Source organism: Haliotis rubra, unplaced genomic scaffold, assembly GCF_003918875.1.
Source record: "Haliotis rubra isolate DU_JTF1 unplaced genomic scaffold, ASM391887v1 Scf171, whole genome shotgun sequence".
In the NCBI taxonomy this organism is placed as follows: domain Eukaryota; kingdom Metazoa; phylum Mollusca; class Gastropoda; order Lepetellida; family Haliotidae; genus Haliotis; species Haliotis rubra.
Window position 1 is genome coordinate 768,041 of NW_025765681.1, and position 62,594 is coordinate 830,634.

The 62,594-nt window shown below is 40.8% G+C and overlaps 1 protein-coding gene across 4 annotated transcripts; it reads right to left on the reverse strand.

The window, feature by feature from the left end:
* Positions 1-14,864: 14,864 nt before the first annotated feature.
* LOC124272625 (MAM domain-containing glycosylphosphatidylinositol anchor protein 1-like) lies at positions 14,865-54,422 on the reverse strand. Of its 4 annotated transcripts, none has more exons than XM_046707822.1 (5): positions 53,151-54,416; positions 25,029-25,189; positions 23,343-23,497; positions 20,076-20,186; positions 14,865-16,135 (listed from the first exon to the last, which is right to left on the reverse strand). In XM_046707822.1, the coding sequence occupies exons 3-5, from the start codon at positions 23,484-23,486 to the stop codon at positions 15,890-15,892; spliced, it is 501 nt and encodes a 166-aa protein (XP_046563778.1). In that variant the 5' UTR covers positions 23,487-23,497; positions 25,029-25,189; positions 53,151-54,416; the 3' UTR covers positions 14,865-15,889. The 4 variants fall into 4 exon arrangements, 3 of the variants coding, with proteins under 3 accessions (XP_046563778.1, XP_046563780.1, XP_046563779.1); XM_046707824.1 differs by lacking the exon at positions 53,151-54,416 and adding an exon at positions 52,550-52,570; XM_046707823.1 differs by lacking the exon at positions 53,151-54,416 and adding an exon at positions 52,176-52,200.
* Positions 54,423-62,594: the final 8,172 nt, after the last annotated feature.

Genomic DNA, 62,594 nt, shown 5'->3' on the forward strand with positions numbered 1-62,594 from the left:
AAGCTCATTTCTGGTGTCCCCCGCCGTGATATTGCTGGAATATTGCTAAAAGCGGCGTAAAACCAAACTCACTCACTCACTCACTGTCTCACATCTCCCATCTCCTTGCTCACATCCATCTGTCATATCTACAAATGCTGGATATTTCTTTAGAATCTATTGAATTCCTTCGTGTTTTCCGTTTCAGTGTCTGAGACAGGAATGTACTGTTATCAGAATCTTTTACAATTTATCACCACAAATACTCGCTCCTTTTCTGCCGAAGCTATTTCAGTACTAAAAAAGCATACGACCTTGAGGATAACAACATCTAGTTTATTACAATTAACAACGTTTCAGTGTGTTTCTTACACCGTTATCAAGCTGGATGGGACAAATCTACATCGGACGTCGCTAAACGTAGTAGACCCGAAGCTGTTATCCACAATTTTGTTTGTTTTCTTATTTATCCAGCAACTTTTAGAACGCCAATCAAACAGATATTTCAGCACTATCAAACTCTCACTATATACATAGACATTCTGTGAATGTGATATGAGGCTCTCAGAATAATGACATCGGTATCCATCATCTCACATTTATAAATATTTATTTTTATATTAGGTAAACATACCTTTAAGTGTAACGATCCAGCAAATATGAAATTTATAAATCCTAGCAAAGAAGACTAGATCATTCCCACAAAGAGGCCCTGTAACATCACAAGCTGCAGCAAATCTCCGACGCCCCTCAAGTAGCTCGGCATTGTCCGGGATACCCCGAGCGTATTCCAACCACCGATGCTAGATAATGTATATTCCGATTGTCCGTAAACAGTGACAAAAGACAAGGTCATGCTGGGCGCCCCCCTTGGCCCACTGAGTTTAAATCTAAAGCAATGTAAATCTCCTTCAGAATAGTGCGCTGTCTGTGTGAGATGCTTTATCGAGTGGTTTAAGCCTGTGGCTAGAAGTGGGTGAATAGGTCTCCCTTGTAGGGATCTAAGTAATAATGACATTGTCAAAGAAAAACACTTATATAGTGATACGATGTTAGGTTGGAAATGGCTTTCATATATAATATAAATATGTAGACTTGCAACGGTTTCTCTGTCAATATAAAATATATAGCCCATTGATTTGATTGATTGTTTTACGCCGCACTCAGCAATATTCCAGCTATATGGTGGCAGTCTATAAATATTCGAGTTTAGACAGGACAATCCGGTGATCAACAGCATGAGCATCGATCTACACAAGTGGGATACGGTGACATGTGTCAACCAAGTCAGCGAGCCTGACCACCCGATCCCGTTAGTCGCCTCTTACGACAAGCATAGGTTGCTGAAGTTTCATTCTAACCCGGACCTTCACCGGTCTTCACGCCAGAGAATAAACTCGATTATTTTCCGAAATAGATTCTATTGAGTATAAAAGGTAAATTTTTACAAATTATGTTAAGGGATCCCTGAAATTCAGCAAAGACACCGGGTGTTCGAGAAGCTTAGCAGAAGGACCCGCCACTCATTCGCTTTGGATACAATATAAGTGTTTGTTTCATGACGCTGCACATGAATATCCATGAGTAAATATTCGAGCCTTGACCAAACAATCAAGTGATGGACCAACTAATCCATGATCACGATAGGGTATTCCCTGACTTTAATTTGTTGACACTTAAATCGATATGTCAATTTTGAATCATTTCTGTGTGTACCGGGCATCTGACAGATAATATGTGATGAAAACCTACTGTATATATATTTAGATTTTATTCATGTTGCCCCTGGATATCCCGAGTACAAGTAATCATCATGAGTTAGGTATATCTAACCGTGAAGATCCGGGTTAGAATTGGTCTTCAGTAACCCATGCTTGCCGTAAGAGGCGACTACCGGGATCGGGTGGTCAGGCTCGTCTACTTGGTTGACACATGTCATCGTATTGCGTAATTGCGTAGATCGATGCTTATGTTGTTGATCACTGGATTGTCTGGTCCAAATACGATTATTTACAGACCGCCGCCAAATAGCTGCAATATTGCTGAGTGCGGCGTTAAACAAACAAACCTAATCTGACGAAGGAGTCGATTTAAGCGGAGATGATAGTACCTTCGATGTATTTCGATGTTCTGGCTCATTTCCCACCACCTGTGTAGCAGAAGGAGTAATAAGATGTCATGTATCGTCAATGAATTACAGACCCGTGAATAGGGCTTCGTAACACTCGGAAATCTTCGGATATTTCCTTGTTTCATTTGTGCTAAATATTATTTACATTATTATTTTGTCATGATTAAAAGTTTTTATTAAAGCTTCATCAAGCATAGTGATTTTGTTGTGTTCATGCTGTATAAATCAAGCGTTAACACGACTCTAAGTAGTTTTTTGTTAAAACTACTTCTTGCAATATATTGCAATATATTGCAATAAATTTCGCATCGCAATATATCGCAATATGAAAATTCTTTGCAATACCCACCCCTACCCGTGAAGATCCGGATTAAATTGGTCTTCAGTAAACCATAGTTATCGTAAGAGGGAACTAACGGAATCGAATAGTCAGCCCTGCGGCCTTGGTTGATGTATGTCATTGTATCCCAGATACATACATCGATGACCTTGATGAAAATCACTGCATTGTCTGGTCTAGATTACTTACACACCGTTATTATACAGCTGGAATACTACTGTGGTGCGGTGTCAAACGAAAGGGAGATTTGGAAATGGGAGTGCATTATTTGCATTGTTGCAAGCATTCATAAAATCGCTAACATAAGCTAAAATAAGCACAAGTGTCGTTATCACAAAATCATATTCAGTACAATCGGTTAGCCTAGTGGCTAAAAGTTATCACCCATCTCACCGATTCTCGCATAGTTATTTTGTGTGCAGACCATTCTTAATGTGTTACGCCGTGAGTGAGTGAGTTAAATTTTACGTCACATCGGCAATATTTACCGTTACGCCGTGATATTTCCGAAAACGGCAAACAAGAAAACTGAAAACATGGGTGTACCCGTGAAGATCCGGGTAAGAACAGGAACGGGTGGTCAGGCTCATTGACTTGGTAGTCTCATGTCATCGTATCCCACTTGTGTAGATCGATGCTCATGTTATTGATCACTGGATTGTGGGGTCCAGATTCGAATATATACAGGCCGGCGCCATATAGCTGTAATATTTCTGAGTGCGGCGTAAAAGAACAAACAATAAAAAATAAAACATAGATGAGTAGATCCAAGTCGTCAATATATTTGATGACATTTGGACAACCGGAAACTTTCCTCCTTCGTGGCATAATGCCATTATCATCCCTATACCAAAGCCTGGCCGGGATCATACGGTTCCCTCAAATTACCGTCCTATATCACTAACTAGCTGTGTTTGTAAAACCATGGAGCGCATGGTCAACAATCGATAAATCTGGTACTTGGATACCAGTAACCTCCTTAGTGACCTCCAATGTGCTTTCCGAAAGAACCGAAGTACCATTGACCATCTGGTGCGTCTGGAATCATTTATAAAAAAATCCATATTGTATCTATCTTTTTTAACTTAGAAAAAGCATATGATACAACGTGGAAACATGGTATCTTAAGAGATTTGCATGACTTTGAATTGGGGGGCAGATTTCTTCAGTTCATGTCTCAGTTTTTAAACAACAGACAATTTCAAGTACGGGTGGGTTCCACATTGTCTGATTATTTCCACCAAGACCAGGGCGTCCCTCAAGGCAGCATCCTGTCTGTCACACATTTTAGCCTCACTAACGTCTTGAACAGTTGTGTTGATGGGTCCCTTTTCGGGGATGATATCAATATTTCATGCCGTGGTAAGAATATGCACGCAATAGAAAGGCAGCTACAACTCGGCCCTAACAAAAAATGGACCAATGAAAATGGCTTTAAGTTTTCAAAATCCAAAACAAATTGTATTCACTTTTGTCGTAAATGCAAACCACACAAGGATCCAGACCTATCTTTAGGTGGTACTCCCATCAAGGTAGTAGAAGAGGCCAAATTCCTGGGACTCATATTCGACCGTCACTTGACATTCTTATCACACATAAAATATTTGAAAACAAAGTGCTTGAAGGCTCTTGAGTGGGGAGGGGATCAGACTACACCCCTCACTTGTACAGATCATTGGTTCAGCTCCATTTTCTATGGTGGAGCCAGCAAAATCAATTTTGAAAAATTACATTCTATCCACCACCAAGGCCTCAGGCTCTGTCTCGGAGCTTTTAGGACCTCTCCGGTAGACAGTCTATATGTGGAGGCTAACGAACCTTCCCTTGAACAACGCCACATTAAACTATCACTGCAGTATATCACTAAATTACGTTCAAATAAGTCCAATAAAGCATACAATTGTGTTTTCAATCCTCTCTGTGAAAACCTGTTTCCTAATCTGCCAAGCCTGGTTCCACCACACATAAGCTGCAGCTAGCATTGATCTCAATATCACAGCACCTTACCGAAACCACATGTCGATCTTACCCTCACCAAACTCAAAAATCGGAAACAAATCCTTTGGTGTTCCAACAGGAATACAACCAGTTACGTTCTAAGTATAACACCCATAGATCCATTGTCACAGACGAATCCAAGGATGATGGCCAAGTTGCCAGTGCCACAGTCACAGTCTCCTCAAGAATTCCCGACAATAGTTCCATTTTCACCGCTGAGGCCAAAGCTATATTCACGGCTTTTACCTAATATATTAAACAGCAGAATCATTCCAAAATCGTTTTTACAGATTCACTATCTTGCCTTCAAGCACTTCAAAATGTTACTTCAAGTCATCCTATCATCCTGGACATTTTAGAACTTTACAACGATCTTTCTACTGGCCAATGCGACATCGTTCTCTGCTGGTTGCCGTGTCACGTCGGCATAGCGGGTAACACAAAGGCCGATGCTGCAGCTAAAACAGCTCTTGACAAGCCCTTATCTTCACTGCTGATTCCGTACAGTGAATACAATCCCACTATATCAGAAGTTATAGTCGGAACCTCATGCATAAAAGGTGGGACTCCCAAGTAGGAAGAAATAGACTTCATTAATTGAAGCCAACAATTGGTTATACCTACTTGGGTTGTCAAGACGTGATGAGGTAATTTTACGACGATGTCGTATTTGCCACAGTCGGTTTACTCCAGACTATCTGCTGAAAACGGATGGGGATGGACCTCCCGTGTGTGTCACTTGCGATAAAATGTTCACCATCAAGCATATACTGCTTGATTGTGTGGACTTTTCGACTGCAAGGGATTCATATTATGATGCGAGAAATCTGAAAGATCTGTTTTCCCGCGTGAGGGAAGTTGACCTGTATCATAAATTGTAACTATGTAATGTGAATAACGAATTGCTTGCTTTTTAATTTGGTGCTATGGCATTTTCTGTTTTTAGAAAATAATGTAATGCATATATATGTTTTTAAAAGAAAACTCATTTGGGAGTTTGTAATTAAAATGTTTATGAATGCAGACTTGATCTCGTCACTATATGGCTGGAATAATGCCGATGTGACGTAAAGCCCAACACAAACAAACAAACATCAAAGCGCCATATATGTTTCACAAGTAATTCTGGGAACATTGCGCACTAATGTTCGGTTAAAACTCCTTTATACTGAGCGTCAAAGCACTGGGAGACAATGAGGCTCTGTTAACATTTCAAATAGCGAATGGCCAGACTGACAGCAGGTGCGTAAAGATGATATTACACAACAATGTACAATCATAGGACGCTGCGTGACACAGACCATCAACACCCCCCATCCAGTCTTTCACTCACATTCACGCACATCCTTTGTCAATGAAGCCCAGAGAATGTCTCACTCCGCTTGAACCCTCAATTAAGTTGTCAGTTCCTTTCTTTCGTGGGAATGAAGTTTTTAACAAACTTTCTCTATTACATGGCTGACTCAAGGAATTAAGCAAGAGATTCTAAAGCTATAAATTAAGTCTTTGTTGACAAAAAGGTCTGATAAAACTGAGATTCAAGCATGGGGTTGTTTTAAGGAATGTATACAAAGCTCTTATGTATGTTAGTTATCGCGACCACCTGGGGATTCAATTTGTATAAATAAATAGTGTGAAATATTTGTCGTTCTCTTCTGTAGTCAAATTCCAGACAAATAAGCCCAGTCAATAGTAGATGCTTATACACATGGGTACACTGTCATTTCGATCTGTTGCCCACCTACAGCAAAAGATCTCTTGATCTCAGATCTAAATTATGAGATCGCAGCCTCAAACCTATAGCACGACTTACAATCTATAGCACGAGATCTCATGGTCTCAAACGTGTATGAGATTTCATGATCTCAAACCTACGGCACAAGATCTCTCCTAAACTCAACCTGGAGTCAGAGGTTTCTCGAACATAACTCTACCGCAGCAGATCTCTTTGACCTCAAATTTACAGCACGAGACCTCTCGACTCAAACCTACAGCACGAGATGTCTCGGTCCCAAATATCCAACCAAAATCGCAAAACCAAAGCACATGACTTCAAACTTGCACTAGCAAAGTGCGTATTAGTCAAAACTGGAGTTTTAATCTGTTATCTTCGAACCCGTTCCAAATACTTCGACGCATTGAAGTTTAAACTGACTGACTGACTGACTGACTGACTGAGTTTGGTTTTACGCCGCTTTTAGCAATATTCCAGCAACATCACGGCGGTGGACACCAGAAATGGGCTTCACACATTGTACCCATATGGGGATTCGAACCCGGGTCTTCGGCGTGACGAGCCAACGCTTTAACCATTAGGCTACCCCACCGCCTCTTGAAGTTTAAAATGTTGAATTAGTTTGATAATGTTGATTGTTGAAAACCTTTTCTATGTTCCGACATAACATGAAACAGTTCGCGGAAACACAACAGACTGATGGTACACTGCACATTTGAAGTTTAATGTTCAGCATTTCAGAAAACTACCAGAGATCAGCGCTGTAAGTAGCCCGCTGAAACATCGCCATGATGCAACAGGATGCAGCATATTCTCGTGTTCAATTCTTCAAGTTAATTGAAGGGTTAGAGGAAGTGAGGAGATGGGAAGAGGAGGGGTGAAGTTGGGGAGTGGGGTGGGTGGGGAGTAACGGATGTGAGGGCTGAAGCGGAGGACATTAGTCAGGTGTGTAGATCAATTTGATCAAATTCTTATCATCCGGGCCACCGTTCACCTGGGCCCCGTTCCAAAGCGACCTTAGTTGTCGAAACCTATGTTAAAGTTTGGCAATTACGATTACCCTGGGGCCTTAACTCTACTTCAGAGTGATTTACCGTTTTAGACTAAGTAAGTAGGGTTGCACGAAAGTATATTATGCAGATAAGAATGTATATTGCGTCGTGAAAACTGTGAAAGGTCAAGTTTGGCATACTGTTAGCTATTCTTGTACCTGCGTGGTTGTGTGTGCTGTCATTTACTTAACACATCCTACTTATGTAAGAGAAACAGATGTGTTGACACCTACAATTAAGAAGTCTGTTACGCCTTTACATATTCCGTATACAATTTCGTTAAATGATGATAAAATTCAACGTCAGACTAATATACACATTGTACTTACATAGGCACAATAGTGTTGGCTGGGGATGGAGGTGGCGGTAGGTGTGGGTGGTGTGGTTGGAGTAGCCTAGTGGTCAAAGCGTTCGCTCGTCACGCCGCAGACCCGAGTTCAATTCCCCATCTGGGTACAATGTGTGAAGCCCATTTCTGGTGTCCCCCGCCGTGATATTGCAAGGATATTACTAAAGCGGCGTAAAACTAAACTCACTCACTCACTCTTCTTTTTACACGTGTTTGTCCATGAACTGTTAATACTTTCCTAATAAAACATCACTTACAAAAACAACGTACGACCGATACTTTGCTTTGAACACGAGTTGATATAAGGGATGACTGCCGAATGCAAGAGGATTCCCATCCTCGATTATCAAGTGTGATTTATCTCAATAATGTTTGAAAGATTGCTAAAATGTGATAAACTACAGATATAAAGTATTCAAGGGAGAGAGAGAGAGAGTGTGTGTGTGTGTGTGTGCGTGCGTGCGTGCGTGCGTGCGTGCGTGTGTGTGTGTGTGTGTGTGTTTACACTTCTCAGAGGGTACACAAAGTCCGCAGTCTAGACTACCAGTTGTCCGGCTTCCGTTTGTAGAAGTCGCGATGACAGACCGGGTTAGGGGGCTGACTTTGTTTGATGGCGATTATGTGCCTGACTCTGAAGTCGTGAGTTCGAATCCCGGTAGGACTCAACCCCCAAAAGTACTAGAATTTGTACTTTACTAAGAACGTGTAATCCCAAATAAAACATATGCTACGTGTGTGTTTCGTTTTCATCCTTCCTCATTTTTCCTATGAATGTCAATAATCAGCCTGGTGTCTGTTGATACACATAAAACGTTACGAAAGCGACTAAACAATGACGACTGTATGTGATTTACCAGTCGCCATCATCGACGACAAAGACAAAGGGACTCGTGGTCGGAATGGTCCCGCTAATGGATGATTGTGTCAGCGCTGACTGGCTTCATGTCCCTAGTTCCTGCATTCCAAAGCTTTGTCTGATACAGGCTCAATTATTTACCTTTAAAGAACAAGAGCTTTGCTTATAACAGCCTGGACTCACCCATCTGCCTAGTCTGTCATACAGACCCTGAAACAAATATACTCTATGCAGCCCATGCAAGGCTAGAATGTGTGGCCAGTCTAGATTACCACGGTTTCTGGAAATGAAGAGTCTCTGGGCTCCTTTTTATTGTGTTATCTTTTAATTCAAAATCTTTATTTCATTTCAGAGAAAATAGTCTACCATTCACCCTTCCAGAGACTCAGATTTTAGTCCCCGCCGTGATATTGCTGGAATATTGCTAAAAACGGCGTAAAATCATACTCAGTCAGTCAGTCAGTCCATGTACTCACTCGACTGGTGAGGTTGCTTATACTGGAGACAAGTACAGAGCATAACCAAGAAAGTCGCTCCCAATATAGTTTCTACTTTTATCAATCCTACTTGGCTACATCCTTACGATAAATGCACATTCTGCAACAGTGTGTGCATGCAATGTGCATATCTGCAAAAGCTGCTTGCATAATCGTGCTTGACCAGTCAGCGATTCACCACATACGGACCCGAAGCAGTATGGTGGTTTCAAAGTCTACATGTTTTCTTGGGACACAGTAGCTTTTCATCACCCGGGAAATAAATTCTTTTGAAGTTAATTGGTTTATCTCATTAAAATGTCATCAACTTAGATGGGAGTTGCGTGTGATAAAAATTTAGCTGTTATTTATCAACGTACTTTCCGAATCTATTGAAATGGTTAGCACGTGTGAACGGTGTAATTTTTGCACTTACCGTTAGCTTCAGATCCACCCACTCACCAGTAAGTCATACTGACATAACGGTAATTACTCAACACCTGTTCTCGTCCTTCTCACCTGGTGCTTTCGCTATAAGGCAGTTAGTACAGCAAAGATAACAATAAATTAATTAGAAATTAAAAATTCTAAAGGCGTGAGACACGTTGTTTCTTATATGTGATTTTTAACAATCCCTTTAAGACATCCTTGACTATAAACGTCCACGGATGCGACTCCGAGTTAAGATGGAACTTTAATAGGAATTGTGAAAATAACACTACAGTTAGACTAACATCTAGTCTCTGAAATGAACATATTTTACAGACAAAAACGGTCCTAAATTATATTTATTAAATATAATAAAAAGGAGTCCAGAGTCTTTCTTCTGAAACTGTGGTAATCTAGACTTGCCACATATTCTTGACATGGGCTTTTGGGGTTTATTTGTTTCAGGGTCTGTGTGACAGACTAAACTATATTAAACTACGGTTATAACGAATCTTAGTTCGCTAATATTAGTTCGTTATAACCGTAGGTCGTTACAAGCATTTCGACTGAAAGTGCCACATCTTCAAGTAAATACCAGATTCGCCGCGCATATGAACCATGTTTTGTAACTGCATTACCCCTGCCCATTGGTTCGTCATAGCTGCGCATGCGTCACTTTGATGTTGCCCCTTCAGCTCATATCAAAGAAGGGAAACAGTTCAAAAGTTCAACGTTGGATAAAAACGAGACAGAGGCCCACCCAAAAAACTTACTTAAGTGCAAAAATGTTGTCAACCTCAAAGATATTCTTTTGTCAAGCGAACTAACTCGGCAATAACTTACAGAGCCGGTGGTGCGGTTGTCGAGTGTGTCACGTTTGCTTGACTGCCTTCTCATAGTCACTATGAAAAGTGAATGCTCTCTATTAAATTTATTTGAAAAAGATGCGTTCGTGCATGCATGCAGGAAGTTGAGTTAAGAATTTAAAATTTATCTCACACGCACACACTGCATACATGCATACATACATACATGCATCCATGCATCCACCCACCATCCATCCATACATGCATACTCCACCCACCCACCACCGATCCATCCATCCAACCACCCACCGATCCATCCATCCATTCAACCACCCACCGATCCATCCATCCACCCACCATCCACCACCCATCCATCCATCCATCCAACCACCATCACCCATCCATCCATCCATACATACCACATACATACCATACATACATCCATCCATGCATGCATGCATGCATACATACACCATCCATCCACCATACATACATACCATACACCCACCATCCATCCATCCATCCATCCACCCACCGATCCATCCATCCATTCAACCACCCACCGATCCATCCATCCACCCACCATCCATCCACCCACCATCCATCCATCAATCCATACATACATACATACATGCATGCATGCATACATGCATACATACATACCCCAAACCCATCCATCCATTCATACATGCATGCATACATGCATACATACATACATACATACATACATACATACATACATACATACATACATACATACATACATACATACATACATACATACATACATACATACATACATACACCGATCCATCCATCCATCCATCCAACTACCCACCGATCCATCCATCCGTCCAACCAACCACCCGCCCATCGAACCATCCATCCATCCATTTTCCATGTCTGTCAAAGTGGGGATGGGGTGTGAATGCAAACAAATAACGTTGTTGAAGCATATCAACAAATGATTTAGTTGTAGTTTTGCTCATGTTAAGGATGAAATGTACGGATCCGATGACATTCCTTTTTTCTCCACAAAAGTGTTTTTAATCAGAATAAATAAAAACAAGATGTTCTCAAAAGCACTGTGCACTACACGACTCCAACAAAACTGACTCATAAGCATGTGTATCTCACTGACAACCAAACATAGAAGATACCACAGCGTTTCCTGCTCCACCGTTGGCACCCGAGGCTGTCGCACCATCACGACGGTGTAACAAACCTAACGCGAGACATACCTCAGCGTCCGCTTGTTTCGGCCCGGAGGCGGAGACGTATATAGGTCCTAGGAGACATCATTCTTTACGGTTCTTGTCTTGTCGCTCATCAAAGCATTTAATGACCCTGCTGCAAGTATTGCGTGTGTAAACATATTTGTGGTACCGGTTTCCCAGCAAATGTCCAAGGACACGGTTGTATTGAAGGGTCGCTGACTCCAACAGATTGTAAACACACCGGGAATGTCCTTAAGCAGTTAAGCCAAGAATGTTCCTAGACTGAAGAGGCAGATCACGATGACATGTCAATGTCTTCAACATATTACCTCCGCACATAGCCCAGATTATCTGCCTCCGTTATGCAAGTTGTTTTTTTATAGGAACCATGGGTCATATTGTGTCTTTGTTAATGAAAGATGTTTTTACGCGCAAGTTACTTTAGTTCGTATATAGAAACGTTTCGTCTTTCAATCAATGTTTAAAGCTAGTTGTTTGGTGTGGCGGTCGTTTAGTGTTGAAGCTAAATCCTCATCGAAGCAAGAATTAATTCTACCTGTCTCTCACACCATTGAGAAGTAGAGGTAACGTGAAATCACACCTCCACGTCTAAGGAGCCAGGATTCACTGTGATGAGTTGTGTCCCTATCGCCAGGATCCACTGATTGTAGGTTCTACACACAGATTCGGCTGTATTCCCGGGCCTGGGACAAGCCTCACGATAGCATCAGGGCTTAATGGCCTTCTCATTTACAACCGTAAAACAGCATTACTCAGCCGTACGCTGGGGTGTTCCAGACAAGGATTCGTGCCCAGGTATGTTTTGCCAGGACAGACAGAACAGTCGTGCACAATCGTGTCATTCCGGGACAAGTAATAGTCGTGCACATTCGTGTCATTCCGGAACATTCGTGTCATTCGTGGAACAAGAACAGAACTCTCGTGCACATTCGTGTCATTCAGGGGAAGTAGAACTCTCGTGCACATTCGTGTCATTCCGGGAGAAGTAGAACTCTCGTGCACATTCGTGTCATTCAGGGAGAAGTAGAACTCTCGTGCACATTCGTGTCATTACGGAACAAGCACTACAGTCGTGCACATTCGTGTCATTCCGGAACAAGCAAAACAGTCGTGCACATTCGTGTCATTCCGGAACAAGTAAAGCAGTCGTGCACATTCGTGTCATTCAGGGAGAAGTAGAACTCTCGTGCACATTCGTGTCATTACGGAACAAGCACTACAGTCGTGCACATTCGTGTCATTCCGGAACAAGTCTTGCACGCTCGTGGAATTCAGGGAGGAACAGAATAATCTTGTCCAGGCGTTTAAATTCTTACCGGGATAGAAATGGTTTGTAGATTCCGAGATGTGCAGAAACCAACTACCGTAAAATTACATACTGTGAACAAGGAACGAGAAATTACGAACTGAAGATCCAAAACAAACAGTACATTCAGTAACGGATGACCCATGAAGGTCCTGGTTAGAAATAAGAATAAGAAATGCGTGCATCAATCCTTGCCGGTAAGCAATTACGAGTAGATGTTTTTCTTTTCTTTGAGTGAGTGAGTGAGTATGGTTTTACGCCGCTTTTAGCAATATTCCAGCAATATCACGGCGGGGACACCAGAAATGGGCTTCACACATTGTACCCATGCGGGGAATCGAACCCGGGTCTTCGGCGTGACGAGCGAACGCTTTAACCATTAGGCTACCCCACCGCCTTCTTTTCTTTGACTGGTTTAACCTTTCCAATTATACTTAAGATATTGCCTAAGTACAATACACCCCAATTATATAGAAAAACAGCTGATTTTCACAATCTGTTGACATTTAAAAACGAAAATTGAAAATAAATACCAAAACAAAAATTCGTTTTGCAACACGCACTAATTCTGGACTAGTTTTCCTGTCATCCGTGCCGTCTGGTGGCCATACCCGTTCTTCTGGATAATGAGTGAGTGACTGCCCCACATAAGAAACATTCCAGCCACTTATCAACGAGGACATCAGAGATATATTTCACATGCAGGGAAGCAACCCTAACTTTGGAGTTTATAGCGAACGCTTGACCCACTACGCTACCACACAACCTCTGGGCAGGGCACACCCGTGAAGATCCGGGTTAGAATTGATCTTCAGTAACCCATGCTTGTCGTAGGAGGCGACCCGTGAAGATCCGGGTTAGAATGAACCTTCAGTAACCCATTCTTGTCGTAGGAGGCGACGAACAGGATCGGGTGGTCAGGTTCGCTGACTTGGTTGACATGTGTCATCGGTTCCCAACTGCGCATATCGATGCTCATGTTGTTGATCACTGGATTGTCTGGTTCAGACTCGAATATTTACACACCGCCGCCATATAGCTGGAATATTTCTGAGTGCGGCGTTAAACTAAACTCACTCACGCACTCACTCAGTAACGGGTGTCTACGTTGATTGACCTTGTATGTATTTCTCGCCTCTCAAACAAATCAATCTTATAAAAATTGTATCGAACAGCTTTATTGTTTCTGAACATGCTACAACAATATGCCCAAATGTAATGAATAATATTTTACGTTGAAACAGTTATGTACATCAATGCACAATCAAGGAATACATTGTAGCATATTATTTACAGAATACGTTGTAGCACCAATAGTCTATTCTTACTTTGAGTTGGATTGTTTAAATAGAATACGTTTGAATAAAACACATGTACGCCTTTATTGATCATCTTGGTTTATGTAAACACGTCAGAGGTGGATAGACGGTCAATGATCAAGGTTGGTTAGTATTTGACGCTTATACGATCCGTTAATATTTGATTATGAATTATTTGACATTTATATATCTGAGGTACAGACGTGGTTATAGAAACTTTAAAGTTATATTTTTATATAGTTGAACGTTTACTTTAAACTATTGGTTTCTATCTCAACATGGGCATTATAGACAATTCGCAGTGCTATTTTCATCAATAAAATGTCACGCATATCAACTGTCAAAAACGTCATCACTGGAAAAAGCATAATGACCTTTTTGAATCAAACTGTCGGTTATAAAAATGATTTTCTGATGTCTTAAATTAAGTTCGTTATTACACTTATTGAATATAGCTTGAATAATAACGATATTGACTTAAGTTAAAATATATGTAATGGTCATATATATGCGAGACTATGATACAATTTCTATCGGGTATAATTGAGACTAAAATACAAGTAACGTTTCATTCCAGTTCGTCTTGTTCCTACTGTTTCAAATAGGAGATAAATGCGACGACACGCGTGTGACATGTACAGTTCGTTGGATTTCATTTGATACCGATGAATTGCGCACTAACACAAAATTTAATAACTGCAACAAAACCAAATTTTGCACAGTCACATGAAATCGACCGACCAACTCTGATGATTTGTCTTATAATTTTGGGCACCCGAATAAAAAAGTTGTTTAACAAACGATCATTATTTTGTGGTCACTTTTCGCTATTTTTTACGAGAGGGGACCGTTTGCTGCTAGAACAGCCAGGTGTGTGAGTTGCACGTGTGAAATTGAAATTTCACTACACCCGCTTGTTGATTACCTTCAATTTATCGGCCTCAAATGAAATCATACGGACTGTAACTACAACCCTAAGATTTGAACTTACAATAATCACTGACCACCAAGCCACAAAAAAAGCACAAGCTCTCTGTGTCTCCTCAAGCAAAACTCGAAAGCCTAAATTTACCAAATTCCTAAGAAGCATGTGTAATGAGATAACCACGAGGGTGAAATGTGTTGAAAACACCCATTGGTGAATCATTTCCGCTTGTCGGAGACAGACACCATGGTACCAGTCCACCATCTGCGGCCATTACGGAATGAGTCTGCTAACGCAATCACAGCAGCTGTCTTTAAAAGAAATGCATGAACACAAAAACGAAAAACGCCCAGAAGTTTACACCGTTAAGGCAACCAGTCCATCATAGTTGAATCACTCATAACATATGCGTGAGACTCTTCAAGCTGCGTTAAACATCATCTAATGTCACATTGGTCGACTCGTGTACAGTCTAATACCCTTGTGTCGAACATTGTTTTCTCGAAGCGTATTCCTTCGGTTGTATCGAACGTCGGATAACTCGAATAATTTCACCAGAACATTGTTGACAGTACATTTGACAATAGTATACATTCCAATAAGAACTGTTAATAGATTCAATCCTCCATGAAACCAACCCAAAACTGCTTGTCAACTGTTCACACTGTTCAGCACAGACTCTCAATGACCCTTGAACATTCACTGGTATCAATGTATATCCTTCACACTCTGTGTTCGTCACGTCCTGGTAATTGATTTCAGTCAACACATAGTGTTGGTACATTTCATATGGAAATGAAGCTCACAAACATGTCCGAATATAGCCAGTAGGCCGGTGTTTATTCCACGATACATCAGTTCGACGTCGGTCTAAATCAACATGAAACAGCACAATCGCCACATGTTTAACGTCTTCGCACTGTCAACCACTTCTAACACAGGTTCGAGATTTAAGACTTATTTTGTTCGCTTGATATCCTTTTCTTCCCCTTCTTCTTTCCCTTCTTGTTCTTCTTCCTCCCCTTCCTCGACCTCCTCGTCAACTTCATCGAATCTTTGTCCAGTTGTGACGTGTCCACCTTTACGACGACGGCCACAGCGTTGGAGTCGACTGGGCATGGACCGTCTTCGACGGAGATGTCGTCAATGGCGATGTCGCCTTGGTAGCCTTTCTCGGTGATACCTTCGAAGGCGATCTGTGAAACAGTCGGGGAGATTTTCATAGTTTTCTGCATTTAATATATATCAAAATAATGTACCCAATGTCCTCTATATTTTGTATAGATCCAGATATTGTACCCAAGGTCCTCCATGTTTAGTATAGGTCCAGACACTGTACCCAATGTCCTCTATATTTTGTATAGATCCAGATATTGTACCCAATGTCCTCCATGTTTAGTATAGGTCCAGACACTGTACCCAATGTCCTCTATAGTTTGTATAGATCCACATATTGTACCCAATGTCCTCTATGTTTAGTATAGATCCACATATTGTACCCAATGTCCTCTATATTGTGTATAGGTCCAGATACTGTACCCAATGTCCTCTATATTTTGTATAGGTCCAGATAGTGTACCCAAGGTCCTCCATGTTTAGTATAGGTCCAGACACTGTACCCAATGTCCTCTATATTTTGTATAGGTCCAGATAGTGTACCCAAGGTCCTCCATGTTTAGTATAGGTCCAGACACTGTACCCAATGTCCTCAATATTTTGTATAGGTCCAGACACTGTACCCAATGTCCTCTATAGTTTGTATAGATCCAGATATTGTACCCAATGTCCTCTATATTTTGTATAGATCCAGATATTGTACCCAATGTCCTCCATGTTTAGTATAGGTCCAGACACTGTACCCAATGTCCTCTATAGTTTGTATAGATCCAGATATTGTACCCAATGTCCTCTATGTTTAGTATAGATCCAGACACTGTACCCAATGTCCTCTATATTTTGTATAGGTCCAGATAGTGTACCCAAGGTCCTCCATGTTTAGTATAGGTCCAGTCACTGTACCAACTGCCCTTATGCTTAGTATAAGTCAATATACTGTCCCTAACGCCTGTCCCTAGTATAAGTCAATATTTTGAACTCTATGTTTAGCGTAAGTCGATATACTGTAGCTAATGCCCTCTTTGTTTAGCATAAGCCAACATATTGTACCTAATGCCCTCTGTGTTTAGTATAAGTAAATATACTGTACCCAATGTCCTTTATGTTTAGCATAACTCAATATACTGCATTTAATGTCATCTATGTTTAGTATAAGTCAATACTAGTATACAGTACCGGATGCCCTTTATGTTTAGTATATGTACTGTACCCAATGTCCTATATTTATTGTAGATACTGTACCCAATGTCCTCAATATTTAGCATATACTGTACGTCAATATAGGTATATTGTACCCAATACCCTCAATGTTTAGTATACGTCAATATACTGTACTCAATGTCCTCTATGTTTAGTATAGCTCAATATACTACATTAAAAGTCCTCTATGTTTAGTATAAGTCCATATACAGTACCGGATGCCCTCTATGTTTTGTATAGGTCTTAATGCCATCTATGTTTAGTATAAGTCAATACTAGTATACAGTACCGGATGCCCTCTATGTTTAGTATAAGTCAATACTAGTATACAGTACCGGATGCCCTCTATGTTTAGTATATGTCAATACTAGTATACAGTACCGGATGCCCTCTATGTTTTAGTATAAGTCAATACTAGTATACAGTACCGGATGCCCTCTATGTTTAGTATAAGTCAATACTAGTATACAGTACCGGATGCCCTCTATGTTTAGTATAAGTCAATACAGTACCGGATGCCCTCTATGTTTAGTATATGTCAATACTAGTATACAGTACCGGATGCCCTCTATGTTTAGTATATGTCAATACTAGTATACAGTACCGGATGCCCTCTATGTTTAGTATAAGTCAATACTAGTATACAGTACCGGATGCCCTCTATGTTTAGTATAAGTCAATACTAGTATACAGTACCGGATGCCCTCTATGTTTAGTATAAGTCAATACTAGTATACAGTACCGGATGCTCCCTCTATGTTTAGTATAAGTCAATACTAGTATACTAGTATACAGTACCGGATGCCCTCTATGTTTAGTATAAGTCAATACTAGTATACAGTACCGGATGCCCTCTATGTTTAGTATAAGTCAATACTAGTATACAGTACCGGATGCCCTCTATGTTTAGTATAAGTCAATACTAGTATACAGTACCGGATGCCCTCTATGTTTAGTATAAGTCAATACTAGTATACAGTACCGATGCCCTCTATGTTTAGTATAAGTCAATACTAGTATACAGTACCGGATGCCCTCTATGTTTAGTATAAGTCAATACTAGTATACAGTACCGGATGCCCTCTATGTTTAGTAGTAAGTCAATACTAGTATACCTCTATGTTTAGTATAAGTCAATACTAGTATACAGTACCGGATGCCCTCTATGTTTAGTATAAGTCAATACTAGTATACAGTACCGGATGCCCTCTATGTTTAGTATAAGTCAATACTAGTATACAGTACCGATGCCCTATGTTTAGTATAAGTCAATACTAGTATACAGTACCGGATGCCCTCTATGTTTAGTATAAGTCAATACTAGTATACCCACCGGATGTCCTCTATGTTTAGTATAAGTCAATACTAGTCCTCTATATTTTGTATACACATATTGTACCGGATGCCCTCTATGTTGTATAGATCCACATATACTAATGTCAATACTAGTATCCACAGTACCCAATGTCCTCTATATTTAGTATAGATCCACATATTGTACCCAATGTCCCTCTATGTTTAGTATAGGTCAGATAGTATACAGTACCGGATGCCCTCTATATTTAGTATAGGTCTAGTATACAGTACCGGATGTCCTCTATGTTTAGTATGGTCCATACACTGTACCCAATGTCCTCTATGTTTGAGTATAGGTCAGACACTGTACCCAATGTCCTCTATGTTTAGTATGTCAGTATACTGTACCCAATGTCCTCTATAGTTTGTATCAATCCAGATACAGTACCCAATGTCCTCTATGTTTAGTATAGGTCCAGACACTGTACCCAATGTCCTCTATATTTAGTATAGGTCCAGATAGTGTACCCAATGTCCTCTCATGTTTAGTATATAGGTACCAGACACTGTACCCAATGTCCTCTATATTTTGTATAGGTCCAGATAGTGTACCCAATGTCCTCTATGTTTAGTATAGGTCCAGACACTGTACCCAATGTCCTCTATATTTTGTATAGGTCCAGATAGTGTACCCAAGGTCCTCCATGTTTAGTATGGGTCCAGTACTGTACCAACTGCCCTTTATGCTTAGTATAAAGTCAATATACTGTCCCTAACGCCTGTCCCTAGTATAAGTCAATATTTTGAACTCTATGTTTAGCGTAAGTCGATATACTGTAGCTAATGCCCTCTTTGTTTAGCATAAGCCAACATATTGTACCTAATGCCCTCTGTGTTTAGTATAAGTAAATATACTGTACCCAATGTCCTTTATGTTTAGCATAACTCAATATACTGCATTTAATGTCATCTATGTTTAGTATAAGTCAATACTAGTATACAGTACCGGATGCCCTTTATGTTTAGTATATGTCAATATACTGTACCCAATGTCCTCAATATTTAGCATACGTCAATATACTGTACCCAATGCCCTCAATATTTAGCATACGTCAATATACTGTACTCAATGTACTTTATGTTTAGCATAGCTCAATATACTGCATTAAAAGTCATCTATGTTTAGTATAAGTCAATATACAGTACCGGATGCCCTCTGTGTTCAGCAGAGATCCAGACACTCTACCCACTGTCCCAGTAACCGTACGCTACTGCTCTCACTTATTAGTATAGGTCCAGATACTCAACATAAAATGCTCTTTATAGTTTTGTATAGCTCCTTACGATGTATACAATGTACCCAAACATTCGGTATACCCGCACATATATAGATAGGCCTAGTGATACCCAATTAGGAAATGACTGAAGCATGTGTGAGTGTATCCACGGACTCGCATACGGTTGAAGCTGAGGACATAAATGTATTTCTGCAAGACGTGATCAGCTGTATGACGAGATGAGTACCTGGTATCCCGCCCGGGCCAGCTGTCTTGGAATGGCGAGTCTCGCGATGATCCACCAGTCACCTTGGTTACCAAACGCTCGCCACACGGATGTCACCTGGAATCCCCGTGCCTGTAACAGAGGGGTCAGAGGACATATAAACACAAAATGTCCATAGTTTTTGTTTGTTTAGGGTTTTTGGTTTTTGTTGTTTTGTTTCTTGCATGTGGGTTTTTCCTTTTCGTTTAGTGTTCTGTTGGCTGGTTGGTTTGTTGTTTAACGCTGCAGTCTGGACCAGAGAATCCAGTGATCAACAGCATGAGCATCGATCTGCGCAATTGAGGATACGATGACCTGTGTCAACAAAGTCAGCGAGCCTGACCACCCGGATTCCGTTTGTATGGGAGGGGATGGATTGTGTGCTTGTGAGATGGGGATGGTTGGGAATGGAGGCAGGTGCCCTTCTTGGTTGATGTTTTTTGTTAACTTTGAGAGATTTCTTTTCTGTATTTTAATTCGAGAAGGTGTGGTGCCTTTTTAGCTTTATATTTGTATTTATTTTACTTTTTTACTTTTTCTTTTACTTTTTACATATTTTTTCTTCATTTTAGGGGTGTGGGGTGTGTGCGTGTGTTTACATATCAAGATAATGCACGATATTGTTAACATTTTCTACGCCTTATATGCGCCCTTATGACAATCAGAAACAAATCTCAGCACCTAAGTCGGATACACGAGGTGTACTATACACTACTGCCGCGGTGTTAAAGATGCTGACATCAATAATTATTCACTTCCGGAGAAAAAGTAGTCGCGCTAACATTTACAGAGGACTTTCCAATATGCGCTATACATTCAACACTGTACCTGTACAGCAATGGGTGATTTTGTAATCCGGACAGAAGCCAGATAGTGAAGGGAAAGTAAGTATTTAATTCATATCAAGGAACGTCTTTCACCTTTGCCATAAAGAGACGCACATGCTTAAACCGCAAAGTCCGCCCGGAGCAGTGGGATATTAAAAACAATTTCAGTTCAGGGAAGAGCTTCGTATGTCTGTCGGCCTTTCAGTACAAGAATTATAATGATCAATTCAAAACATACAAGAAATTCCAACACGGAATCTCAACCTTAACATTCCCCATTCAACGTGTGTGCCCCACACCCTTGCGGTATCGAGGCCAAGAACAAGCTCTTGTAAATTCCATGCAGTATTCAGCGTTCTTCCTTTAAACGAATACGTGACACCCGGTGGGTTTTAAATGCCAGAATATCGATACTTCACCTGTGTATACAGCCTTTTAACTGCACATGACAAGCACTGTAAAGTCCATTCAATATAACGTATGAAGAAAAATTTAGCATATGTAAATTGTACATTGACAGTACAGACTAGCGCCTGTGTGACTGTATGTGTGTATGGTGTTCAGCTGTATGTCTGCCTACAGGAGACAGTGTGCTGTCAATAGTGTTATACACAACATACGTCACTGGATTTAGGTAGGTACAGCTGTCACAGGCACTACAACGTGACTACATCGTCACACCACCGACAGCATGGGACTACCACACTAACAACCGCCTCCGTGGTGTAGTGGTTAGAGCGTCCGCCAGGAGAGCGGAAGGTCGCGGGTTCGATCCCCGACCGCGTCATACCAAAAGACGTTAAAATATGGTACTTGTTGGTCCCTGCCTGGCGCTCGGCATTAATGGGTACAACAAGGACTGGTCGGCTCGGAGTCAGTATAATGTGTCTGAGTGGGGTATTCATGCTTCACTGCGGCATGGTATCTCAGTGGGCTAGCACTATAAAACCAGCTTAAGTCTGGGCTAGTACAAGCAGCCGCACATACACATACTACACGCATGCACGTCGTCATATGAGCAAAATATTATCAAGCACGACGTTAAACCCAATTTCACCTCACCTCACCTCACCTCACCTCACCTCACCTCACCACACTAACAATAAACAAACAACTCATAACTACTACCTTCATACACAGAAATAACAAGAGAGCTTTTCCTTTCTAAACATTTGAATTAACTGAAATATATTGGCGGAGTATTATTACACGCTATGTAAGTAATATGTGCATAATTGCATGTTGTCATTCTACCCAAACAGGTTACGCATTGTACACGGGCAAAGGACCTGGGCCTAGATTTTCGAAGCTCTCTTAGCGCTAAGATAGTCGTAAGTGCCATACATTAACATTAACTTACGACTATCTTAGCGCTAAGAGAGCTTCGAAAATCTAGGCCCAGAATAGTAGAGTATGTCTTTGTCCGCGAGGACTGTCATATTTCAACGTTTGAATATTCTATTTTATCAATAATTTTGGGACTTTTAATTTCACATTCAGAAAACCAACATTTATAACATTTCTTTCCAATTTTGGAGCGGCGATGACATCATAGTTTCCCAGACAGTGATTCAGATCGATTCTACGGATTCTAAAGGGTTTCTTTTCAATATCTGCACAGGAGCACATTTTCCTTCTGTTCTATATCCTCCTTCACCACATTGTTACAGGTTGCTAGGAGACCCGGTCAGGGCCGTTATTCTGTCTTTGTTTTATTGTACACACAGACATGGGAAACATGGCAACGTAAATAGTCGAGAAATATTCCATTAAAGGATATCAACAAGAAGTTTTATGGATTCTACCGTCTTTGCTATAACATGAGCACACTAGATTCTTCAATTCCCTTAAATCAGTTACATGGGTATATAATGTGTATCCGCTGGCTAGAATCAAAGGGATAGGAGAGAAATTACGTATATAATAACTATTGTGATTATCAATATTGTTTTGATATTGCATCATCATTGTTATTATCATTTGAAGGTGAGGTGAGGTGAGGTGAAATTGGGTTTTAACGTCGTGCTTGAGAATATTTCGCTCATATGACGACGTGCATGCGTAAGTATGTGTATGCGCGGCTGCTTGTACTAGCCCAGACTTAAGCTGGTTTTATAGTGCTAGCCCACTGAGATACCATGCCGCAGTGAAGCATGAATACCCCACTCAGACACATTATACTGACTCCGAGCCGACCAGTCCTTGTTGTACCCATTAATGCCGAGCGCCAGGCAGCGACCAACAAGTACCATAATAACGTCTTTTGATATGACGCGGTCTGGGAACGAACCCGCCACCTTCCGCTCTCCTGGCGGACGCTCTAACCACTACACCACGGAGGCGGCGGTTCTAGAAGGAGGACTAGGAGATTGTTTCAAGATATATCGGATAAATGACTTTTGATATCGTTCACGTCACGTACCTTTGCGTAGACGTTGAGTGTGCCGACGTGTCTACCGTACATGTGGTAATGGAAGCCCACACACTGCTGCTCCATGCCGCGGTATAGCGGGGAGAAAATGATGGCGTTGTTTCCTCTTGCCTTGGCGGACGCCTCGATGTACATGAAATGACCTGAAGTATGACAAATGATATGAAGTTGATACAAGATGAACTGATACAAAACTCTAGGATTATATGGTCGTATTGTAGCTGTATGGAAACATGGTGTCACGTTATGTTGTAGCAATATAGGAATACGGTATCACGTCATATTGGAGCAGCGTGCTATGATGACGTCATATTGTAATAAAGTGGATATAAGACGCCAGGTCGTGGTAATATACACAGATTATATGACGTCACATTGTTCCCATATGATATGAAAATATTAAATTGCACAGGTGATGTGACGTCATATTGTAACAATTAGGCAGATATGACGTCACGTAGCAATATGGTCAGATATGACGCCATACTATAGCACTGGGACAGAAGCTATGCTTTGAGGAAAGTTATTCGTTTAAATGTGTAGTTTCTGTTCTGGGTGTTTTTATCTTCTTACTGCAACAATGTTCTTCCTGACTTCTATCTTGGTTTGGGGGTTCTGTTCCTGCACGTTCTTGTGGGTTTAACGACACTTGCATGTGCTTATGAATGTTCATGACATGATGTAACCATTCAAACTGGCATTATACCCCACTAACTCACTCACTCACTCAGTCAATAACTATGGCCGTGTTACGAAAGGTCATGTCAACACTTGCTTCCTCTTGTGGCTGTTCGGGGCGGTGGGGTAGCCTAGTGGTTAAAGCGTAGGCTCGTCACGCCGAACACCCGGGTTCGAATCCCCACATGGGTACAATGTGTGAAGTCCATTTCTGGTGTCCCCCGCCGTGATGTTGCTGGAATATTGCTAAAAGCGGCGTAAAACCAAACTCAGTCAGTCAGTCAGTCTTGTGGCTGTTCACTTAGTTCTTTCCATCAGTATACATGGAACCCATGGCAACTTCTGGGTCCATACATGTGGCTACATGCCCATTCACCGGACCATTCACGTGAAACCCTGCCGATAATTTAGTGCAGCCACAACGTTACACGGCCCTTCAGTGCCCTAATATAAACCAATGTGGCCTGTTTATATGTTAGTTTAAGATAACTTCCAAAATGGGTGGGAACTCGCTACATTTCAAGTGATTTTACAACTTTCAGAGGTTTGTTTACATCAGATCTTCATGTTCACGTGAGAATATACACAGCCGAGAATTTGCTTCCCTCAAGTTCATTCACAATGAAGTTTCTTCAGTCCAATAACCACATAGGCAAATGCTTAACATGAATTTTCTTCAGTCACATTGAACACACTGACAAAGGTTTAACATGAATATTCATTTAGCCAGCGTGAGGGATCGTGAATCATTTACAGGTACAATCCGGGTCATCACGTTAGCACGTGGCTGGTGTCACGTGTGGTCTACAAACTCTGTATATTGGCAAGGAGGACTCAGTTCAATATCTGTGAATGTGGAAGGGTTATTAACCTATCTGTGTTCGCGTTTTAGACGTCTTGGTACACTAATATCTTGCCTACCCGTGTTGGCTTTAGTGGTGTGTTTTATGCGGTATGTACATCTAGTATATCAACCTACCTACCCATTTTACAGGTGTGTGTTCGCATCACAGGTGTGATCTTTAGAAGGCCCGGTGCTGCCCGAGGGGTTATCAACCCCTTGGCTCTCTAGTATATCAAATTGAAGACGTCGGAGTCGTTGGTCTGGATAAAGCCGCAGTCATAAGGGTCTTCAAACCCACAAAAGGAGGCAGTTTTAGCTGAAATCAGGCAAAACAAACACACATCATTACACTGCTGCATTTTCTCTCAATTTTGCTGATACATACACAGTTTATCATTCGAAAACAATTATCATACATCGTTGATATATTACAGGAGGCTATTTTTCAACTCAAAGTACAAATACCATAATACATTTTTTTTAAATCTATTTTTACAAAATGAAAAAATAATGCTCCTCTTCAATTTGAACTTTTGATTTGGACGAGAACATTTCTAAATGAGAAACTTTAATTATTGAAACCATAACAACAAGTAAATCTTGGTTAAGTAGCTTGTCGGATGTGGAGGACAGGACTTTAAAAATAAAGCTAAGTGTAATGTCTTCGTTAGACATGGTCGCCCCTGCTTGCGTGTTTGGCAAACTCCCAGCCTTAATCTCCAACCCACCAACAGACGCGAAACGGGGCTCCATCATTCTGATAAGGTAAACGCTCAGGTATTCCATCACACAGCATCACAGGCTCTACTGCCGTGTAGACATCCACTTACACCACTGCTGACATTACATTACCCAGAGATGCTGAGATCACATAACCCAGAGATACCGACATGCATTATCCAGAGATACTCTACACGGAGGAGGCTGATAAACGTTTGACAGACGTGCAGTTGGAGTGAGTGAGTTTAGTTTTACGCCGCTTTTAGCAATATTCCAGCAATATCAAAGCGGGGACACCAGAAATGGGCTTCACACATTGTGCCCATGTGGGTAATCGAACCCGGGTCTTCGGCGTGACGAGCGAACGCTGTAACCATTAGGCCACCCCAACGCCCCTGATAGCCATAGGGTTAGTGACTAAGTTCTGGGTTAACTGTATCACATTAACACCAAGGCGTGTCAGCCGAATGAATGAGGACCACCTGAGGTGATCCAGGTCCTCTACTATTATAGACTTCCAACAAGGCCAATACCAATTTTTGGACCTGAAACGTATTTACCGAGGTCGAAGTTAAGATGAAGTATGATCACAGAACGCTAAACTATGGACATAATTAAGAACAGAAAATAAACATATTTTACGCATCACAACTTTTGAGTTACAGTCGAACACGCTTTTTTCGTCGATTTTAAAGAGCCTCTTAGGTCTCTTGCGCAAAAGTTGTTTGATCAAGATTACAGCATTCAAAACCATAGTAAATCTTCCACACTGTTTCATGGCAGACACGTGGAGAACATTTCCAAATTTGATGCAAAGATGCACAAAATTTGACGCATCTGTGACACATATCATGTCCGATGCAAAGATGCACAACGATTTGAGAGAAATGCACCCTTTTGACTTGTTAAATATGCCCCAGTGCTTTTTAACAGTTAACTAAGCTTTGCATGTGTCTATGCTCCCTACCAGAGCAACAAGCGGTCACCTTTCCGCATCTGGCGTCAATACGATTTGATAGAAATGCACCCTATTCTGACCTGTTGAATATGCCCCAGTGCTTTTTAACAGTTAACTAGGCTTTGCATGTGTCTATGCTCCCTACCAGAGCAACAAGCGGTCACCTTTCCGCATCTTGGCGTCATTACGATTTGATAATGATTCACAAGCACATGTTCATAATATAGTAGGAAACACACAATAGACGATGTATAATGATTATGGAAAGAGTTTTGCCGGTTTTATTAATTACCTGAGTTATTTTCTAAGAAGTAATAAAACTGCACAAGCATAAAATATATATCTATATTAAATGGCGACTGAATCGAAGATGAACATAGCAAACTTTGTCTCATAACAGAGTGTGTTCGCGGTCACATATACCCGTCACAACTGCACGTCACTTTATGAAAGAGACACTGTGTACGTCCAGCGAAGTCTGACGGTTTAAAGATGCAATATTTACGCATGGTAGGTGGTTAAAGGTAGGCATGTGTTTACCAGTGCCCTTGTCGAAAACAGAGTCGCCTTGAATTACATGTACGTCTCTTTACGTCCACGCCAATTACCCAGGCCCTAACTGCTCTTCACAAGTCTGTGTTTGACTATAGACATTTAGACATAAATAGTTTTATATTGTATAAATGCCAGTCACACAGTAGAGTTACGCTATGTGTCTTGTCATGAATAAACGTTATTGACAAGACAGACCCATGCAGCATCAGTGCATGCTTGGTATTATCCTTGCTCTCGGCCCTCTTTACAAAAGGAAAATGTGTTTTGAAGGTTTTTAAACCACTGAAACGGAAACTATTTCTTCTAGCTGAATGGACTCCTAATTGCGCCGAGTTCAAGGCTAGATACCTACAGCGTCGTGGCAGAAGAATTCAAGTTACCTCTTAACGATTTCGACTTGCGGTACTCTAAGGCTAAAAGATCGGTGTTTAATTGATCGAATTATTTGTTAATTTTCGTCATAATAGGCTGAAGCACGGGCGTGAAGATGGTGTTAGTGATGGGTTGAATAGGTGACTGGAAACCTAAAGGGATGACGAAAGCATGTAGCATGACGATGTGTTTTTGTGGTGAGATTAAAACGGTCAAGGTGAAATTTTAAAGTTGTAGACAGTCACAAAATACGCTTTTAGTGTGGTTTTGGATTTTCAGTCTCAAATGAAATAACGCAAGTGTAAAGCTAAATCAATGATAAAAGTGATTTCAGGGTTTTGCATTGTGAAATTAAGTTATATATGCATGTGAATGAAATGAAGTAACAGGTGCATGCATATGAAATAAGTGAGTGAGTTAGTATGGTTTTACACCACTTTTAGGAATATTCCAGCAACATCATGGCGGGGACACCTGAAATGGGCTTAACACATTGTACCCATGTGAAGAATCGAACCCGGTGTGGCGTGACGAGCGAACGCTTTCACCACTTGCCTACCCCACTGTCCCGGGTATTTATGAAGTAATGTTCAAGGTGCATGTACATGAAATATAGTTCACGTTACAGATTCATGTACATGTAGCGAAGCACATGTAACAAACTTGGTCTCACCTAAGGCAAGTTACAGCTGTTCAGAATTGTAGTGAACGGGTACCCGTTGTAAATAGATTGTTATATGACTGTTGTAGAGCACGGTGAGCTATTGACCGGGGGTAATGTTAGCGCTTTGAGCATTCACCTTGTGTATGGAAGTAGTGAATATGGGAGTTCACATATTATTATTATTACTATTGATATGTTCTCCTCAATAATTACATCATAAAACATCCAAGGAGACATGTCCATAACAATCTCAAAACTGCAAAACATTTTCTTCGTTCTTCACAATTTTAATGTGTGTACAATAAATGATCTATGTTTTAGACGTTAGCAAATTCCAGATAATATCTGAAATACGATATAATCTTCCCCAGGTAGCAATCATTTCGTTTGTAAGGGGGCGGTGAGGTAGCCTAGTGGTTAAAGCGTTCGCTCGTCACGCCGAAGACCCGGGTTCGAATCCCTACATAGGTACAATGTGTGAAGCCCATTTCTGGTGTCTCCCACCGTGATGTTGCTGGAATATTGCTAAAAGCTGCGTAAAATTAAACTCACTCACACTCATTCAATTGTAAGGCGCCCCGAGCAGTCCACAAGTAATATTTTGAAGATTATTTTTTTATCTAATACGAATACGTGTTCTACGTTTAGGAAGCGGCAAAGTAAATACTTTTGCCCATTCAATCTATGTTTACACTTGGCGTAAAAAATGCATGTTTTTACAAAGACCATTTCAACAAATCTGAGTGCACTTATCCTCAATGGACAAAAAATGAATGTTTGATGAAACTGTAGGTGAAGTGCCATTGAACGACTGTTATAATTATACAAGCGTTGGGTCTACATTGTACGTTGTGCACATACACTACCAACCTTTGTGAGTTCGGAGAAACATCCTAACGGACATGTTTGCGGGTATTGAAATACCTTTCATTCTTATGGATGATTGTGCTGACGGTAGTTGTTTTAGTACATCGTCTAGGGGATTACTCTTAAACCAAACACTGTCTGGAGTATTTATCTCCTTGTGTTGCGTATTAAATATTTGGCAGATACACAGCTGTTTCTGAGTCTGTCTGTATACTTGTAGAAAACGCTGTTTAAGTATATTTGATTTAATAATAAGTTCAAACAAGTGAGTCTTTGGATTGGTATGAGCTTTCTGTCTCGGAATTCTACGGAATGTCTGTAATTAGCCACCGGGGTGTGAGTGAGTGAATATAGTTTTACGCCGCTTTTAGCAATATTCCAGCAATATCACGGCGGGGGACACCAGAAATGGGCTTCACACATTGTACCCATGTGAGGGAATTGAACCCGGGTGTTCAGCGTGACCAGCGAACGCTTTAACCACTGGGCCACCACACCGCCCCGCCACCAGGGAATGACTACGCAAGGATATATGCTTGATAACATAGTCTCAAATGTCTAAAATTGTATATTTATTCAGCATATATTCATATGATTTTAATAGTAACAAAACACTACAACACTTTTGCTATTACCATAACTATTATATACAAATCAATAACTTTTGCTATTACCATAACTATTATATACAAATCAATAAACTGTCATGACTAGCTCTCGACTAGATATTGACAGTGTGACATATTATACAGATATCATAAACGGGTGTTTTTTACAATACATAACGTCTGTACTTGTATATGTACAACCTTACATTGTCAATCAACCGTACAGTCACGTGATTACTGCTGTTAGATGGATATAGAATCCATTCACCGTCGACCTCGTTTCACAAACACTAAGGTTCAAAACGAGTGCATTTTTTAGAATTTACTTTGAAAAATAAACATAAGGTTCTATTTACGACAGTCCATGACTTCATAAATTTTAATCTCTAAATATATGTTTGAAAGAGTTCAAAAGAACTTTGTGAACGTAGCACTTTAATTACGTGATGTATTTGCACAAATGTGGCTTGTATTTTTAACACCAGATGGAAGCATGATATTTCAAGTATGAGCAAACCTCGGTGTTTGTATAGAGCGTACATGTTTGTAAATATGGGCGACGGGATGAATATCTTGTTGTATATGACATCACAGAGTGTCGGGATTACATGACTTTGCTCTTCCATAGCAGCATCACCTATAACACAGGCACAACAGATGGAGGTCAGTTCCCCGATCCACAAAGCGTTCGTAAAGGTTACGACCTGTCGTAACTATAGTTTATCATAGTCTTACGAATGTGGAAGGACTAAGAACGTTTTGTGGATCGGGACCCAGGATTAGAACTGGGAATCTGAAAAGCGAAGACGCAAACAGCTAGACTCGATTATCGCCCTTTCATGTATACGGATGCTCGAAATATTGTCATTCCTTGGTATATGCGTCCTAGTCTAGGTGTGACTATAATTATGAGCATGGTATATCACCAGAGAAAATTAATCATTTTTCATCATTTATCATCTTATATCGTGATAAGCTCGTTATTGATTCACAGACAACAACAAAATAGAATAGATGGCTGATGGCTGCGGGGTCAGATTGAATCGAGATACATTTCATGCACTGTTAACAATAGCTACTGCTTCAACTTTACTGACCGCGGTCAAAAGAAAGTCCACACCCAGGTTTGATGTTGACTAAAAGTAACAAAGAAGAAATGGGTGCTCGATTTTGATGTGTTTCATCCGGGTATCAGAGTTGTGATTTGGACATTACGTTTGTAGTGTCTCAGCGACTAATTGCAGCCTTGTAACGTCTTGATAACGCCTGTGATCTATTTATAAGATCCAATTTTCAAGTGTATTCTTCCTTTTGTCCGGCAGTTCTTCTACCATGTTAAAGTCACAAGGGAAGAATATAACACCTGGTATATACTGAGTCAGTGCTGTACGTACAACCATGGCAACTGTTCACATGACAGGTTTGAGAACTGAACACTGAGCCAAGCGTGAGTGAGTGAGTATGATTTTACGCCGCTTTTAGCAATATTCCATCAATATCACTGCGGGGAACAGCAGAAATGGGCTTCATACATTGTACCCATATTGGGAATCGAACCTGGGTCTTCGGCTTGATGAGCGAACGGTTTAACCACCAGGCTACGCTAGCGTCTGTTTTGTAGTATGGCCTTGAACTTTGACGGTATGGGCAGTCAAGGTCAGCACTCGTGTAAGGAACAATGATCCTTAAGTGAATTTGTTATTTTTGTTTTACGCCGCATTCAACATTAGGCCAGCTAGATCAAGCCGAGGCCGTACAAACCAGTGATTAATATCATGAGCAACTAAGGACTAAGATGACGCAGCATTAATAGAAGTCACCGCACCTTCTCAATCCATTTTAGTCAATATATCAATTTACAGTACTGTGGACTGACAGTAGCCGTCCGAGGCAGGTTTGGCCTTTCAAACAAACATCCTGATCATATCTTACAGGTTATCAATTTTTCTCTAATTCTTCTCTTCCGTGTAGACTTCTCAAATAATCTGCTGTCACATACCATGAATTGTTTGTGGGTCAGGCGAAGGAAAGTAGATCTAAATCACCAAAAGGTTAAACTATTTATCTCGAATTTAACGTCTTTTTTATTATTTAGATGTCTATTGTGACCTTACCGCAGCTGGAGGTGGCGTGAGATATATCCTTATTACCTCAATTTTGAGGTGTTAGGAGGGTGTAACCAAGCCATCAGCCTATTTAAATGTTTACTAAATAAATCACAAGGTAATGGAGACAGCGGGGTAAATATCAATTCCTAGTAAAATATAGGTTTCGATTAAGGTCTTAAGATAAGCCCACACACGTTTATTATGTAACCTGATGGTTTTTTAACGAGGCAAAGACCTCATGCACATTGCTATTAAATAAATATACCACACTCCATTGTTGCTTACAAAGCTGTGATATTTAATTTACTACTATCTGTTTTAGATATAATATAGTGCCTTGTGTCTCATAGGCCGTAAGTATGTTATATTATATTGAATGTTTTAAAGTCTATGTATGTTTTATATATAACATGTGACACACAAATAAAAATATTTTTTCTTCTTCTCTTCTTCTTCTTTAACTGCTTGGCGCTTTTCACATTTTGAATACTTATCCTACAGTATCAGGCGTGTGCGTGCGTACGTGCGTGGTATATTTCAGTTTTAACATTCATACTGAGGTCTATGATCACAGTATTTAATTTTCAAAAGGATTTGTTCGAGCCCAAAGAGCTCATTATATCATACATTATAACTAAGCGTTGTTTCAATCCTTCTGTCACCATGGTTCAACCTAGGAGAACCTATTAGATGCTGCATTAATTGTGCTGAAGGTGAGCTAACGTAACTGTCCTATGCATTCAGACATAAGTTCTAATTTTGATTTCAGCAATATATTGTAGTGACGAATACATGGTTTTATCTGATTACACACGTCCTGGGCCCAGTTCCACAAAGCGCGTAGCGCAAGGACGAACGTAACATCTATCCTTTACCGTAGACTTACGACGGTCAAAGATACGATTGCTTTGTGGAAGCCTGGGCCTAGATTTTCGAAGCTCTCTTAAAGAGCTTAGATAGTCGTAAGTTAATGTTAATGTATGGTACTTACGACCAGCTTAACACTGGGAGAGCTTCGTACTTACGACTATCTCAGCTCTAGAGAGCTTCGAAAATCTAGGTCTTAGTTTTTAATGTTCAACTGGGATATAACTGTTTATACAGCCTAAACCCTTTTATAATACGTTAACTCGAGTAGGTTGCGTACCTTATGTTCTTAATGCCTCCTACACGGATGTAAATACCGCATGTTACTGTACCTGTATTATAGTTGATGGCTTGTGTACTCTAAACGGTATTTTAAAGTGCATAAAATGTTGTAAATAAGATGTGACTTTAGCCTCACGACCTTTCACGAAAAGAAGGTGAACATTAATGAGTGCGTTTGGTTTTACAGCGCTTTTAGCAATATTGCAGCAACATCACGGCGGGGAGACACGGACGTATATATATGTACCCATGTCGGGAATCGAACCCAAGTATTTGACATGACGAGCTAACGCTTCAACCGCTTGGGTACCCACCGCCCCCTTAACATTAGTGTCCCTATATGAGTACATATGTATTTACCAGCGCACGTATATATAAATGTATGTAATTACCATTTCTTTAATCTGTCATTGAAATGTCTTCAGCACCTGCTGAGTTGGCTGAATGGGAGTTATATCCTCCTGTGTGAAGGGACCCTCTACCGAGTACTGCTAGGTTAACTGCTATTATCTGTCAGCCTGACCTATTGGGTTGTGACCAATGGAAAAATGTCTGTATAAACCCTCCCTGTTACTGGACCTGTGTGTGTGGAAACACGCCTCATTGCAACTGTTGATCACAAACACACCTTTTTATATGACACGTAATGACAAAGAATTCTATTTTTAATATCTTACCTGACTTGATGTTAGATTAATATGTGTTTGCATAAAATTACTTCTTTTCCTTGTAACAATATGTGCCATCTTAAACTAAGATTCAAATCACTATGCTTCCACACGGTTAGTGAGTGAGTGAGTGAGTTTAGTTTTACGCCGTACTCAGCAATATTCCATCTATATGGTGCCGGTCTGTAAATAATCAAGCTAATAGCGTGTTATTGTTTCCCAACGATGCAGCTTGTAGCACCTGACCACTGGTGAACTGGAGCTTATGTTTCGTCCTTATTAGTATGACTTGGTTTTGGTTGCTGTTGTTTAACGCCCAAATTCCAGATATATTGTGGCGGTCTGTAAATAAACGAATATGAGCCAGACAATCTAGACATCAACAGCATGGGCATCGTTCTACGCAATTGGGCTACGATGACATGTGTCAACCAAGTCAGCCAGCCTGACCACCCGATCCCGTTAGTCGCCTCTCACGACAAGCATGGGTTGGTGAAGACCAGTTCTCACGGTCTCCACACGATCTATGTTGGAATGTGTGTGTGCCTTGGGCTCGCTGCGGGTAGAGGTTTATAAACATTTACTACCGGGGAAAAGGAAAGTACACACCAATGTTTGATGATGAAACAAAACAGAAGTGATTATTGATGCTGATGTATTTGATATGAGTATAATAGCTGAGTTTTAGATATTACGTTTGCAGTGTTTCAATGACTATTTTCAGTCTAGTAACGTTTTGAACATGTTTTTGTAATGTTTTGGTACACTCACTTACAAACGCTACTGACTCAAACACAGTTGAAGAATTGTCATCTGTAGGAGTGGAAACAATTGTTTTGAAAACGTTTGCACTTTTTGTGTATGCTTCCTGTTGCCGGGCGGGTAATAGTACCATTGTGAAAAGGCTGGAACATCGGTGGAGAACCATAATCATCATTCTCTCTCACTCACTCACTCACTCACTCATACTCTCACTCACTCACCTATCACTCACCCTCATTCACTCACTCACTCACCCATCATTCACTCACTCACTTATCACTCTCACCCTCACTCTAACTCTTATTGATAACAAACTGAATTTTAATATAAACACAGATGCTATATTCAAGAAATGTCAACAAAGGTTACACAAATCTCACAAATTGAGATCTTTCAATGTTAATCAATCAATTATGTGTCTATTCTATCAGTGCTTTATACAGAACGTTCTGGGGGGTTTTCTGTACAATGCTGGTATGGAACCTTGTCACTTAAAAAAACGTCTCACCAGAATAGTTTTATTAGCCAGTAAAATTGCAGCTGTACCTTTGCTAACCTTAATGAAATATATGAAGAAAGAGTTCTCAAGTCAACCCGTAAGATTATATTTGATCCAGATCATCCCATCCAATATAAATATAAATTACTGCCTTCTAGGCGCCGTTATAATTTACCCCGTTTTAAATCCAATCGTGCCATGAAATCCTTTGTTCCTGCGAGTATTAATCTTTTAAATGATTCCTAGTGTTTGTCTTACCTTGTTAGCGTGCTATATGTGTGTTATTTATTGTATGAAAATAGTTTAATCATTTTATCAATGTTTGAGCTCTGTACTTTACACAAGAATTCCCTCACGGGTAATAAAGTATTGTCACTGTTATTGTCATTGTCGTCACTCACTCACTCACTCACTCACTCACTCACTCACTCACTCACTCACTCACTCACTCACTCACTCACTCACTCACTCACTCACTCACTCACTCACTCACTCACTCACTCACTCACTCACTCACTCACTCACTCACTCACTCACTCACTCACTCACTAACTGGACAGTTTGTGTCCACCTGTGAGCTACCGACTAAGTCACTGACCTGTGTCCGGCAAGGGTAGTAAGTTAATGCTCGGCCGACATGAACCAATATATACTACTGTGACGGGATTCAGTAATGAATTCCTTCTTTGTGAAACACCGCAATAACGTGACGGACATGTACCAATAGTGACCTGTATTCTTATTTGTTCGGGTAGTAGCGGCACGGCATAGGGGCTGCAGTAAACAACACTCACTTGTCTGTGAGCGTCTTGCGCAAGATCGGGGGTCAATGCCCTGACCGTGTCATACCAACATACGATACTTGTTGTTACGCCGCCTGGGCCAGCATAAAACAAGGACAGGTCGGATCAGAATCGGTACTATTTGTCGGGGGTTGGATTAACCGGTTAAAACTGTGGCAAGATAGCTCAGTAGGTTAGTATAACGTCGGCATTTGTGATAATTAGCGGTGCCATATAAAAGAGATACCTGAATGAGTGAGTTTAGTTTTAGTTTGGCAATATTCCAGTAATATCATGCGCGGGGATACCGGAAAAGGCATTGTACCTATGTGGGGAATTGAACCTGGTCTTCGGTGTGACAAGCGAACGCTTTAACCACTTGGCTACTCCACTGCCCCAAGAGGTGGCTGAAAAGTACATCTTATTTTGAACCAAATACAAAGCTCGGTAGCGTAGTTCTTCAGGCATTAAAGTGACTACACTCACGTGCAAAAAGAAACGTCCCCAAAATTTAAATTATATTATATTTGCTGGATATGGCCAAACACATGAAAACAGTTCCGGAGAACACATTGCCCAAACACACACATGTATGACACCCCAAGGAAATACACGTTGCATGCCAGAAGCGGGAAAATGACTTTATTCAGTGAAATTTCCTGCACGTGCAGGAAATCACCCGTATGGAGATCGGTTATAAAACACGTTGGAAACTGTTCTTTGCACTCACAATCATCTGAAAATCCAGCAGAACATGCCTCGATTTACAGCAGAAAAGAGAAAAGACCGATTGACATGCTGCAGCTGGGGCAACGTACGACCATGTTGGAAGAATCCTCGGTTGTGCAAAAAGAACGATTCGGACATTGGTCACACGTTACAGACAAACTGGCCAGACAGCAGACAGGCCGAGGAGCGGTCGACCGGAAGTCACTACCCCACAAGAGAACCGTTACATACGGACGCTTCATTTAAGCAACAGATTCCTCGCCGTGACGTCATCATCAGTGCTTAGCCTCGGTCATCGCGCGTCAGCAGGTGGACAGTGTCCAGACGACAACGTCAACATGAGAAAATCGGAGCCTATAAACCGTTGAGGGGCATGACGTTACCGCCTTTAATATCGAGGTCGAAGATTGGTTTTGGCCAGGAATGTTCGTCAGTGGCAGCAACGGAACCGGCAACGGGTCCTTTTCAGCGTCGAGATTAGGTTCCTTGAACAGAACTGACGACCGAAGACGTGTCTACCACCGGCGTGGGGAACGGACGGCACGTTGTTGCATTCAGGAAACGGAACCATATGGCAGATGGAGTGTGACGGTTTGGGGTGGCACGTGGAACACCAAGACCGACATTGTTATCAACAATGGCAGCCTGACAGCCCGTCGGTATATTGATGAAGTTTTGCGGCCCCATATCCTGCCCTTCCTCCAGCAATATCCAGGAACCTTGTTTCAAGCAGGCAATAGAACACCTCACACAGCTTTTATCACAACGGCCTTTCTCAACGTCAACAATGTGCCCGTCCTGCCTTAGCCCAGAAGATCCCCTGACATGTATCCGACAGAGCACTTGTGGGGCCATCTTGGACGTAGGATTCTACAGCTTCCACACCTCCATTGACGATAAATGCACTGGCTCAGGCATTACAGACAGAATTGCGTCGGATCCCCAGTCACGTGATCAAGAGACTTTACCCACGACGACGTGTTCTGACGTGCACCGATGTAAGGGGTGGACATGCGCGGTATTGACGATCTGCCTTCCCATTTCAACCTTAAGCTTGGTTTTTTATCATTTCTTGTTTTGGCTTGCGCTCGAATACTGGACAATCGACCCCCATGTGACAACGTTCCCTGTACCACCGTTAGGTTTACAACGTTCTCTTTCTTTATGTCAGACATGCTTTACATACATTTCGTCATGCATACTAAACGTTCATATCTATTCGTGTTTGTGCTTGTGTGTTTTGGTAGTTGAAAAATACTTGGGACGTTTCTTTGCACGTGAGTGTAGGTATACCCTGTTGGGCAAATTTGGCTACCTCAATCAGCAGGTATTGCCAACTGCAACAGCCTTCCTTTGTAGACTTGATGTCACCTTGATGGATGACTCTCTCTCTTTGCCACTGTTAAAGGTTCGAATTCAAGACGGGAAAGGAGAGCCTCGGACAAACTTTCCAACGAATGGTGTTTTTATAAAATACATGGCATTGACAAGATCATGGATCATTTACTTCACATAGTCATTACAGTACTTAACCTAGGCTAAAAGCTTAGTCTCTGAGTATATAATTATATTGACAGAAACGAATATGTGAGATTCAGAACCTGAACCTGAGGACATATACACTTGCTTCCTTTATAGTGGATTACAGCTGGGTGGGAGGGAAAGTAATGCGGTTCAGGGACTGTAAGATAGACTATTCTTAAACCTGACGAGAGAGTTGACAACACTATGTAGAGGGTAATGTCGAGTAATCTCCATTCCTTGAAAATAATCGAGCCGAGGCCCCGGAGGGGCCGAGGCACATTATTTTAAGGAATGGAGAGTTACGAGGATATTACCCCTACTTAAATTACATTCGAAGTATTGGGGAATATTTCTGTTATCAAAATTAAATGTCAAAATGACAAAATGAAGGTTTTATTTTGAAACTGGAGACATCGCTCCATTCCTGAAAAGTAATGGAGCGAACAGACAATGGAATGACGTCACAAATGTAATTTAACATGAATGAACTACAAGTGCGATTCAGGCACTTCAGTGTCTGAATCGACGTGTTTGCACCTCGACAGGGGTTATGCTGAAAATAATAATGAATGCAATATTTCATCAAGGAAGGCCACACCAAATATGGGCTTCACACATCGATCCTAATCGATCTCGGATCTCACGTATGACGAACGAACGATTTAATCACTAAGCTACCCCACCGCTGAAGCAAGCAACTCCATCAACGCAATCCATCACACACTTAGGCTCAGATTTTTTCAGTCACTCCCCAACCGTGTAATGTTCAACGCGATGTTAACCAAATTCCACTTCACCTCACACTGAACTGTCCCACACGTCAATACGTAATATGGCTGGTACGTTTGACTGGTTTATAAGTTCAAGGTCAGAGGTGAACTTGACAAGAATATAAAAGACAAATAGTTGGATGTAGCTTACACATTCTTACGCATATATCGCAATTCAGGTGACAAAGTATACCTTTATCCTATAACTGTGTTCATTATGCCAAATTGATCTCAATTAAGACAGCTCTCAATTCTTACGCATATATCGCAATTCAGGTGACAAAGTATACCTTTATCCTATAACTGTGTTCATTATGCCAAATTGCCCTCAATTAAGACAGCTCTCAAATCTTACGCACATATCGCAATTCAGGTGACAAAGTATACCTTTATCCTATAACTGTGTTCATTATGCCAAATTGCTCTCAATTAAGACAGCTCTCAATTCTTACGCATATATCGCAATTCAGGTGACAAAGTATACCTTTATCCTATAACTGTGTTCATTATGCCAAATTGCTCTCAATTAAGACAGCTCTCAATTCTTACGCATATATCGCAATTCAGGTGACAATGTATACCTTTATCCTATAACTGTGTTCATTATGCCAAATTGCTCTCAATTAAGACAAGTTGTTTTATGGATGAATGCTTCTCTATTCTGTTATGATCCGACGGTTCGGTACAGTTCCTTATACTATCTCATGTATACATGATATTTTAGTTCAAACTGGAAATAATGACGTGGATTCAACTGACTGACTGAGTTTGGTTTTACGCCGCTTTTAGCAATATTCCAGCAACATCACGGCGGGGACACCAGAAATGGGCTTCACACATTGTACGTGTGGGGATTCGAACCTGGTCTTCGGCGACGAGCCAACGCTTTAACCACTCAGGCTACCCCACCGCCCCGGATTCAACAGTTTTGTGATAATATAGAATGGATAAAGAACAACATAAAGAATAGTCTCATTGACGTGTTTATACAGAAGTGGCACTCTGATCTAGAAGTATCATCTCAGGGTAGATTCTATAAATCTATTAAACTTAACACTGATATTTAATTCTACCTACAAAATTTACCTGATAAACAAAAAATTGTTTTAAATAATAATAATAAAATGCAGATTTCTTCATGCGCCTTTTCCACGTCAGCAGATATGCTCAAGGCGCAACAATGACAGATTTAAATAACATTGTTTAGATTATCATGTCATCGATTACCGATTGAGACTGGTAGATGGTACAAAATTGATATTTTGATAGGAAATGTACCCTATGTGTTTCAAATGATATTGGAGATGCATACCACTACGTGTTTAATTGTAATTATTTCAACGATCTGAGAAAGAAACTACTTCCAACATTGTACATCAAGAGACCATCTGTAAGCTTATTTCAAAGTAAAAATGTCTCGGATTTGATTAAATTGTCAACCTTTGTCGCACAATATTATCCAACTTTAGATAGACTTTATGTCGCCATTACTTAATTTATCTATTGACCTCTGTAAACCCTCATTATGTTATGTATCCACCCTTGAGAGAAACAAAAGTTCAGTTCAGCATGCTATTGTTCAAGACGTTAACACGGTACATGCATATCCTGTGTGTATTTGATTTCTTATGTGAAACAGGGTTGAGGTGAGGTGAAATGGGGTTTAACGTCGTACTTGAGAATATTTCGCTCATATGACGACGTGCATGCGTGTGTATGTGTGGCTGCTTGTACTCGCCCAGACTTAAGCTGGTTTTATAGAGAGAGCTCACTGAGATACCATGTCGCAGTTAAGCATGAATACACCACTCAGACACATTATACTGACTCTGAGCCGACCAGTCCTTGTTGTACCCATTAATGCCGAACGCCAGGCAGGGACCAACAAGTACTATATTTTAACGTCGTTTGGTATGACGCGGCCGGGGATCGAACCCGCGACCTTCCGCTCTCCGGGCGGACGCTCTAACCACTACACCACGGAGGCGGTCTATGTGAAACAGAACAACAAGCTTTGTTCAAGATGTTAACACGGAGCAAATCCTGTTTGTATTTGATTGCTTATGTGAAACAGAACTATACCATATGAAATGCAACTCTACATATCTAAAGGAGCATTGCATACACCATGACAACGCTTGAACGGCGGGATTTGGAAGTGTTCACTTTATGGTAAAATATCTATTAATGTAGGAAATTATAGTTTTGTTTAAGAAAAGATAAAATGACATAAGGATTTGCGTAATTGCCTATATTTCACCATTCTTGCGTTTCATAATTTAAGGGGTTAGTTTAATTTATCATTTAATCTCTGAATTTCGGACGTCAATATTTAGATAATTGGTTCTGTAAGTCATTGTGAGATGTTATCGGAATGTCGTGTTATAACCCCAGTCTACAATTCACATTAATTTTATTTCTCCGTCGTGGTAAACATGGTCGTTAGACTAAATAGAGAATGACAAGTTTGACCGGTTTTACCTCCAGCAATACCACAAGCACTTCGCGTATCTAAACCATCCCCTCTAATGAGGCAACGCAAATCTATAACTTAGCTTTTACGCAAACTATGAGCCCGAGAACCTACCCTCTCTAAGCTTTAGGCGCTTCGCGTCGCCAGATAAATCTGCCACATAAACAGTGTAACAAGACCTCCAGGAACGATAACTCTGACATCAGGCATCGTGAATCTTCGGGTTACGTCGTAATTTGCTAACTTCCGGTATTGTTTTCACAATCTAATAGAAATCTCGTGGCATGATGGCCGGAATTTTAAATCATGAAACATACTTGAATGCCCATATGTTCATACGATTAAACACTCACGATGTAACGCCTAGCTATAGCAACCTAAAGAAATTTAGATAAATCCCGTCTGTAGTCAACTCCGCCATGTTCATTTTGGGTGTAAACACGTGTGCGCAAGTTTAAGAATGGAACAAGCAACCTACAAACTCACATATGACTTGAAAATAATTATAGTCAATATCCCCCCATCCACTGGAGAGGCTTTACCGAGGCTTATTTAATAGGGAGTCCATAATAGTCTTATGTCATTTTTTAGTGTTAGGGATTGGTGCGGTGAACGCTGTGTACAGTATTAGGAATGTAGACTATCATATTTTACTTATTATCCAAGGTAACACATTAAATAACACATTCAATCACACTACAAATTCACAGCACACAACATAATGGCGATAAAAATATTGATATGCGTGCACAATAGTGTGTGTAGTCATACATGCAGTTTCACACAATCATGTTAAGGTCTGATTTTTATGGGAGGAGAAAAATGTTGAATAACAGGGTAAAGCATCCTATTAGATTCAGATTGCAGTTTCTTGACCAGTTTGACCAGTTTCGTCAACCTACTGCGATGCTTGCACTGTTTTATGTGTATTACGCACTACGCAGATAAGAAACCATGTGTATTACGCACTACGCAGATAAGAAACCATGTGTATTACGCACTACGCAGATAAGAAACCATGTGTATTACGCACTACGCAGATAAGAAACCATGTGTATTACGCACTACGCAGATAAGAAACCATGTGTATTACGCACTACGCAGATAAGAAACCATGTGTATTACGCACTACGCAGATAAGAAACCATGTGTATTACGCACTACGCAGATAAGAAACCATGTGTATTACGCACTACGCAGATAAGAAACCATGTGTATTACGCACTACGCAGATAAGAAACCATGTGTATTACGCACTACGCAGATAAGAAACCATGTGTATTACGCACTACGCAGATAAGAAACCATGTGTATTACGCACTACGCAGATAAGAAACCATGTATTACGCACTACGTATGTGTATTACGCACTACGCAGATAAGAAACCATGTGTATTACGCACTACGCAGATAAGAAACCATGTGTATTACGCACTACGCAGATAAGAAACCATGTGTATTACGCACTACGCAGATAAGAAACCATGTGTATTACGCACTACGCAGATAAGAAACCATGTGTATTACGCACTACGCAGATAAGAAACCATGTGTATTACGCACCTACGCAGATAAGAAACCATGTGTATTACGCACTACGCAGATAAGAAACCATGTGTATTACGCGCTACGCAGATAAGAAACCATGTGTATTACGCACTACGCAGATAAGAAACCATGTGTATTACGCACTACGCAGATAAGAAACCATGTGTATTGCTAACATACATCTAACAACCGGGTTAACGGGGTCGAACTAAGTGTTTTCGTGGTTTTGCGTAGATAAATATTCAACGAATACATTAGAAAACCCATGAATATCCAATAGGCTATAAAGCATAGGGTGGTCATCCACCTACAAATAGGGAGTAAACAATCACTTGACAAAGTAAAATGTGACGAGTTGTACACAAACATGGCCACACATGTAAACAAAATGTGAGCAGATATGTACACCAAGTTTCACAAGATATGTATACAAAATGTGACGTGATGTATGTGCAGAATGTGTTGATAGATGTATACAAAATATGACGAGTACTGTAAACAAAATATTTATGTGACGGCATGTGTGTACAAAGTGACGAGTGGTGCGTGCAAAATGTTACGAGGTATGTACAGTACAACCAGAAATTATTGAGAATTTAAAGATTGTAAATTTTTTTTTTTTTCACTCATTACTCACGTATTAAATGTGAATATTAGCAGAACATAACTCCAGATTCAAAGACAGGTGAACAGTTAGTATTTTGTCAAGTCACCATGGGCAGCAATGCAGGCTTCAATGCGACGGGGCATACTACTGATCAAAGAAGTTAGAAAGTCGTGGTCCATGCTGTCCCAATATCGGACCACCTCTTCTTTCATTTCAGCAATATTTGTCAGATATTTCTTATTGACAGTTTCCTTCATAAATTTTAAGTCTCCAAACATTTTCTATTGGATTTAGGTCAGGGCTATAGCTTGGCCAATCTAATAATGTCATGTTTGGGTCCGAAACCAGGCCTGTGAATGCTTTGAACGATGTTTTGGGTCGTTGTCCTGCTGGAAAATCAAAACATTTCCATAGAACACGTGAGCAGATGGAAGTAAATGTCCCTCGAGAATATCTGTGTACCGCTCACTGTTCATATTCCCTTCAAATACACAGAGGGGCGTTGCCCCTAACACAGATATGCCACCCCACACGTTAAATTTCGGACTGTACTTTGGGCGCTGATACAAAGGTTTTTCAGTTTGTTTGGTCCAGAATTTCAGTGTATTAGGAAACAGCCACACAGAACTTTCATCTGAGAAAATCACATTGTCCCAGTTAAAATTTCTATGCTGTAAGCACCAGTTCAACCTTCGCTCCTTTTGTTCAGGTTTCATGATCGGTGATGGAATTCCTCGACTTTTCTGCCAACCCATTGCATGCAGCTCAGTTCTAATTGTCTCCTTACAGACAGCCACAGGTCCTCTATCAATCATATCCAGCCTTAAGTTTTCTCAACTTCTTCGTTTGTTTTTAGAAACAAGAATACCAAGCCGCCTCCTGTCACCGACAGTCAATTGTCTGGGCCTACCTGCGCCTCCCTGGTGCTCAATGCCATATCCATTTGCAATATTTTTCAAAACACGATATACAGTGGCCAAAGGGATGCCTGTTCTACTTGAAATCACTTTAGCTGATCTGATGTCCTTGTTATAATACTCTAAAATCAACTTCCTCTTCTCTAAATCATCCATACTGAGGATCACTGAAAATGTCGTCTGCTAGCAAGTAAACAAAGGGGGATAACTCTTCGCAAACTAATGAAAAAGGATTAAGGGAGTTGTCTCTCTTGAATTAAACCAAGCACTTGATAGCTGGTCAAGGTTGTTTATACTAGAAATCCAATTAAACATATTCCTAAAATTCTCAATAATTTCTGGTCATACTATATATACACACTGTGATGACATCGTACAAAATGTGTGACATGTGTCTGCAAAATATGTACATACAATGTGGCAACGACATATTTGAACCCCAAAAATGTAACAAAATCTGTATACAAACTATGACGAGTGAGTGAGTTTACTTTTACGCCGCCTTTAGCAATATTCCAGCAATAACATATCACGGCGGGGAACACCAGAAATGGGCTTCACACATTGTACCCTGTGGGGAATCGAACCCAGGTCTTCTGCGTGACGAGCGAACGCTTTAACCACTGGGCTACCACACCGCCCCACAAACTATGACGAGATAAAGAAACAAAATGTGACGACAAAAATACAAAATGAAACGACATATGTACCAGTAAAAGGTTGCCAAGATTACTCTTATCCCCTCCACAATCAAACCATTGTGCGTGTAAGTTTAATGATATACAACGTCAGAGCAAAACAATACCCAGTTTTGACTTTCCCCAGAAACAAATCCGTTTAGTATAAGGGGAATAATAGCGATGAAAATGAGTAAACTACGCCCCAATGAAATATAAATATGGAAAGTCTGTGCTGAGGAATACCCATTCTTGACGTTCCTCAGAAACAAATCCGTTTGATGCAAAGGGAATGATAGCAGTGACAATATTATATGAATGGGTCACTGAAAATCAGTATTGAACACTAACGGAAGAGGATCTAGAGGGTAACCTTGTAGGAGGCAACTCTGAGGCAATACAGGTAGCAGTGAAATGTGTAGTGGGTGAAGATGACGATAAGTAGACCGTGTTTTTACTCGAGACGACAATAACATGATTCATGGTTTGGTGTCTCATCAAAATAGCTTCATGTTTTTCAAATAAGTTGTATTCATGCGTCTGAAAGTAGAGCAGGTGGTAGATCGGAACGCTTGACGGAGCGGGTCAAATTGTCTTTTTGATGGGGATACGCTGTGCTGTTGGGAGGTCTCGCGAGAAAGAATGAGAGTGTTTTCGAGGTGTGCAGATTGATGGCTATATAAAAGGCTTTGCTGATGCCTTGGAAAATGAGTGGGCTAGGTGGTATTTTTTAATTATTTTGCCCTTATATGGTGTTCCGCTCTTCAAAAGATGAATGGGACATCCATTTCTTTTTCCTCACAAAGCCCTAATGTACCTGGTGAAATATGTTAGCTACAGACAGACAGCGTACATAGAGAATACTACACGAGGTCTCATTGCATACGAATTATACGAAACGAGTGTCCTTCCTATGGTATCTACGACCGAGCACACAAAAAGCGAGGTCAGATACCATAGGAAGGTCACGATTTTCGTATAATTCGTATGCAATGAGACCGAGTGTGGTATTTTATTTATTACCCACGTTTTATATGCATTAATGTTTTGTTATTTTTATGGTTTCAAACCGAAACCGGTTTCATAAAGAGTTTTGTACTGTAGTACAATATTTGCATGACATCACACTGTAATGACGTCATTGCCTTGGTCACCGACGTCACGATGCATGTCAGTTGTTGTCGTCTCGTACAGCCTCCTACAGTAAACTACTCAGTAGCATCCCGTTTCTTCGTTTGCAGTTGCTTCTTTCGGCTAACATTACTGGTGGAAACATTGCGTTTATGTTTTTCGACGGATATAATGTCTCGGTTCGACTCACAATTAAACAGCGACACGGCAACGTTCGCAATGTTTACATTCCCACAAAGCATTTAAGTTGTAGAATGAATGAATTTACGTGTTTGTTATGAATGGAGAAATAGTTACGTCATAATGTGACCTAATTGAGAGGTAATCGGTTATCCAATCAAATCGTTAGAATGTCAGGTCAAGTCGTTACGACACAGGTCAACGCGATACGGCACTCGTGTGACGTACGAGATTAGTATGCAACTACTCATACGTTGACCACGTCGGTAATACAGTAACCTATGTTTATAACGAACTGACGGATATAACGAACTGTTCTATGATCCCGGACACTCGCTGTATATTTTGGTCGAAATGTTTACAACGAACTATATTTAGTTACCCTTTGAGTTCGTTTTAGGCGTAGTTCAAATACGCAAAATATACTTCATTTAAAACGTTTAGACGCACTAGTGTAAATATAGGCACTTACTTCAGGCAACTGTTCTAAACTAAATTTTGCAAAATATTCCATACTGTTTAAAGGTACTGTTGACACATGAACTGATGTATTGTAAAACAAATTTGTAACGTTGAAAAGATTATTGTCATGAGTTCAATAAGTGATAAAAATCAGTGAAAATTGGGAAATTCTTAACAAAACTTTACACCAAAACGCAGCTGTTCACATGCACGATATTTGCACATGCTTTTCAGCAATTTGATGCATGGTCCTCGTGCAATTCATCTGCATACGGTTTGCAGTCGGTTCCCCCAAGTTAGAGGAGAAATCAATCTTCGATGTAACCATATATACATAACATAATCCGTTTAACTGTTATCACTTCTCCCTGAAGATAAAAGTGAAACATGTTGGAGAAGATCCGTGTCGTGTTATTATTTCCGAAACTTCTTCTTATATATATGTACTACTGTATCCATAATATATAGTGAGTTTGAAAGGAAGTATTTATCACAACTATCCAAATATCTGTCAGTTGCAATTGTTTGCGTGCAAACAGGCATGAAAATGTTGAAAACACGATATTAAAACAACACTACTAATTACCTAATGTATACTTTTCAACTTCCGTATCTGTTTCCTTTACACGTCTGTATTTATGGATCGTATGCAGGAGCACATACATGAACTCCACTGCAGTGAATGATGCACAAAACGGCTCTACGTGGCTTCTAGTTAGTCATGTATGTCGCTGTTGTGAGTTTAGAAGTCACTTGAAACTGGCTTTGGGAAGAACTACTTTCAAATACTGGTGTAATCATTGGAGTTAAAATACCCAAATAGAAGTGCATGAGGAGAAAGGTTTTTTTTGTCGTGTCAAAGATTACTGCAGTCGTGGGTATAGGTGTATGCGCGCGTGCGTGTGTGTGTGCGTGTGCGTGCGTGCGTGCGTGTGTGTGTGTGTGTGTGTGTGTATATTAACAGCGGGTTGTCATGGAAACAAGGACTGATCCATATGGATAAATGCAATGCTAATGGGGAGTATCCAAAATGACAATGTTATTTCCGACCCTAAATAATCTTTAAAATACTTTAAATAGGTAACATATTCAACAATATTGATTGAGAGAAGAGTTTCATTCACTCGATCGTCTAAATATCTAGTGGCCTAGACCTTGACCCGCAAATGTTGATACCAGTTTGGAAAACGCGCCCACCCGTTGTGATTATTGTAAGTAAACACTGATCAGCGGGTGTATGTAATATGTCGCTTCCATTGTGCTAGGGACACAATCGAGTCCTATGACTTACCCTAGGGCTTACAGTGCTCACTTAAACATGCATACAGCTACATACATATGGAACATAAACAGCCCTGGAGAGTTATATATATATTCATGAAACAAAACTGGAGCAAGTATATAAAGACTTTACACAGCCAGAAGGCTGTGTCAGTTTTACATTATTCCGCTGTATATTGACGATAACAATCGTGTTGTGCCTCTACCCTTTGTCGCTGTATGAAATGACATTGTCGTTCAAATAAATTATTTGGGTTTTTTTTCAATTATTTTTTTTACACTTTAAACATTCAAATAAAATTCATGTTGCCGTACAATATATTCAAGACTTATTCATTGTATTAAAGGGGAAATCAAACTCGCTTGGTCAACTCCGAGCTTGTCTGTTCGTATGTGAACGTAATTGGATACATGATATTTCTTATAGGTTAATTTCAATATATACAAATGCGTAAATGGTGTTCAAATTGCTTTCTTATTTTACAATCATTCCCCGTCCGAATAAATGTGCAGTAAACGCTATAAATGGTGATAATTGTTTAGAAAACGATACCGTACAAAAAGAATACGTATAGTCAGTCGGCTTTATGATAATTTGACCTTTCACAGAGGTCAAAGTTCATGGCAAAGACGTGTTTGGGGATTGAGAAGAAGTCACGGCATCAATGTGGACAATAAACATGGCTGCTGGGGTAAGACTGAGAGTCTGGGCTGGTTATAGGGCTTAGCAGGCTCATGTTAGAGAGATATCTGCGTGTTTTAAATGGCAAGGTGAAATTGTTTCTCTGTACAAAGCCTAGATGAATCTCGTCGATATGCCTGGCATCTGTGATGTCCAATCCCGACATGTGAGGAATTATTTCGATGTGTAAGGTCCGGTTTGTGTCAAAGGTTCTCGCGTTTGAACTTCTCAAATCAATTACACGTTACAATCAGCTGTTGTAGAAGATTTTGTGTCAAGATTGGGACCCCAATAAGATGAAAATACAACTGAACTACATATATATATAAATATATTTAAAATATCTGCTCACTATGTGAGTTAGAGACAATGTATTACGGAATGACAGAGAGGTGGACGAGGGAACCTTTATTATATATATCAAAGTCAAGTGAACCTCTTTGACTTTGATTTGACTATACACATCATTTGTTTGAGTTTTACTTAAGGTTGGGATTGTTTTGTGTCTGTTGTTTCTGGGGGTGTCTGTTTTTGAGGGGGGGGGTGGTGTGTGTGTTGTGGGGTCTGTTTTGTTTTATTTTGTTTTCTTTTAAGGGGGAGTTAATTTGGCTTAGGTTTTCGGGGAAGTGTTTTTATAAGTGTTGAATTGTTTTGTTTTTACTTGGGTTTCTAAGGGGATGGGTGAAGGGGGACTTCCGTCTCAGGGTGTTGTTCACCATGGTACAAATTAAGCATGCGCAAGTAATTGACGTTCCCGTGGATGACGTTCCCATCTACACTCAAAGTACATTTCAGTATTCAGTAACCCAACAGTATTCAGTAACCCGAACCCAACTGGCCCAAAAGGTTGTCCGCTCAGAGCTCAGAACTGGACCTCAAAGCACTGAAAACCCATTTATCATTGGGACAGGTTTTGGCAGGAAAAGGTATTTTATTCCTGTCGATCAAAGACTCGGCCCCTGACCTTTGCATACACAGATAGCGAATTATTGAACATCCTTCCTTTCACGTGCACTCATGCCAAGTTTGACAGATAACAGATGAGTGCACTTTGTCATGAAAAAAGCGTCCATGTCAACGATGACTGGTTTCCCGTAGATACCGTCGCAGGATAATAAGTGTCGTTGTCGCTGTCATGTCGGCCGTCTCACAGTCCCTGAACCATATTATGTCCCCTTCCACATAGTCTGTCTCACAGTCCCTGAACCACATTATTTCCCCTACTGCATAGCCCTCCCTGCAATGCTCAAGCCCTAAATGAAGCAAGTCTAGATTTCCCCAGGTTATCCCAACTCACTGGGGCTCCTTTTGAATGGGTTTATTTGTTCCTCTCAATGTTACATATATGGCGTTAGTCTACCTTCCACCCAGTCCTCACGTTTATAGTTATAAATGAAGCAAGTCTAGATTCTCCACATGTTCTGGAATTTCCTATCTCGTTGTATCTTCCAAGGCAAGAGTGTTCACTAATCTATAAACTAGCTTTCGGAAACTTTCGGAAGTTTAGTTTTACGCCGCTTTTAACAACATTCCCGCAAAACCACGGCTTGGGACACCAGAAATGGGCTTCACACATTGGAACCACGTGGAATCGAACTTTGCGTGACGGACGAACACTTTAACCACTAGACTAACCACTTGAGATTCTTTTCAGTTTAGTGTTGTGCGATATGAAGAAATACTTCAGACCATAGTCTGTCTCACAGTCCACAGTATTTTCCCTTCCGCTCAACTCTTTCTGTAACGCAAAAGTCCTAAAAATTTCCTCAGGTTCAGGTTCTGAAACTATAAACTATAAATATCTCAATTCTGTAGCCGGTACAAGACCATATATAGTCGGTAGCATACTGTCATACTATAGTGTTATTGGTGCAATAAACCAGTCGGTTAAACTACTTATTACTTTTCGAGAAATCTGCAAATGACTTACATAGCACGAACTACTTTTAAGATTCATTCGTCACGTAAAGGTCTGTGGAGTAGCATAGTGGTTAAAGCGTTCGCTCGTCACGCTGAAGACCGGGTTCGATTTCCCACATGGGTACAATGTGTGAAGCATATGTTTGGTGTCCCCCACCATGATATTGCTTGAATATTGCTAAACGCGGCGTAAAACTAAACTCACTCACTCACTCTATCAATGGAATCAATAAAAATCCATACGTTGCAATATTCTGTATTACGGAGACATGCTTTATTTGATATGACATTATACAGAAACACCCAGCAAATAATCTCAACAATAAATCAGTATTATGACCCTTAAGCAAACATGCTTAGTTTTTATTCACCGGCATTGTGCTCAAGTACAAATACGTCAAAATCAAGTAGAAATAACCCAAGTGAATATACAGCCTCATGGCCGTAGGGAATACATACTCGAAATGAAGGGCGTGCGTTTTGTCATCAGAACAGAACAACCTATAGTGTAGAGTGGCAGAGTGTATCTTAGCGCGGTCTTGTATTGCTATGGGTATATATATGTAATGAAGGATGACAATAGACTGGCTCATTACACCGACAGCGGTGCGCCCATACTTATCATATCTCCATAGCCCCGGAGTTGTTGTATATTACCTGGGGTATCAATGAAACTCGGAATGGACAAACAGCGAACAAAGATGTGGGATTTATTTTATAGGTACGAACTGATGCGGAAATATCATTTGATGTGTTCTGGCGTCTCTCTCTACTTCATATATAACTATCTCTTTCGCCTATAAAATTATAGCTACTCTTTTGAACATTTGTAAAGTACATAGCTTTCGGGATATTTCTGTAGGGCGAAGTGCATGGGCGATGGGTTCTTATAATGAGGTAGTTGATGCATACCGTCCACCAAGTCAACTGGGGACGTCTATAGTTGTCTGTTTTATGTCCTCTATATCAAGCCCCACATCAATACTGGGAGTGAAATATTCTGGACTTGTAAGTTTTGCACCAAAGTCTGGTTCTGTTTGATTAATGTTTTCGTTGGGATTGGCTGAGGTTAAACGTATTAATCACGTGACTGTTTAATTGACTGATGGTTGATTTGTTTGTGATTGACTAATGTCAACATTCAGTGCGTGTAGACGCACACAATTAGCAGCGGTTTCAATAACTAATATTGAAAATGAAAACCACAGTAAAACACTTTCAATAAAACTCAGTTACAATGAAGCAACTGATATAAGAATGTAACCAGAGTGAAGGTATTAACTCTACAGGTTACTAACCATTAAAAGCTGGACATCAGACTGCAGAGGTTTTGTATCTGGTTTTACGTATTATTAATAGTAAGAGTAATAACTAAAAAAACATGCAACCCCACTATTTACCCATCCCTACCGCCATCCCAACCCCACATGCACCCGTATCCACCCTAATCCCCAAAATCTTCTGCACTATCCTTACTCACCTTAATGTCCACCCAAATCCCAAACCTCATATGTACCATCCTAAGTCACCCTAATTTCCACCCAAATCCCCATCCTCATTTGTAGCCTTACCACCACCCGACCTCATCCACCCCAACCCCTACACCTACCCTCGACCCTCATCCAAAGCCCATGCTACCCTCATCCCTCGAGGCAATGCAGTGTCTACAATAAAGAGACTGTCCTCTACCTGAGTAGCAGTTGATGAGCTCCCTTTACCCTCCCCACCACCCGACTTCATCCACACACACACCCACACCCACACCCACACCCACACCCACACCCACACCACCCACCCTCGACCCTCATCCAAAGCCCATGCTACCCTCATCCCTCCAGGCAATGCAGTGTCTACAATAAAGGGATTGTCCTCTTACCTGAGTAGCAGTTGATGAGCTCCCTTTACCCTCCCCACCACCCGACTTCATCCACACACACACCCACACCCACACCCACACCCACACCCACACCCACACCACCCACCCTCGACCCTCATCCAAAGACCATGCTACCCTCATCCCTCGAGGCAATGCAGCGTCTAAAATAAAGGGATTGTCCTCTTACCTGAGTAGCAGTTGATGAGCTCCCTTTCCCGTCCCACCACCCCAACCCCCACACCCAATGCTAGATTCACCCTCGACCCTCATCCAAAGACCATGCTACCCTCATCCCTCGAGGCAATGCAGCGTCTAAAATAAAGGGATTGTCTTTTACCTGAGTAGCAGTTGATGACCACCCTTTCCGTCCCACCACCCCAACCCCCACACCCAATGCTAGATTCACCCTCGACCCTCATCCAAAGACCATGCTACCCTCATCCCTCGAGGCAATGCAGCGTCTAAAATAAAGGGATTGTCTTTTTTACCTGAGTAGCAGTTGATGACCACCCTTTCCCGTCCCACCACCCCAACCCCACACCCAATGCTAGATTCACCCTCGACCCTCATCCAAAGCCCATGCTACCCTCATCCCTCGAGGCAATGCAGTGTCTAAAATAAAGGGATTGTCCTCTTACCTGAGTAGCAGTTGATGAGCTCCTTTACCCTCCCACCACCCCAACCCCCACACCCAATGCTAGATTCACCCTCGACCCTCATCCAAAGACCATGCTACCCTCATCCCTCGAGGCAATGCAGTGTCTAAAATAAAGGGATTGTCCTCTTACCTGAGTAGCAGTTGATGAGCTCCCTTTCTCTGATCTTCAGTTCATGTTTGGTGACGTCATGACGGCGTCGCAGCTCGGAGTACCTTGTTTTACCCTTCAGATTATTGGCAGCAGATTCGTTCAACAGAATCCTACAAGTAGACAGATCCTCGCTCGCAATATTCTCACTCCTTATTACTCCCAGAAGTCGGTTTTCAAGCGACCCTGCTTTCGCTGTTGATTCATTCAGATTCTTTTCAGATTTCCCAAGTTTGAAGGTTTTGTCCTTTAGCTGGTTCTTCAGAATCGATCTCTCGCGGAGTCAGGGAAGCGATCTTGTTATCGGCGTGAAGGAGACGCTGGTTGACGTTTAGGACTTCCCGTTGGGCGTCATTCAACGACTTGCGGGTTTCATTTAACCTTACCTCTGTTTGTAGCAAATCATGCTCTTTTCTTTTTATCTGCTCTCTTAAATATTCAAAATTCCGAGTCAGACCAGACAGAACCCGGTCCCGAGAAGCGGAGGATTTACCCGTTAAGTTAGGGACGGTCTTCCGCCTATCGTATGGCCGTTTGTCAGTGCCCAATAACTCCTGTACAGAGTTCTCCAGCTCCTTAATCCTTACCTCGTGTTTTTCTTTAACCTGTTCAAAGTTTTCCTTGATTGAGTCGACTTTGGTAACGACGTCATTTTGCGCTTGACCGTCGACCCCAAGGAGCTGTGTCATGCTTCGCCCTAGCGGTTGTCCCACCATGCTCTTGCAGCTGTACCCGTCAATGTTGGAGAGTTGTATGGTGTAGGAGCACTCGCCGCTCTTGAACGAACATCCATCAATCTGAATATCTTTCTTTGAGCTAGACACTGCCCCAGACAGCGTCAGCACAACCAATACACAAAACTGACACCGCATGTTGAAACGTCAGCGTTTACAACTGCGACATCAACAACAATACCAACGAAATCTGTTTGTAGGGCTACATAGAGCTCGTACACCTACCGTCAGTGTAAAGGATCCGTGAGTTTTAAAAAGTAAATAACTTCAACACAACCCATGCGTGACGACCTCCGATAAACTCCCTCGTCTTTCGTGTGAAACTGATCAAATGTACATCCAAATCCAACAATTTTGGGCGGCGCAGTAGTTCCCACTTTCTCTGTCAAAGATGGCTTGTCACTGTGAGGTTGTAGGACACAGGGAACGTGTACCACAATGAAAGGCTTGCAGAGCCCGTCAGTCAAGTCCCGATACAACGTCGACGCTGAACAGACAGCCCAGCACACATTCGCCACAATCAAAGGCTTTTCTAACTAGACTTGCTGCGGCTTTAATTGGCCTCAGCAAAACGTTACCTCTGTAGAGTACAGTCCTCTGGGGATTGTTTACCTAGATGAACTGGAGTTCATTAATGATGAAATTTGAAAGTCAACCCTGATAAACTTGATTATATTTTCTAAACCCTTGTTTTTAAAAACAACTTTTCTGTTTTAAAAAAAACACCTTGATTTTGCTTGTTTGATGAGGGAATACTGAAATTTATGACGAGTCTGGTTAGTAAAACTAAAAGCATCTTCCTACACTGTCGAGATAGAGGTTGAAGACGTTGCTGAGGACGTTTTCTGACCCGGGATTCCCTGCTAATGTTACCTGAGTCACACTCGGAACACTGACATTCTCTTGAAAAAAATACATTTTAATCGAAGTACTGATAAAAGTATAGATTTTTTCGTTATAGTGGACAATTCGCAAAAATGGATTAATTTCGATTTATATTTCGTTATTATCAGTATTGCATGGCACAGCAGATGTTGGAATGTCTCAGGTATTTGGGTTTGAATATGGTGATTAATGATTTAGCACAACGCAATTTATAGTAAGGTATGTTCACCAGCTCCGTAATATATAACTGGCATATTGTGATCTACGAACTCCTGCTATTGGCATTATCGTGGCAGCAAGTATAAGAAAGAGACCGAGTGAATGTTGTTTTCTGCCAGTGTCAATATTTGTGCACATGTGTTATGAAACCCATTCTGGACCAAGCAAACCAGTGGTTGATATCATGACCACTGTGCCATCCCTCCGGATGCCACAACATTAGCCTGCATAATACCGAATCCAGAACCAATAGTGGTAGTTTTCATAGAAGTCATGGCTGTAGTATTTGTTGATATTTTATACAGTGTAGGTAATAGCAGCAACTATTCCTGCAGTGTAGGACAGCAGGGAATCCCTACTCATTTAACATTTTTGGAATCGAACTGGACTACCAGCGCGACGAGCGAACACCTTAACCTCTGCACTAACACACCCTTAGTAACGTCAGTGATGAGGTTCTGATTACGACGTTTTGCATATTATCAGCATCACTTAAATGATCATGTTACCTACGATTTCCCTTATTTGTAGCCTGCACGTAAACCCCCCATCTGATGCCATAGTAACTGCTTGTTCATTCTGACCCGTGTCATGTTAAACTAACCGCAACAACCACACATACGTACTTACTGACTTGCTCAGAATGCATCTAAGTCTATTCTATATAATCACATGTACCACGTATTTCCACCCCAGCGAACAAGAATGTGTAGGTATTTTCCGGCGATGCACATACTATTGAGGTGTTATGCCGCCCCCACACAGAGGCTCGTTGTGATGGCTTCTGGCGTATGTTCATCTTTAAAAGGTACAGGTACACGTGTTCTTGTTGCCATTGGCAATTCGATGCAGTGCTGATAGATTTAATCTGTTGGTGTTCTTAACACATGCTGTGTTTAACATTTGTCTGGTAATTTTTATGCATACAGTATTGCCATGACAACGTGAGTGTGTTTGATAACAATAAAAGACTTGTTTTGTTTGTTTGTTGTTTAACGCCGCACTCATCAATATTCCAGCAATGGGAGGGCCGTCTGTAAATAATCAGGTCTGGACCAGACAATCAAGTGATCAACATCATGGCCGTCGATCTACGCATCTGGGATACGATGACAAGTGTCAACCAAGTCAGCGAACCTGACCACCCGACCACGTTAGTCGCCTCTTGCGACAAGCCAATTGCGTAGATCGATGTTCATACTGTTGATCACTAGATTGTCTGGTCCAGACTTGATTACATACAGACCGCGGCATATAGCTAGAATATTGATGAGTGCGGCGTAAAACTAAACTCACTAACTCACTCACTACTCTCCAAACCAGAATTCCAAGCCACCAGCTTATGATATGTAGGACAGCATGTGGTTGGGCACTTGTTCCACTGAGCTAAGGGACCGTTCATAATTTATGGCTAGGGGTGATGATGATTTTAAGGGGGTCACCCATTTTATTCTTTGGGAGGGGGAGGGGGTCATCAATTTTGTACACATGTACTAAAGGGAGGGGCAACAATTTTGTACATAAAAAATATTACAAAAATATGCTTAGAAATTATGGAAAGTGGGAGGGGGTGATTGATTTTGTACATGGCATGCAGGGGGGTTCACTTACTTTTTACAAAAATTGCATGGGGTAATTCAAATTGTACATGTTTCTCAATAAAAAACATCATCTCTCCCTCTCTCTCTCTCTCTCTCTCTCTCTCTCTCTCTCTCTCTCTCTCTCTCTCTCTCACACACACACACACACACACACACACACTGAACACTATCGATTCGTCTCGGAACGTAATCTCGCGAGCACTTCGATCCTGCAATCGTTAGAAACGTTCGTATAATGTTTCTGAAGCGTGCACAGAAATGTGTGGCGGTAGGGTAACCGTCGTTATTGATTTTTTTTGTTTCAGTCTTCTACCAGTGTCTCGATATCTGTAGACAATGTAGAAAAAGATTGCCTTGCCGCTGGATAGCATTATTTGATTAATGAGCGCAACATAAGGTTAGGCTTCCATGAAACAAATATTGAAGGAGAACAAGTTGTGGAATTGCAACCCAGCCAGCATAGTGTTGTTTATTTGTTTGTTGACGATAAAAATGACGATATGTGAACACTGAATTTAGAACAGAAAACAAAACAGAAAGGCAAAATTAGATGTACATGTATATCAGAAGGTCGGGTCACCTTTTAGGGCCCAATATATTATTTACAAATTAGCCCTCGGTCGAAACATAAACTAAAGATGTTTGTTCATAAATAAATTACTAATGCGTCACTGAACATTGAAAATACGACTGGATCCAGAAGACTAGTGTATCACGTAGATGTGGAAGCCCCAGGCGGTTTTGAAAAGTGTGCTTTATTCATGCAATAACAGCGACAATCCTTGTGTTTGTAAACATCTGCTAGGGATGGGTCTCTTGAAAATTATTTCTTAATTTCAGCCCGTGGCTCAGAGGCAAACCAAAATGACTCGGAGAAGTGTATGGATGCCAACTTATATAATGTGAGGGACACCACGTCTCAGAGTATATCCTTCATCCTTCATCCTTCATTCAAGTGATGGAGTGAAAGTATACTCCAAAACGTCATGTTCCTCAGATTACAGAAGTTGACATGCATAAACTTCCCCTCTATGTGAATCACTTTTAAATGTCAATCAAAGACATGAAATGAACTTACATAAATGCGAATGCGCTGCATGGATCATGTAGATATGTTATGATTTTATGGACGCTTCTATTAGACCCGTCTCTAACATACCTCTACTGCAATCTTTTGGGTTCCGTGTTACAGTAAGGATTAGTCTGGCCATTTTCAGCGATGTATCTGCATGCAATGAAATCAGAAATATTTAATTACACATATTAAACAAATATTGAACGTCTAACATGATTACCTGGACACGCTACAACCATTGCAAACATCATTGTATTGTTTGTCGCTGTGTATACTTTGGCTGGTGTTGCGATGTTTTGGGGCGTTTTAAATGCGTCGATTTTTATGCGAAATTATAAGTTATTAAGCTACACCTTTTTCGTTCGTCTGTTTTGTAGAAATATATAATAGTTGAATTTTGACTGTTCACATTCCATTCTCGGCTCTAGTTGACTATACTCATTCCATTCTCGTTTCTATCAGCCGACATTAATTCCCTTTCACCATTTTAACTGTCTAAATCCGTCTATTTCTCAAATCCCGAAATACGTCGATATAAAACAATGCAAACTGACAAATGATACAATGACACAAATGATACGCATTATGCGGGAAGCACACGTAAAATCTCCCAATCATCATGAATTGGTACCATCAATGGTAATTAGTTTAAGCAGCTGTAATCATACATATAGAATACCAATCAATGTCTGCATTCATTCTTTCAAAATATACTCATGCTATTAAAATGTGCGTCATTCTGAACAAACACGAACATTGTTGCATGACATTAATTAGCTCACTAACACCATTAAGGTAAATACATAAATGCATAAATGGAATCAGGTTGTTTTTCTGCAATCTACGCCGATTTTTCTTGAAACATTTGCATTAATTTGGCAACGTTCAGAACAGTTGTGGTTGTGGCAGGCACAGTTGCAAAGACCAGCAAAGAGACAGGAACAGCGTTTTGATAAAACTTTGGACAATAGACAGTGCATACCTTTTAAAGAGTTTTAAAGAGGACCAATAATTGTTTGCTATTATGGAAGACGTGCTTTGACGAAAAATTGGAACAAATATATTGAACTGCATTACTGTAACCTCACGGCAATATTACGTTTTTGTTTGTTAACAGACCATTATTGCAAGTGGGATAGTTCTATTTCTATGGTATCGTCTCTTATAGGGGCCAGATCATCAGGTGAACAGATTACATCCACATACTTGTGCACCAGCCTCCAGATAAACATTGTTCACAATTTTTTATTTCAATCGCGAATTAAATTGCATAAGTTTCTAGGATGGTTTCTTCTTTTTTTTCTTCTTTGGATTCATTGGATTGGATGATTGAATCATACCAAATTATGTCGTTGACACAACAAACAGATCAACGTTTGAACACAAACTGGATATTCCTGACTCAAATCTTCGTGCTGGGAGCGGTGGGGTAGCCTAGTGGTCAATATGTTAGCTCGTCACGCCGAAGACCCGGGTTCGATTCCCCATATGGATACAATGTGTGAAGCCCATTTCTGGTGTCCCCCCGCCGTGATATTGCTGGAATATTGCTAAAACGGCGCAAAGCCATACTCACTCACTCTTAAGCCGATATACATGTGTATGTTGGAGTTCCCCGTTTTGTTCAACCAATAGCAACATTGCATTATACTATTTTTTGGTATTTTTATTTTACTTTCCCACAAATATATCATTCATTATAACTCTGAACGACTCGCTTACAACCGAGCGTTTCTTTTCCGTCTTGACTAAATGAGAATATTTACAACCTGTCGTTGTGGGACGTAAACCGAATGGGACTGTCCTTGGAGGCACTAAGCAAATGGTTCTAAAGTCTTCTTTTTTCTATTTCTTATCACAATTGTAGTCCTATATACAAACTCGATCAGACCGATTATCGTGTGTCCTACTTAAACAAATTAGGTCATTGACTTACCTTGTCTGCCTTTCTCTTTTGCTCGGAAAATACAACATTAGTTGAACAGTTGATACTGACTAATATGATCTGTACTTTGACCTCCCTGACTCACAATGGAAATCCCTCTTCGTGTAATCTTTTTTCAAGTGTAATATTCGTTTTTCGCTCCCAAAACGTAAATAATACCATTAAATTGTCACACACAGAAAGAGAGGCCGAAATAGACACGCACGCACGCATGCACGCGCACGCACGCACATACTTCGTTCCTCGTTTTAATCAAGAAATACAGTATTCTGAACGATGTAACTGGGCTCGGTCTAGTCCGGATCAACGTGGTTTTTTGCAAATACTGATATTACTAGGGCTGGGACGGGTAACCCGGATACGCGGGATGGGTGGGTGATGAGTTGGACCCGGGTACCCGTCTCTATACCCGGGCCCATTATGATCATGTGATTAATAGATTAAACAATGTAATGTGTTATTCTTTCATGATTAAACGGTTGTATTGTCTTTGAAGATTTAGACATAATTTACAGTCATTTCTTTTGAATTTTAGCCTCCGAGCCGAAGCATATATTGCCATTTCTCGCAAATTTGATGTCAAGAATTAACATAACGGGCATCCGGGTCAGGTAGGGTAATAGGGGGCGGGGTACCCGGGTAGAAAATTTTGACTCGTCCCAGCCCTAGATATTACATTTGTAGCTTGGAAATTAGAAAATACGTTTACCAATACGTGTCGGACAATATCTACCGGGCGATATCAAAGTGTATGCGTGCGTGTGTACTCGTAGCATACTTAACCCCCTGTGTGCCTGGTTGTTTTCTGGTGCACATTTTCATAAGGTCTGAGGGGCGGTGGGGTAGCCTAGTGGTTAAGGCGCCTTCGCTCGTCACGCCGAAGACCCGGGTTCGATTCTCCACATGGGTACAATGTGTTAAGCCCATTTCTGGTGTCCCCCGCCGTGATATTGCTGGAATATTGCTAAAAGCGGCGTAAAACCAAACTCACTCACTCACTCCATAAGGTCTGAGAAGTGTTTGTATATTTGTTTGTTGTTTAACGCTGCAAATCAGCAATATTAAAATATATAACTGAGTCTGAACCAGACAATCTCGTGATTGACGTCATGAGCATCCACCTACCTAATTGGTAAACGATGACATGTGTCAAACAAGACAGCGAGCCTCTCCACTCGATCCCGTTAGACGCCTCTTACAAGTATGGGTTGCTGAAGACCAATTTTAACCCGGATCTTCAGGGGTCTTATGTTCATATTGTACATCCGGTCATGTCTATTGTGCTTTATGCACTCTAAATCAGCGTGTCCAATCGACGCGTCCACACGTTCTGCAACAGAATAAGATGCTCATTATGTTGATCACTGGATTGTCTGGTTCAGATTCGATTATTTACATACCGCAGCCATATGGCTGGAATATTGTCGAGAGCGGCGTTCAACAAGAAACAAACAAAATACGAATCGTCTATAGGGGACAGCAAGTAAAACGTCATCAAGTAATAATAACATAGGGAAACCGGGTTCTTGCGTTATGGGATATTTACATGAACACTGGTATCCTTTCGGCGAATAATTTCGTTTGATATGTAATTCTTACCTTAATTAGATTATGCAAGGTAATAATATTTCGTTGATAAAACGCCGTGGTGATCTTACACGAAATATCATCTGTCCCATACGAGACGCATTGCAGACAACATATTCCTCGCCATTTAACAGCTGTCTGTGTCGTTGTCGCAGATGAATTATTTGGAAATTGTGAGACGAAAAACAATCCAATTTGCACAACTGACTACAAGTATTTGAATGTTTCCCCAAAGTATCCAGTGAAATGGATACATATTTCAGGTAGTGTTTAAATCGACACTGACGTCCAGATGTGATTGGTTGATTGGCTGTTGTTTAATGCCGCACTCAGCAATATTTAGGCTATATGGTCTGTAAATGATCAAATCTGGACCAGACAAACAAGTGATCAACAGCGTGAGCATCGATCTACGCAATTTGGATGTGTCAACCAAGTTCGCGAGCCTGACCACCCGATCCCGTTAGTCGCCTCTTATACGACAAGCACGGGGTCCAGATATGAAGGTTCGAGTGGGTACAATGAATGAAGTAACAGATTCTCTGGTGTCCCCGCCGTTTGTTGGATGGAATATTGCTAAAAAGTAAACCATACTCTGGCAGTCAGTCTCATCATAGTCGCCTCTTATACGACGTTTCGAGAATAGCACGGGGTCCAGATATAAAGGTTCGAGTAGGTAACAGGTAACAGATCTCAGAAACTTGTTTATTTGGATGGAATAGTATAAGTATACTGGCGTACATAAGAAAGTACACACCTGGTGTTTTGGGACTAATCCCATTAAAACCATAAATATTTTGCTAGCAATGTTGTAATTGGGTACACTATCTAAGGTGTTGTGGAAACACTTGCACAATGTTTGTGACAAGGCAGAATCAAAACACTTTTTAAATATTAATCCTGTTTTAAAGAAAATATTTTACCAAAGAAATCAGGAGTGTACTTTCTTTTGAACTTCAGTTTATGTACTAACTAGTGGTGATCCGATTAATTGAAATAATCGAAGATTGGTCGCAGTGACTAAACAATCAAGCAATCGATCATGTTTTCTCATAATCGAACACAAACAATTCTGGAACACTTGTTTTCATCAACAATATTTTTCACAAGATTGGTTTTGTCTGTTACATTTCATAAGCACTACAAGCTCATGATTGAATTTATCTTAAAGACACCAAGAAATTTATGTTCCTAACATACTAGTCATCCTTTAAAGATGTGAAATTTTGCCAAAAACCCCAACAATAACTACATGTTTTTTTCCTTATTTTTTGTGCATTAACAAATTTCATAAATGACGCTAACCAATTATTTTCGATGATTGATCGGTGGTAATGAACCAATCATCAATTATGAGATTTTAACCAAATCCCAACACTA

What these genes read in the sequence shown, in the direction of transcription:
- LOC124272625 (XM_046707822.1), bottom strand. Translation starts at nt 23,486, where the DNA reads ATGTACATCGAGGCGTCCGCCAAGGCAAGAGGAAACAACGCCATCATT. An exon ending in CACTCAACGTCTACGCAAAG is followed by an intron (nt 20,187 to 23,342) that starts GTACGTGACGTG and finishes CCTCTGTTACAG; the next exon opens with GCACGGGGATTCCAGGTGAC. An exon ending in TGGCCCGGGCGGGATACCAG is followed by an intron (nt 16,136 to 20,075) that starts GTACTCATCTCG and finishes ACTGTTTCACAG; the next exon opens with ATCGCCTTCGAAGGTATCAC.